The sequence below is a fragment of the Gossypium hirsutum genome, chromosome A05 (assembly GCF_007990345.1).
Source record: "Gossypium hirsutum isolate 1008001.06 chromosome A05, Gossypium_hirsutum_v2.1, whole genome shotgun sequence".
Lineage (NCBI taxonomy): Eukaryota > Viridiplantae > Streptophyta > Magnoliopsida > Malvales > Malvaceae > Gossypium > Gossypium hirsutum.
Genome location: NC_053428.1, coordinates 104,018,805 through 104,090,893, shown reverse-complemented (window position 1 = coordinate 104,090,893; position 72,089 = coordinate 104,018,805). Strand labels below are relative to the sequence as shown.

At 34.4% G+C, this 72,089-nt stretch overlaps 2 protein-coding genes, 1 long non-coding RNA gene, 1 other non-coding gene and 1 pseudogene across 7 annotated transcripts; all 5 read left to right on the top strand.

The window, feature by feature from the left end:
• The first annotated feature begins 24,354 nt into the window (after positions 1 to 24,354).
• Positions 24,355 to 25,692, top strand: LOC107961439 (senescence-specific cysteine protease SAG39). The gene is made up of 2 exons (XM_016897573.2): positions 24,355 to 24,808; positions 24,923 to 25,692. The coding sequence occupies exons 1-2, from the start codon at positions 24,370 to 24,372 to the stop codon at positions 25,510 to 25,512; spliced, it is 1,029 nt and encodes a 342-aa protein (XP_016753062.2). The 5' UTR covers positions 24,355 to 24,369; the 3' UTR covers positions 25,513 to 25,692.
• A 9,918-nt stretch (positions 25,693 to 35,610) lies between these two features.
• LOC107961440 (senescence-specific cysteine protease SAG39-like) lies at positions 35,611 to 36,731 on the top strand (annotated as a pseudogene).
• A 6,259-nt stretch (positions 36,732 to 42,990) lies between these two features.
• LOC107959643 (uncharacterized) lies at positions 42,991 to 46,839 on the top strand. 4 transcript variants are annotated; one of them, XR_005927489.1, is made up of 4 exons: positions 42,991 to 43,425; positions 43,871 to 45,321; positions 45,474 to 45,617; positions 45,921 to 46,839. It is a non-coding gene; the product is annotated as an uncharacterized lncRNA (long non-coding RNA). The 4 variants fall into 4 exon arrangements; XR_001700856.2 differs by lacking the exon at positions 45,474 to 45,617 and having other exon boundaries at positions 42,994 to 43,425; XR_005927490.1 differs by lacking the exon at positions 45,474 to 45,617 and having other exon boundaries at positions 42,994 to 43,425; positions 45,889 to 46,839.
• A 1,322-nt stretch (positions 46,840 to 48,161) lies between these two features.
• Positions 48,162 to 49,520, top strand: LOC107959646 (senescence-specific cysteine protease SAG39). The gene is made up of 2 exons (XM_016895739.2): positions 48,162 to 48,702; positions 48,819 to 49,520. Exons 1-2 carry the CDS (start codon positions 48,264 to 48,266, stop codon positions 49,406 to 49,408), a joined length of 1,029 nt encoding a protein of 342 aa, XP_016751228.2. The 5' UTR covers positions 48,162 to 48,263; the 3' UTR covers positions 49,409 to 49,520.
• An 18,388-nt stretch (positions 49,521 to 67,908) lies between these two features.
• LOC121229859 (small nucleolar RNA R71) lies at positions 67,909 to 68,015 on the top strand. The gene has a single exon (XR_005927814.1). It is a non-coding gene; the product is annotated as a small nucleolar RNA R71 (small nucleolar RNA).
• Positions 68,016 to 72,089: the final 4,074 nt, after the last annotated feature.

The following is a 72,089-nucleotide window of genomic DNA, read 5'->3' as shown; positions in this document are numbered from 1 at the left end:
ATTGAACATTTCCTTGTTTTAAAATTTAGAAAACATGAGTGAAATTTTAAAGGGATATTCAATTATTTTGAACAAACGGGAAATTGCAACCCAGCACGATAGCGCACGATTCACCGAATTGCCAAACATCGAACATTTCCTTCATTTTAAAGAATTTTTAAAGATATGAGTAAAATTCCAAAGGGATATTCGATTATTTTGAACAAATAGGAAATTGCAACCCAGCACGATAGGGCACGATTCCCCGAATTACCAAACATCGAACATCGCCTTCGGTTTAAAATTTTTTTTTTAAACAAATAATTATAAAACCCGCTTAAAACAAATTAATTTGTCTTGAAATAAGATGAAATAATTGATTTTTAAGAGTTGAAAACCATAAAGCAACATTTTGTAAACCAAATGGAAAACAATGATATGAGACAATATATACATAAGTTGCAATATTTGATGAATGAGGATAATGTGTCTTATTTAATCAACTAACAAAATAAACAATTAAGTATAACTAACTTAAAAAATATAACCCAATTACAATAATGCATGGAGAATAATTGATATGATAACATATAAAAACGAGCAAGCACGATGTAGCAAATATACAGGAAATATCATGAAGATAATTAACACATGAGATTCCAAACAATATAAGATCAACATGACATAAAAATAATGGACTAAAAATGATGGACTAACAAGCAAATAGCATATGTTAGAGTTTGAAATAATTTATAAAAGAAAAATTAAGGATATATATATATGTAAATTTTTTTTAAAATAGATGTTGCAAAAGGATCAAATAAAGTGCTAAATATTTAGCAATAAAACATTTATTTAAAATTGGTAATATCTCTACAATAAGAATAATTTATATAATACATAAAATGTGAATGGATAATATGGGTATAAAGTATGAAGCTAAATATATATACGTGTGAGTGAATTTTGAAACAATTATATACAAAAATAACATGGAATTAAAATATGAATTATAAAAATTAGATTGATTTTATCATAAATTATATATATATATAATAGATTTTAACAACATAATTTTGTATACAAATAGATCCCCTTTTTTTTAAAAGAAACTATATGTTTGTAATAACAGGGGTTCAATAACGAATATAGATCAAATATACGTACCAAGTATATGCATATTAATAGTTTAAATAGGTACATAAAGTATATGGATTTTCCTTTTTAAGAATATATATTAAATACGTGAATAGGTTCAAAAGAAGTTGTATGTATAAAATAATATAAAATTAATAGTATATATAAACTAAAATGAACTTTATTACAAATTATATATATAATAGTATACAAAATGTTAAAATAATATGATAAAACAAAAGAAAAATAAAAAAAATATTACAATAGTGACTTTTTAAAAAAAACGAAATTCAGTTATTAAGGCAACTCAAAATATGAAAACAAATAATCAAAAAGAACATGAATGTGCAATGAACAAAGATGATGATAAAAAACCTAATTAAAACAAAATCAAAACAGAAGGGATAATTTACAAATGAAATAAATTTTGAAATTAAAATGAGGACCACCGCATAATGAGTGCAAATGTATAGGGACTAAAGCTGGAAATATTCCAGATCCCCAAAACACAGTGCTGAAGCGCAGATCCAATTGTAAATATGCGCAAATTGTAGGAAGAATTTAAAAACAAGGGAAACACAAATGCCAGCTGATTTAAATATGGCACGAAAGGGGAGGGACTTGTACCGCAAATAACCCTTCACCGCAAAGACACGCAGGTCCTGAGGGTTAGGAATCGGGTCGGTCGGACCTTGTCCACACGACACCGTTTTGGAGCCATTGAAGCAGGCTCAAACGGTACCGTTTTTAGTTGTTTAAAAGGGCCCCAAAACCAAGCCATTCGGTCGAATCAATGGAAAAGAGGAAACCATAATATTTTGCGCCGCTCAGCCATCATTTCATCCTTACAAACGATGAATGGCGCTCCGATGGTGCCCCTTTTCTTTCTTGTTCCGAATCCAGTGCTATGGTCTGCCAATTTCGGCCTTGAAATTTTCTCAAACTTCGATGCCGACGAAGATGATAGATTCCAGTGGCTCATACACCAAGGTAAGTCTTCGTTTTGATTTTATTATACTCAGAAATCGCATGCAAAGTTAAGAAAGATGAAACAAAATTTAAGGAAAGAAAGTATGAGGAACCTGAAATCACCTTTTCCTAATTTTTCTGTTCTATATCTGCGTATATTACATCTGTTTGTGTGCGTAAAAAATATACAATGGCTATTACATGGCTTTTATAGCCGGAAACAGAGAAAAATGAAAAAAGGAAATACTAGTTTTTTGTTGTTTTTTTTCTCTTTACTGTGCTGGTGTTTTCTTATTTGCTTGCAGGTACGGAGTCTGCTGGCATGCGTTGGCCCTTGGCGTGGGGCGTACAGAGGCGCGGACATGTTCGTACGGTGCTGAAGGCGCATGGAGGCTGGGACTGCTGCGGCGCAAGCAAAAACTGCTAGGGTTCTGCCTTGATTTTTTTATTTTGGGGCTGTAGGGTATTTGGTGTAGGTTTGGGCTTGTAATAGGTTTAGGCTAGGGTATTAGTTTGGGTATTGGGTTAGTAATTGGGTCAAAGTCTATAAATGAACATTTAATGGACTGTTATAATATTTTTATTATAATAATTTTTGGTTTTGTGTTTATACGGGCCTGGGTTAAATTGGGCCACTATAGCTGCCCCTCTTTGCTCATTTTCGTGTAACGAGAATAGAGCAAAGACTTCAAAGAGGACCAATTTTGCCTGGTCTCGTAGAATCATGAATTTTTTGGTGTTTTTATTCTTTGAGGTAGCCTTGTTCCAATCCTCTGCAACTTCAAGGGTATAGGAATCGTTGCTATTTGCTCTGCTATAACTCTAGGGAGACTAGCCTTGTAATTTTTATCCTGCTCTACTGCAACTTCAGAGAGATAAGGATTGCAATTTTTAGCCTGTTACTCTACTACTTAGGGGATTATGGCTCATTGTCTTCGATTTTCTCCACTGCAACTTCAGGAAGACAAGATCTGCAATCTTCGGCCTACTCTATTACAACTTTAGGGAGATAGGGTGGTGGCTTAAATCTGCTTCACTGCAACTTCAAGAAGACAAGATTTGCAATCTTTGGCCTACTCCACTACAACTTTAGGGAGATAAGGTGGTGGCTTAAATATGCTTCACTGCAACTTTAGGAAGCCAAGATTCACCGTCTTCGATCTGCTCCACTGTAACTTCAGGGAGGCAAGATCTACAATCTTCAACCTACTCTACTACAACTTTAGGGAGATAGGATGGTGGCTTAAATCTACTTCACTGCAACTTTAGGAAGACAAGATTTGCCTTCTTCGATCTGCTCCACCGCAACTTCAGGAAAACAAGATTTGTAGAATTCACCAATGTTGCTACAGCGTCTTCTAAGGACATGATTTGTAGAATTGGTTTCTTGTATCTATGCTTATACCAAATAATTAGGATGTCATGATCAAAATGAGTCAGATGCTCCTAACTAGATGAATGATTATGAATGTAGAAATGTCCGGAGAGTGATTCCTTTTTAAATGCTTAAGGTATCATTGCTCATAGTTCATCAGGATTCTATCATTGATGTGCTACCGCGCCTTTTTGCTTAGCCGTTATATTTGACAGAAAATTTTGAAGAAATAGTCGCAATTTGGACTATTCTTTTTCCAATGTTTCCCACTTTTGAGTCTGGTTAGTTCTGACTAGTGGCCCTGTTTCAGGTTCTTGTATTATTTAGAGACCTTCCAAAGTAATATGCAAACTTCTTCTGTGTGAATATTATAAGTCCAAAAATCGTAATTTCAACAAAAATACTCAAAAGAGATTATCATAATGGACAAGATAGAATTTTATTGAGCAAAAATCAAAGTGAATAAATTAAACAGGATAGCAGATCTGCTAAGGTACAATATAAGATGAGAAAAAGGTGCCCCATATATCGCAGCACGAGCTTCACTATTCCAACTTCTCAAAGGCCATTTTGAGCTAAATATGTGTTTAGGAGATCCCGCATATTTTGCTGATGCTCCAAGATGTACTGTTCTTCTCTCTTGTTAATTTAGGAGGACAAGACTACCACACGCCCCGTATTCAAAATTTGAGCTACCCGTTTTTGGGTTTTCAACCCAAAAACCCCTTTAGTCTCAAAGTGCCCTTTGCGGATTTTCACCTTGGCCTCTCCATTTCTTTTTCGGGTCTCAAGGTGCCCTTTGCGGGTTTTCACCTTGGCCTCTCCCTCTTTAGGTAAAATAATTCTTGACGGAATAGAGCAAAGACTTCAAAGAGGACCAATTTTGCCTGGTCTCGTAGAATCATGAATTTTTTGGTGTTTTTATTCTTTGAGGTAGCCTTGTTCCGATCCTCTGCAACTTCAAGGGTATAGGAATCGTTGCTATTTGCTCTGCTATAACTCTAGGGAGACTAGCCTTGTAATTTTTATCCTGCTCTACTGCAACTTCAGAGAGATAAGGATTGCAATTTTTAGCCTGTTACTCTACTACTTAGGGGATTATGGCTCATTGTCTTCGATTTTCTCCACTGCAACTTCAGGAAGACAAGATCTGCAATCTTCGGCCTACTCTATTACAACTTTAGGGAGATAGGGTGGTGGCTTAAATCTGCTTCACTGCAACTTCAAGAAGACAAGATTTGCAATCTTCGGCCTACTCCACTACAACTTTAGGGAGATAAGGTGGTGGCTTAAATATGCTTCACTGCAACTTTAGGAAGCCAAGATTCGCCGTCTGCGATCTGCTCCACTGTAACTTCAGGGAGGCAAGATCTACAATCTTCAACCTACTCTACTACAACTTTAGGGAGATAGGATGGTGGCTTAAATCTACTTCACTGCAACTTTAGGAAGACAAGATTTGCCGTCTTCGATCTGCTCCACCGCAACTTCAGGAAAACAAGATTTGTAAAATTCACCAATGTTGCTACACCGTCTTCTAAGGACATGATTTGTAGAATTGGTTTCTTGTATCTATGCTTATACCAAATAATTAGGATGTCATGATCAAAATGAGTCAGATGCTCCTAACTAGATGAATGATTATGAGTGTAGAAATGTCATGAGAGTGATTCCTTTTTAAATGCTTAAGGTATCATTGCTCATAGTTCATCAGGATTCTATCATTGATGTGCTATCGCGCCTTTTTGCTTAGCCATTATATTTGACAGAAAATTTTGAAGAAATAGTCGCAATTTGGACTATTCTTTTTCCAATGTTTCCCACTTTTGAGTCTGGTTAGTTCTGACTAGTGGCCCTGTTTCAGGTTCTTGTATTATTTAGAGACCTTCCAAAGTAATATGCAAACTTCTTCTGTGTGAATATTATAAGTCCAAAAATCATAATTTCAACAAAAATACTCAAAAGAGATTATCATAATAGACAAGATAGAATTTTATTGAGCAAAAATCAAAGTGAATAAATTAAACAGGATAGCAGATCTGCTAAGGTACAATATAAGATGAGAAAAAGGTGCCCTAGATATCGCAGCACGAGCTTCACTATTCCAACTTCTCAAAGGCCATTTTGAGCTAAATATGTGTTTAGGAGATCCCGCATATTTTGCTGATGCTCCAAGATGTACTGTTCTTCTCTCTTGTTAATTTAGGAGGACAAGACTACCACACGCCCTGTATTCAAAATTTGAGCTACCCGTTTTTGGGTTTTCAACCCAAAAACCCCTTTAGTCTCAAAGTGCCCTTTGCGGATTTTCACCTTGGCCTCTCCATTTCTTTTTCGGGTCTCAAGGTGCCCTTTGCGGGTTTTCACCTTGTTCTCTCCCTCTTTAGGTAAAATAATTCTTGACGGAATCCGAATTTACAGGATTGGGCAAGTTTTTACCATCCATCTCGGCTAGAATTAATGCTCCTCCGGAGAAAGCTTTCTTTACCACGTAAGGCCCCTTCCAATTTGGTATCCATTTCCCTCTGAAATCTTTTTGTATGAGAAGGATCTTTTTCAAGACTAGGTCTCCCTTATGGAATTCTCTAGGGTGAACCTTTTTTTCATAAGCTCGCATCATTCGTTTTTGGTACATCTAACCATGACGGATAGCTCTTTGCCTCTTTTCCTTAATCAAGTTCAATTGATCATATCGAGACTGGATCCACTCTGCTTCATCTAACTTTAACTCCGAAAACACTCGAAGGGATGGGATCTTGACTTTGATTGGCAAAACTGCTTCTATTCCATAGACCAAAGAGAAAGGCGTTGCCCCAGTTAAGGTTTTGACTAATTTCGATAAGCAAAGAGGGCAAATGGTAACTTCTCATGCCAATCTTTGTAGGTCTCGGTCACCTTCCCCACAATCTTCTTAATGTTTTTATTAGCCGCTTCCACTACCTCATTCATTTTCGGGCGATATGGTGACGAGTTGTGATGTCTGATCTTGAATTGACTGCAGACTTTCGCTATCGTACTATTGTTCAAGTTTAACGCATTGTCAGATATGATCCTCTTCGGTATTCTATATCGACATATGATCTCTTTTTTTAGGAATTTGCTCACTGCTGACTTTGTAACATTGGCATATGAAGTAGCTTCTACCCATTTGGTGAAGTAGTCGATAACCACAAAGATGAATTGATGCCCATTGGAAGCTTTTGGTGATATTGGTCCAATCACATCCATACCCCACATAGAGAAAGGCCATGGGAAAGTTATGACATGCAGTGACGAAGGAGGCACATGAATTTTATCTCCATAGATTTGGCATTTATGACATCTCTTAGCATAATTGACACAATCTCCTTCCATAGTGGACCAATAATACCCGAATCTCATAATTTGTCTAGCTATTGTAAAGCCTTTAGCGTGTATCCGACAGACGCCCTCATGGACTTCTTCCAGGATTTTCTTAGCCTCTACAGCGTCTACGCATCTTAATAGCACTTAATCCTTTCTTCTTTTGTATAGGAGCTCCCCCTGTAAGACATAGTCGATGGCCAATCGTCTCATCATCCTTTTGTCATTCTCACTTGCCTGGTCTGGGTACTCACGATTCTTCGCGTATTGTAATATATCGTGATACCAAGGGTAATCATCTTTTTCTTCATCTTCTTCAATATTGTAACAGTGGGCAGGAGTTTCATAAATGTTCATTCGGATTGGTTTGACATCTTCTTGTTTGTTCACCTTAATCATGGAAGCTAAGGTGGCTAGAGCATCGGCCATCTGATTTTCGTCCCGTAGAAGGTAGTGGAAGGTAATGTCATCAAACTCTTTAACCAATTCAAGGACCAATTTTAGATAATCGACCAACTTGGGGTCTCTAGTCTCCCATTCTCCCTTGAGTTGATAAATCACTAACGCAGAATCTTCATACACCTCTAGTACTTTAATCTTGCATTCTATGGCTGCACGGATACCTATGATGCATGCTTCGTATTCTGCCATGTTATTCGTACAATCAAAGTCCAATTTACTAGTGAATGGATAATGATCTCCGTTTGGGGATACCAAGACTGCCCCGATTCCATTACCCATAGCATTTGACGCCCCATCGAAGTTTTGTTTCCAGGGAAGTTTTTTCAGAGCACCTTCTTCAGTGGCTGCAACACACATCAGGTCTTCATTCGGAAAACTGAAGTTCAAAGGCTCTTAGTCTTCCAAAGCTCTACTGGCCAGAAAATCTGCTAATGCACTCCCTTTTTACTACTTTTTGGTTCACATAGACTATGTCGAATTCAGAAATCAGAATTTGCCATCGGGCCATCCTTCCATTCAAAGCTGTTGGCTTCATCGTGTATTTTAAAGGGTCCAGTTTTGAGATGAGCCAAGCATTGTGATACAACATATACTGCCTCAACCTTTGGGTTGTCCAAATTAGGGCACAACATAACTTCTCTATCGGTGGGTACCTTGTCTCACATCCCGTGAACTTTTTACTAAGATAGTAAATAGCTTTTTCTTTCCTTCCTGACTCATCATGCTGACCCAGTACGCATCCCATTGAATTCTCAAATACTTCCAAATACAGTATCAATGGCTTATCGAGGTCAGGTGGCATCAACACCGGAGCATTAGATAAGTATTGTTTGACCTTGTCAAAGGCCCTTTGGCATTCTTCATCCTATTCACCTGGGTTGTACTTCTTGAGGATGCAAAAAATAGGGTTACATTTCTCAGTTCGTTGTGAAATGAACCGAGCGATGTAATTTAATCTTCTTAGAAAGCCTCGAACCTCTTTTTGGGTACGCGGCAGAGATAGCTCTTGTATGGCTTTGACTTTTTCTGGATCTATCTCAATCCCTTTCTCACTAACAAAGAATCTGAGAAACATTCCAGACTTGGCTCCGAAGGTACATTTGGCCAGATTGAGTTTTAGCTAAAACTTCCTCAACCTTAAGAACAACTTTCTCAAGACTTGTATGTGCTCCTTCTCTGTTCGGGACTTTGCGATCATATCATCGACATAAACTTCGATTTCTTTGTGCACCATGTCGTGAAACAGGGTTACCATGGCCCTTTGATATGTTGCCCCGTATTTTTCAGTCCAAACGGCATCACCTTGTAGCAGAATGTGCCCCACATGGTTACAAATGTGGTATTCTTCATGTCTTTAGGATGTATCTTGATTTGGTTATATCCAGAGAAACCGTCCATGAAGGAAAACAACGAGTGTCCTGCTGTGTTGTCCACTAAGGTGTCAATATGAGGCAATGGGAAATTCTCTTTTGGGCTGGCTTTGTTCAAATCTCTGTAGTCTACACACATTCGTACTTTTCCATCTTTCTTAGGGACAGGGACGATGTTGGCTACCCATTCTGAGTATTTTACCACCTTTAAAAATCCAGCGTCAAACTGCTTTCGAACCTCTTCTTTTATTTTTAGCAAGACTTCAGGCATCATTCTTCGAAGTTTTTGCCAAACTGGTTTACATTCTTCCTTCATGGGGAGTCGGTGCACCACGATATCAATGTTCAACCCGGGAATATCTTGGTATGACCATGCGAAGACATCTTTGAATTCTTGAAGTAATTCAATAAGGTTTCGCTTCATCTCCATGGTGATACAAGTTTCGATCTTCACCTTTTGTCCCTCTCCTAAGCTCACAATTTCTACTGATTCTTTGTAAGGTATGATTTGTTTCTCGTCCTATTCTACCATCCTCAACAAATCAGGAGATAGGTTACAGCCTTGATCATCTTGGAAATCCTGAGAATCCTCTATACACATATCTCACTCAAAAGGAGATTCTGAGCTACTAGCAGTGTCGCTCATATCATTGATATCTGGGGACCTGTTATGAGGATGAAGGAAGATATAAAGAATCAAAAGAATTCAAGAACACTTATTTGTATGGTATGATTATGAATGAAGAATGAAAGAATATTTAGAAGACTGTTCGAAGAACAAAAGAATCTGAAAGTAATCGTTTGTATAATATGGTTATGAATGAAATTGAAAGAATGAGAGAACATCTGCTCAAGATGATAATAACTGTGTATTTCATTGAAATAACGTTTTTAAACATAAGCCTATTTCACAAAAGATTCTTCTTACTCCTAGGCCTAGAGCAATAAGTGTGTTATGGACATTACTCTGAGTCAGTTCTAAAAACTACAAGAATCTCTTCCGCAGTCCAGTTATCCAGAACACTTCTAGGTATGTAGGGGCAAATGCCCGACAAATTTTCTCCTCCAGTCTCTTCTTCGTATGTGGCGTTGATGTCCAAGTTTTCCAACCTTTCTTCTATGGCTTCCTTTTTTGGTGTGCCTCTCTCGGGATGAATGATTCCTCCGAACACAAAAGTTTTTGATATGTGGGGGAATATCATTGTCTCCCATTTGATTTCCTCTCCCTTCAACCGTGCTCTCCTTCTTTCTTGCTTCTTTTCCAGCTTCTTAAATCCTAAGACGATGCAGTCTCTCTTTTCCTTCAATACCGGCGTTTCAACCCTTCCTTGAAGATGTCTCCTAAGTCCTCTTCCAGGTAGGGCCCCTTTTCCAACCATCAACTGTAGACTCATCCTCGTAGTTTTGGACAATTTCGGCATCAGAATCTTGCTTCCCTTTGTGATGAATGTCGCATTAACAAATTCCAAAGACCAAAATGAGCATTCGATTGCTTCATCATCTGTCTCCAAATAGGGAGCGTTGTTGCTTACAGCTGCAATGATATCCTCTTCAGTATTTATTGTTATCGACCGCCCCTCGGATACTAACTTCAACTTTTGATGCAACGATGAAGGCACTGCCCCAACTGAATATATCTAGGGCCTCCCCAATAAGTAGTTGTATGAGGGCTTGATATCCATTACAAGGAAATTCACTTCATATGTGCTTGGCCTGATCAGAAGAGGTACCTTAATTCTACCCATCACCTTTCTCTCTGTACCATCGAATGCTTTCTCTATGTTCTGGCACTCTTTCATGTGAGAGTTTTCTATGGGTAATCTATTTAGTGTAGTCAATGGAAGGACGTTCAAGGCTGACCCACTATTAATTAGTACGTCTGGCAGCTTATATCCTTTACAGCGCGTGGTGATGTGTAAAGCTTTAGTCGACCTCCTACCACCGGGTGGTATCTCATCATCATTGAAGAAAATAAAGTTATAGGCACTTAGGTTACTAACTAAGTGGTCTAGCTTGTTGACGGAGATATCATTGGCAACATATGTTTCATTCAAGACCTTCATCAACGCGCTGCGATGGACTTCCAAACTTAGGGGTAAGGCCAGCACCGAGATACAAGCTGGTTGTTTACGTAGCTGTTCCACCACACTGTACTTGCTGTGCTTTAGGAATTTTAAAAACTCTTTAGCCTCCTCCTCGCTAACTGGCTCATTAACAGGAAGTTCAGGTTTGGTCGTTTTCTCTTTCACCTTATCGACCACTGGGGCTTTTCCTTTTATGGGTTGTACCTTCTCGCTTGTTGTATCGTAACATCTCCCACTAAGTGTATAGGAGCCCTTATCTTGGTCCTCTTTTGAAGCATAAACAAGGTTCTCTTTTCCTGGGATCGTCAAGTTACAGTCGTAATTCCATGGGACCCTTTTGCTGTCTTTATAAAAGAAGACTACAGGTCTTTGGATTATGACTCTTGGTGGCATTTGTACTCCTACTTCATTATTTTTGGGTCACGATATTATGACCACAGGGTAGTTAACTGTTTGATTCTGCACCGTCGATTCTCCCTCCAATGCATATATATCTCCCTCTCCGGGGTTTTTGGCTTCTTCATAAAACTTCATTTCTTTATTGTTTATCATGTCCTGTACGAGGGCCCTAAACTCCACACACTCTTGGATTTCATGCTCCACCTTGTTGTGGAACTCACAATAGTTCCTCCCTTCTTCAGATTCTTCTCTTGAATCCAACACGATCAATCATCTATTGACCATCTCCTTCCACACCTGTCTCAATGGGGTCCTGACTTCTGCAACCTTACATTTGATCTTCTTGTTCCTCCCTTCGCTTATCCCGTTCACTCATTGGTCAGTATGATTGGGGAGTGGGTTTCCTGCTATATTAGGTACGGCTGGGTCATCAAACCTCACAATCCCTATTTTAATGAGTCTTTCAACTACTTTCTTGAACGCGGTACAATTTTCGATCGAATGCCCGGTGATACCCGCGTGGTATTCTCATTAGGCATTTGTGTCATACCATTTCGGATACGGGGGCTGCAGTGGCTTCAGGTAAAAAAGGGACACTACATGAGCGTTGAATAGGTTCTGGTACAACTCCCTATACGTCATGGGTATAGGGGTGAAGTGTGGTCTTTCTGTGTTCTCCCTCATGTTGGATTCTTGTCTCACAGTGCTATGTTGATTGGTGGTCACCGTCTTTGGTTGGTTTACAGTGAGTAACTTGGACTGACCCTCACTAAATGTGCTCGTGTTGTTCACTTCGTTATCTCTTTTCCTCGGGGTCGATCTCTTGGTACTCTCTCCTGCTTCTATTTTACCGCTCTTCACAACATTTTCAATCATTTCACCCGTCATCACTATGTCTGAGAAGCTTTTGGTGGTGCTTCCCAACATATGAATGATAAAAGGGGCCTTCAAAGTGTTGATAAAGAACATCGTGGTTTCCTTTTCTAGAAGTGGCGGCTGAACTTGTATGGCAACTTCTCTCCACATTTGCGCATACTGTCTGAAACTGTCATTTGGTTTCTTCTCCATATTCTGGAGAGTGATCCTGTCAGGAGTCATGTTCGTCACATGATTATATTGTTTCATAAAGGCTTGGGCTAGGTCTTTCCACGAATTAATCCTAGCACAGTTCAATTGGTTATACCATTTAGATGCCGCACCAACCAGACTGTCCTGAAAGCAGTGAATTAATAGCTGGTCATTGTTGACGTATCCTGTCATTCGCCTGCAAAACATAGTGATATGAGCTTCAGGGCAGCCTGTTCCATTGTACTTCTTGAATTCAGGCATTTTGAATTTGGGGGGTAGGACCAAGTCTGGGACTAAACTCAGGTCCTTAGCATCAATCCTGTGATGACTATCGGCGCTTTCCATAGCCTGTTCCATTATTTTTGTGATTCTATCCTCGTCTTTTCTTCTTCTGCAACTTCATCCAAATCGGGAACAGGCAAATAATTTGGGTTATTAACAAAGTTAGAGCCTGCGTCGGCTTGGAAATTAATCGGTATCGAAGCTCTGGTCTGAATCTGCTGAGGCATGATAGTAACAGATGGTCTTTGTAGATTAATCTCAGGCTTCATCGGTACATGTGTCGAAGTGAAGCCAGGAGGGTATTGAGGATCTTCATTAGTTTCCTCAACATTGTCCATAGGGCCCTTTCCTTTATCCGTTCTTCCCATCAGCAATTAGGATAACTGACTCATCATCTCTCTTTGGGATTCCATCATTTGTTCTTTCATCTCTCACTAAATCTTGGCTAGCTGCTCTTGCATCTATGACTGCATCTGTTCCTGCATGTCCTTTTGTATTCGCTCCAATTTCTCAAGTCTTTTATCCATTGACTTTTTCCTTGTACCGTAGGGGTGCGTAGTTGGTTGGTTTTCATTGGTTTCCAAATTACTGAAATAATTTTTTAATTAATTAGAAACCTTTTATTACCTTTAATGCATAATGATGTAATGTAATGGAAATGCATGAATGCAAAGGAGGCATCAATTTTGATTCAATTCCCTTTAGAAAACTTCACTAGAAAAAAAAAATTCTTTTACATAAAGTTGAGTTACAAATAAAACTTCGCTCTAGCGCTCAAAGTCTTAATTTTCCTAAGCAACGAGGCTAGCTCCTGCCCACGATCTGATTTTAACTCGTACTTTACGCTCAGTGTGTCTGTTTGTATCGCAAAAGCTTGCAAGTAGTCAGCTACCTCCCGAATCTGGGTTATGGTTTCCCCCATAAGGTAATCCCTGTTTCTGACTTGGTCTTGCGCATGTTGAAGCTGCTCTTTCCAATGGTCCTCATTTGCCTCGAAAAACTGAATCCGCATCACACAGTTTTGTAGTGACGCTTCTAATTCTTCTATTTTTCCTTTCATTTCTTCTATCTTGATCAAGCTTGCTCTCAACTCCATTGTGGTATTGCGGCTTCGGTACTGATGAAGAGATTTCTCGAGTTCTGCCACTCTAGCCCTTAATTCACCTTGTTCATTTCTGCTTTCTGACAAACTCTTCTCCAAATCTTCATTTCGTGCCTGAGCTTTTCAGAATTTCCTTTCCCATCGGTCGGCTTTGGTATTTTCCTCTCGAATTTCATGGCGCCATTGTTCAGAAGTTTTACCTAACCACGCAGTCCTCATAGACAGGCGTAGTTTCTTATAATTAGTCTTCAAGCTGTCTAGATCTTCTTTGGCCTTAATTTTCCCTTTTCTCCACTTCTCAGCCTCTGACCTCTGGACATCAGCGTCTAATCTCAGGTGCATCTTCTCTTCCTCCAATTGTTCGATCTTTTTCCCAAACTCTGAACTCTTCTTCTCGAAGTCTTGCTTTATAATTTCCAACTCTGACGGGGAGATTTGTAATTGTTCCACCATAGGTCGAGTATTTTCCAAGCTTGGCCTAGGAACATTATCATTAACCCTCTTCCTAAACTATCCATCATACTCAGGCGTCACCATGAAACTGATAGCCAACCTCTTCATTCAGCGAGTTTGCTTTCAAGCGTCCGATAGCTCCACTCTGTATCCCCCTCCTTGAGGTTTTGGAGGATTTCCATCCACTTCTCCTCTGAGATATCCTCTCTCCTTTGTATGGCTGCCTCCTCTTTTAACGGGGAATAACCTTCGAAAAAGACCCGATAAGAAACCTTGTCTACCTTCCAAAAGTGCCCATGAAACCACACCATCAACAGTTGTGCACATCCAATAAACCACCCCTCGCCTGTCTTCTGACTGCTTAAGCTCCTGAATGTCTCCGCCAATATTGCCGGTACAGGTGTGATTCCCTTCTCAAGATGATCGAATAAGTCAATGACTGCCTCGTCCACTTGCCTTAAAGCCTTAGGAAAAATTACCAATCCATAGATGCTTAAGGCGAAGATATCGACCCTCTTTCTTTCACCCGAATGTGTTAGAACCAAATCTTACAAATTCTCCCAAGGGATACATTTACAATCTTCTTTTTGTTGAATCCGAGCAGTGACCCAAGGCTCGTTCATCCCTGAAATGTTCATCAATTTCTTCGCGAAAGTCTGACCATTAAAAACCCTATCATAAGTTTTTCTAACTTGAACTTTTGGACACCTGAGCAGGGTAGTATATTCATCCATGGTAGGTACTAAATCCACTTCTCCAAAAGTGAAACACTTGTAAGCAGAATTCCAAAATTGCACCATGACTCGGAAAAGATGCTTGTCCACCCTAATGTCTAGCAAGTATGATATATCACCATAGCTTTGATAGAACAACTGTTTGGTCCCTTCATCCCAAGGAGCCCATATATCTCTCAACTCTTGCAACTCATTCTGTGCTACATTGACGCGAGTGAATTCCTGCAACTCTGATGTATATCCTTCTGCCAAACTATCCCCTCTCTTCGATTGTAACTTCTCTGACCATGTGCGGACGGCTGCGTTATCCTTAACTTTATTAAGAAATTCATTCTCTATGTCAAAATTTGTAACTTAGTAATCGAATACGAATCAACACCTCCTTTAGTATGCAATGTCATGCAAAACACAATCAAAACAAAACACAGGTTAGTATCAAATAATAGTGATAAAATGCAAGCACATAAACGATAATTATAACGCATATATAGGTAAGTACTAAGGCTTGAAGTGGCTCCACCCAAGGATAGCTCCTAAGGTTCACTATATGTGGTTCGATTCTAGGGATAAGGTACCTGAACCAGCAGATTCCTCAATCCTCGCCCATTATAGGCTCATATAGATCGAGTTTGGTTCAGGGGGATACATTTCCCTATGACCATGCGGAGATGAAAATCTCACGAAATCATAGGTACGGATGTACCCCGGAAGCAATCCACTAGCCCATGTGGAGGTGAAAACCTCACGAAAGCATAGTTTCTTACTCCCACTTAGAAGTTGTGACCACAGCGGCCATGCAATGCAATGTAATATTATCCTACAAGACCCGAACCATGACAATCATACAAACAAATGCAATCATGATTTTCAAAACAAATTTTTAATACTTCGACAAAAGGACAACAAATAATCGATTTTATGGCTAGACTCTCTTGATTTCAATCCCTAGCAGAGTCACCAAGCTGTCGAAACCATTTTTAATTTTAAAAGAAAAAATGGGGATCGACTTTGAAAATGAAATATGGAGTCGCCACCAATCTTTTTTGTTTAGGTGTGATTGGATCACCAAGAATTTTGGTCATTTTAATAAAACATTTTGGTTTACTAAAATAATGATTTTGGTCTATGAAATTTTGAGAAAATGGGTTCGGGAGTCGGTTATGCATAAGGAAGGATTAGCACCCTCATTATGCCCAAAATTGGTACCAAATCGATTGAATGTTGTCCTTATGTTTAAGATTTAAAATGTTTTTGAAATGTGATCCCTTTTACAAACATTTGAATAGCCCGAGTTGGTCGTCAAATTCTCTTGTTTTAGAGGAATACAGCATCACATCCAGCACGATTGGACACGATCCTTTATACCCTCGAAACACGATAAATTTTGAGTTCCCAAAAGTTTATATGTTGAAAATCAGAGAAGGATGCCCAATTATATAGTCCAATGAGAGAAACCGAAACCCAGCACAGTAGGGCACGATTCCTCGAATTTCTAGCCATTGAACATTGTCTTGTTTTAAAATTTAGAAAACATGAGTGAAATTTTAAAAAGATATTCGATTATTTTGAACAAATGGGAAATTGCAACCTAGCACGATAGTGCACAATTCCCCGAATTGCCAAACATCGAACATTTCCTTCGTTTTAAGGAATTTTTAAAGATATGAGTGAAATTCCAAAGGGATATTCGATTATTTTGAACAAACAGGAAATTGCAACCTAGCACAATAGGGCACGATTCCCCGAATTACCAAACATCGAACATCGCCTTCGCTTTAAAGAATTTTCTTTTAAACAAATAATTATAAAACCCGCTTAAAACAAATTAATTTGTCCTGAAATAGGATGAAATAATTGATTTTTAAGAGTTGAAAACCATAAAGCAACATTTTGTAAACCAAATGGAAAACAATGATATGGGACAATATATACATAAGTTGCAATATTTGATGAATGAGGATAATGTGTCTTATTTAATCAACTAACAAAATAAACAATTAAGTTTAACTAACTTAAAAAATATAACCCAATTACAATAATGCATGTAGAATAGTTGATATGATAACATATAAAAACGACCAAGCACGATGTAGCAAATATACAGGAAATATCATGAAGATAATTAACACATGAGATACCAAACAATATAAGATCAACACGACATAAAAATAATGGATTAAAAATGATGGACTAACAAGCAAATAGAATATGTTAGAGTTTGAAATAATTTATAAAAGAAAAATTAAGGATATATATATGTAAAATTTTTTAAAATAGATGTTGCAAAAACATTTGGATCAAATAAAGTGCTAAACATTTAGCAATAAAACATTTATTTAAAATTGGTAATATCTCTACAATAAGAATAATTTATATAATACATAAAATGTTAAAGGATAATATGGGTATAAAGTATGAAGCTAAATATATATACGTGTGAATGAATTTTGAAACAATTATATACAAAAATAACATGGAATTAAAATATGAATTATAAAAATTAGATTGATTTTATCATAAATTAGATATATATATATAATAGATTTTAACAACATAATTTTGTATACAAATAGATCCCTTTTTTTTTGTAAACAAACTATATGTTTGTAATAACAGGGGTTCAATAACGAATATAGATCAAATACATACCAAGTATATGAATATTAATAGTTTAAATAGTACATAAAGTATATGGATTTTCCTTTTTAAGAATATATATTAAAATACGTGAATAGGTTCAAAAGAAGTTGTATGTATAAAATAATATAAAATTAATAGTATATATAAACTAAAATGAACTTTATTACAAATTATATATATAAAATAGTAAACAGAATGTTAAAATAATATGATAAAACAAAAGAAAAATAAAAAAATTACAATAGTGACTTTTTAAAAAAAACGAAATTCAGTTATTAAGGCAACTCAAAATATGAAAACAAATAATCAAAAAGAACATGAATGTCAATGAACAAAGATGATGACAAAAAATCTAATTAAAACAAAATTAAAACAGAAGGGATAATTTACAAATGAAATAAATTTTGAAATTAAAATGAGGACCACCGCATAATGCGTGCAAATTTATAGGGACTAAAGCTAGAAATATTCCAGATCCCCAAAACACAGTGCTGAAGCGTGGATCCAATTGTAAATATGCGCAAATTGTAGGAAGAATTTAAAAATAAGGGAAACACAAATGCTAGCTGATTTAAATACGGCGCGAAAGGGGAGGGACTTGTACCGCAAATAACCCTTCACTGCAAAGACACGCGGGTCTTGAGGGTTAGGAATTGGGTCGGTCGGGCCTTGTCCACACAGCACCGTTTTGGAGCCATTGAAGCTGGCTCAAACGGTTCCTTTTTAGTTGCTTAAAAGGGGCCCAAAACCAGGTCATTCGGCCTAATCAATGGAAAAGGGGAAACCCTAATATTTTGCACCGCTCAGCCATCATTTCATCCTTACAAACGATGAATGGCGCTCCGATGGTGCCCCTTTTCTTTCTTGTTCCGAATCCAGTGCTATGGTCTGCCAATTTCGGCCTTGAAATCTTCTCAAACTTCGATGCCGACTAAGATGATAGATTCCAGTGGCTCATACATGAAGGTAAGTCTTCGTTTTGATTTTATTATACTCAGAAATCGCATGCAAAGTTAAGAAAGATGAAACAACTTTGAAGGAAAGAAAGTATGAGGCACCCGAAATCACCTTTTGCTAATTTTTCTATTCTATATCTTCGTATATTGCGTCTGTTTGTGTGCTAAAAAAATATACAATGGCTATTACATGGCTTTTATAGCCGGAAACAGAGAAAAATGAAAAAAGAAAATACAAGTTTCTTGTCGTTTTTTTTTCTCTTTGCTGTGTTAGTGTTTTCGTATTTGCTTGTAGGTACGGAGTCCGCTGGCATGCGTTGGCCCTTGGCGTAGGGTGTACGGAGGCGCGGACGTGGTCATACGCTGCTAAAGGCACATGGAGGCTGGGACTGCTACGGCGCAAGTAGAAACTGCTAGGGTTCTGCCTTGATTTTTTAATTTTTGGGCTATGGGGTATTTGGGTCTAGGTTTGGACTTGTAATAGGTTTGGGCTAGGGTATTAGTTTGGGTATTGGGTTAGTGATTGGGTCAAAGTCTGTAAATGGACATTTAATAGACTGTTATAATATTTTTATTATAATAATTTTTGGTTTCGTGTTTATACGGGCCCGGGCTAAATTCGCCCACTACAATCTTTATTATATAATAATATAATAATTTATTAAACGTAAAAATCTTAGATTTTCCTCACGATAAACCGCCTCAATTTATTCTTTTGGTATAATTCCCTTTTAGTCCTTTTTATTTTCTTTTAATCTACAATTCAACTTTTACCCTGTATTCAATTTAGTCCCTTTTATTAATTACTCCTAATTAAGTCAAATTCACCTATTTAAAACTTAATTAAACACACAACTAGTCTCATAAATATTTCTAATCAATTTTTTACTAACCCATTTCGCTAAGACGGAGGCCTGATATTGTACTTTTCCAATGCCCGTGAATTTTGGGTCATTACAAAAAGTTTTGGGAAGAAAAGGTTGATGGAATCAATGAAATGGAATCAAATTTAGGAAAACAAGGATGACTGAAACCTTGTTATGAAATTATATAGGACAATCTCGACTCACTATGTTGTAGCTGCGCAAAAACGCATAGATTTTTAGATCTCTTAATGGCTTAATTAAATTCAATCAATGTTGATTTAGTTGTCAAAAAGGTAAAGTTTGTTGAGTTGATTTGCAACGTGGAGAAGACAACTTGGAAACGGGGAGGATAACTAGTAGCAAATGTTCAGATTTGAGAAGAGACGGTGACTGATTGCTACTACATTTTACATTGTTGCTTTTATTTTAAAAGATTGTATATTTTCTTTTTCTTATTTCCCCATGTTGGTAACCATGATGCTGGATTAGTTTGTTATTTATACAATGGTGCTATTTGGTTGGAATTTGTTTTAGACTTGATATCTTATTCCTTGGTTGTGCACTTTGATGGATCATCCTTTATGTATCCTTTATGATTTGAGATGTTTGGTTGACTAATTGACGAATAAACATACATGTTTATAGCCATGCTAATAGGGGGAGTTTTTGAGCATGATCTTTTGTGTTGCATTCTCCTAGGGGAGTTTTTTTATTTTGAAGCCAATTTTACAGGTGGAAACTCTTTGGCATTTTTTCCCAAAAGGGGGAGAAGATTAGCAATAAATGAGCTTTGGTCATGCTAAGTTGTCAATAGTGGTTGATGATAATGCTTATTTAAACTTGGCTTCAATTCTTTTTCGAAGATACTTTCTTAAGTTTTCGATTTTATACTCCATGCTTATAATACATTAGAACTCCTTGATAGATAATTTGGTTTGATCATGTCGAAAGGGGGGTCTAGTATGACGTTGTGTATAACAACTCGTTTTTTAGTGGTGTCAGAAACAATGATTTTGAAATCACAATTCCAACAAGTGAGTCCATAAATATTGTTATTTAATATTCACGAGTCAAATATAGTATTATACTAAATTTTTATATGGTAATTTTGCTAATTGAACAATTAGTGAAGTACATGTGGTTGTCTCTAAAATCAAGTGGTTTTGGAATATGAGGTATCGGGACATCATTTCTGTGAACCAAGCCAGTAAATATTTAAAAATATTTACGAAGTTACTAAATAGGCATATTGAAGCTTGGTCCCCAAATTTTAACATTTATATAGTTAATTAAATAAAAAAGACTAAATCGTAAAAGATGTAAAACTTAATCACTATTGAATTTTATTAGTTAAATGGCTCGATCAATAAATATGCAAGGGTTTATGATGAAATTTGAACATAATTAAGTATATTGGATGGTTAGGGAAGATTTTTAGTTGAAATTAAATTAAATAAAGTAATTAAAAATATAAAAATGAAAACCATCATCTTCCACATAGCATTTTTACCATTGAAATAAGAGAAACAAAAGCTTGAGGAGCCATTGTTGATAGCTTAAGGTTCAACCAACATTAGATATATGCATATCAGGTTGTTGACTTAGGCGAAAAATGGTTGTGGAATAGTCTTTGGTATTTAAAGTGTTATTGTTTTGTTAGGTAAGTTCATATGACTTACATGATTTCAAATTCATTGTTAAATTATGTTAATTATTTATATATATAAATTAATGTAAGTTGGAATTAGACTATTCGGTAATGAAATTAGGTTGAATTGATTTGTTGAGATAATTTCGATGGACCTAGTAAAAGTCTATATACGAGATCACAGATTAATTCCCAACTGGACCAAGCTCCAGCATTTGTTACAGACTCGGATATACATGTGACACAGGTTTAGCCTAGACTGGTAATCTATTTTCGTTTTAAAGGTTTAGCCTAGATCGATAACCTTACATGTATTTATAGCCCTGGCCAAGCTATTTTTTGTGTTGTCAAAGTTTAGCCCGGACGAGTAACGTGACACATATATCTCTATATTTGATTAGCTTGGATGAGCACCAAATGTTCTTTGTACTCGTATATTGAGTTTCTTTTACGAAGTTCCATTGGTAATTCAAGGGATAAATAGTATGACTTTGTGATGTTAATGTGGATGAAATATGAACTTTGAATATCTATATCTACAGTACTTATTGACCTGGAATTGTTGAACTATGTCATGATGGGGAAAATATTTTGAATAGTTATTTGCATTTAACTATTAAATGAGTAAGGTAAGTTATTGAATTGAATTGTATGAACTTACTAAGTATTTTATGTACTTACTTTTTTATTATGTTCTGTAGATTTTAGACATTCTGAATGTGTTAATCAAATCAACAGGAGCTCACACCTACTATCTTTTGACTCGATAGATTTTTGAAGTTTGAAAATGTGGTTACTTGTGGCATGTATATAGGATGTCTACTTTGCAAATTAATGATCATGTTTTAGTACTTTGGTTATGAATAAGATTATAGTTATCCTTGATATATTAAGTGCTTGGTACCTAATTGACATTTAGTAAGTTGATGATGTTAGCCAATATTTGAATGACATTATGTGTAAGTTTAAGTAATAGCATGTCTTGATATTGGATGTTGGTAATTGTTAATGTTTAGAGTGAATGACTTTAATGGTATAAAATGGTTAAGGCATGGTTTAGTAAGGTATGCTTAAATTGTGAAAATATATTCTTATGTTTTGGGTCACTTATTGAACTTTGCTTATTGATATCTTAGTTAAAGTAATGATGATTGTATAAGTATGATTAGGCATGAAAAATCTTGGTATGATTGGTTGATGTTTCGTGATTGAATTGTGGTGTCAAATGAGGCATATTGGTTAAGCTTAGATTGAATGTTAAATTAGTATGTTTTGACATGTTTTAGTGAGGATTGAATTGGTATAAATAGATGTAAATGGTATATCTTGATTTCTAAGAAAGAATGGATGACGTTGCTTGAGTTTGAAGGTGTTTTGGGTACACACAGCCTATGACACGGTCTGTCACACGACCATGTGCCCCCACACATGGTCTATAACACGGCTGTGCGCTATATTTAATTTTTGGTGATTTTAGGTCCATAGGGAACCAGTTGGTTACATGGTCTGGAGACACGATCATGTGTCTCCTCCTACACAGTCTAAGCTCTATTACACGGTTTGGCCGTGCGGCCATGTCCATGCACGACACGATCTCTGACCTGTCACACGACTTGGTCACATAGTTGTGTGACCCATATTTTCACTATCTACCTATAGTTTGTAAAAGCATCAGCTTAATCCAGAATTGTTCTTGGTTTATTTTAAATGTTCCGTAAGCTCGAAATAGGTCCCGATATTAATTGAGTAGCATGGAAATGATCTTTTTGTCTATGTTTGATTGATTGTGAATAGTGTTGTTACCTTTTATAATGGTAATATCCTGTAACTCTGGTGCAGCGACTGGACCGGGTATGGGGTGTTACACTCTAAGTTAGAGGGAGACTTATTTTCTTATTGTTGGCTTTTTTCTAATCATTAGCTAAAATGTGTTGTTTTTAAAAATGTCAAAAGGAGAGATTGTTGGAACTTTAACTATCTATGTTTCAGCTACTACATGCCATGTTAGAACATCACTTGATTTTATTTATGCAGGTTATTTATTTGAAGAGAAATGAAGTATTTTTTTAATGGGCAGCAACTTTTATCCTTATTCTTTAAAGTCTTTGATTTAGGATTACTTGGAGCCAATTTTGATTTGAATTTGCTTGGAGTTTAAGGCTTTGTTTCGAAAGTCGAAATGGAGATTTTGTGTGGATAATTCTTTTATTTTAAATTTTTATTTACCACCTTAGTTACTTGGAGAAGGTGTCGATCTCATACTATAAATAAGCTATTAGTTTTATGTGTAACTTTAATAGGCAGAAGGAAGATCAATTTATATATAATCAACTTTTGTTCTGGTATGTCCATCAAGTAACCAAATAAATGAAGAAGAATGAAAACTAAATCTCATAATTACTTCAAGTTGAGCCATCTAATTTGAGTCTTCAATTTGCCCATATATTTGTACTAAAATCTTACCATATACCTATTTCTACATTCAACCAGACCAAATCAACTAGCAGCACCCTCTATCTCTTTTTGTCGAGGGAAAAGTTAAATTGTTAACCGAATACATACCCTTACTATCTAATTCCCAATAAATTCCATCCCAAACCCTATCATTCACCCTCATCCCGTTCAATTTACAACGTGGTAAATTTAATAAACCATCCTCCCATTTAAATAAACTATACTTAAAGTTTACACTTTCTAAGAAGTCTAATTATTTTGAGATTTATAGTTTTCTTTTCAATAATGTATTTTCAAAACCAAAATTAAATACTCGCAACGAGTGCAAAATAATTTATCATTGCACCCAACACTTTTAAGCGTTTTCAAGCTTTTCATATCCTTCACCTAACAACGTTAATTCTAAGCCTATGGATACAGTTATTTCTAGCTCTAGCTACGAAGTACTTGGTCTTTCTATTCTCATCCTTCACGCACTTGGACCTCCCTTTTTATCTCCAAATGGACACTATATCATTACGCAATCCATGGCTATTTAGTACACTCCCTCTTCTCCAATGTCCTTCCTCGCCTAAGTCCCTTTCATTTCCCAAATCATTTAAGACTTCAATTAATTAAATTATAAGCACATGCATTAGAGGTATGGAAGCATAGGTTTCTGTTATATCTACGGATGTGTAAGTAACATTGTTAGAAAAACCGAAAAAGCTAATTTATTTCAATTCATAAGAAAGGGTGTCCATTGCCTAGTTGAAAAAAATTGGTCTTTGGCTCTTTATTTGATAGTGACACCAAGAATAGATAATTCCTCACAATTAGCGTGCCTTCCCATTTTTCCAATTTATTAATAATACGATGAACTATAAGTCTTTCTGATCAAATTAAAAGCTGGTTCATTTTAATTTATGAAAACAATTCTCATATTGGGTCTTCATCACGCAGCAGATAGCCAAGAATAGATGCAGAACTTTATATATATATGTCTAGGAGTTCATCACCTTTGGTGTGCCTCTTCATTTTTCTATTTCATCGCAAACTCTTCTTCCACCATGGCTTCCAAAAACCAGGTGCATCATCATTTCACTTGTTTGGCCTTACTAATCTTCATATTGGGTGTATGTGAAGCCACATCCCGCACTGCTCTGGAAGATGCATCCATGTACGAGAGGCATCAACAATGGATGGTCCAATTCGGACGAGTTTACAAGGACAACAACGAGAGGCAAAAGCGTTTCCAGATTTTCAAACAAAATGTGGCACGCATAGACTCTTTCAATGCTGCCAACAACAAGCCGTACAAGCTCGGTGTGAACCAATTTGCAGATCTAACCAACCAAGAGTTCACTGCTTCTCGAAATGGGTTCAAGGGCCATATGTGTTCCAACACGGCTACCACTTTCAAATACGAGAACGCCACCGCATTGCCTTCTACCGTGGATTGGAGAAAGAAAGGAGCTGTTACACCTATCAAGGACCAAGGCCAATGCGGTCTGCTCTAATTTCTTGTTCTGAGAAACATTACTAAAATATTACTATGCTTTCTTCTTTGTATGTGTTGTGTTCTAAATATGTGTGTCTCGATCATGTGATGCTGAAATATAGGATGCTGTTGGGCGTTCTCGGCCGTGGCAGCCATGGAAGGGGTTACTAAATTGACAACAGGAAAGTTAATTTCGTTGTCCGAGCAGGAACTGGTGGACTGTGACACCAAGGGTGAGGATCAAGGCTGCGAAGGTGGTCTAATGGACGATGCATTCCAATTCATCGAGAAGAACAAAGGCCTAACAACCGAATCCATTTACCCCTACAAGGGAGTTGATGGCACATGCAATACCAACGAAGAAGCCAACCATGCGGCTAAGATAAATGGGTTTGAAGATGTGCCTTCCAATAGTGAAGATGCATTGCAGAAGGCCGTTGCCAACCAACCTGTTTCTGTTGCCATCGATGCCGGGGGCATCGACTTCCAGTTCTACTCGGGTGGTGTGTTTACGGGAAGTTGTGGCACCGCTCTGGACCACGGAGTGACGGCTGTTGGATATGGAGAGGATGGTGGGACTAAGTATTGGTTGGTGAAGAACTCTTGGGGCAGTAGCTGGGGTGAAGAAGGCTACATTAGGATGCAAAGAGATGTGGATGCAAAGGAAGGCCTTTGTGGCATTGCAATGCAAGCATCCTACCCTACTGCATAAACATAACTTAAACCATAGTTGCCTTTTCTATATATTCTTATATTATGAATTTTATACATGCTACTCTACGTGAATGTAGTATGAACAATATAAACTAACACTTTGAGTGGCATACCCCATTGTCTATATATACATATGCTACTCCATATGAACAATGTAAACAAGGCACATACATATTTAGGAGAACCCCAATGTCTCTTTCAAATGATTATATGAAATGAAATACAAGAGACAATAAACCCTAGTGTATACTAGGGCATGACGTTGCCCCCTTAGTTCTACTTTAAGTAGAACTTGTATTTTCTATTAAAATATTATTATTTAATTAGACATTATTCAAACAAAAATCTTGTACTATTTCACTATAAATAGGAATTATGAGTTAACCTGCTGACATACACTTTTTGAGCATCGGTATTCTATCGAAAAATAGTGACAATTTATTTTAAGAATAAATTCAATTTTCACAAGAATATTCATAGTTACCGGTCTATATAGAGATTTAAATTTCCTACTGAAAGTAAAACAAATTTTTCATTCTATGCACTTATTAGATTGCCTTCGCACAAAGCAAAAATATAATTTTGGTTGTAGTTTATTATATATATCATAAGGGCTCAATTTTAAGAAAAAGCTTCTGATATGCATAAAAATACTATTTTCTAAAGTGATTTTATTAACAAAAATAAGTTCCTTTCACGAACAGATTAGTGCTCTCTATCTGTTATACATAAAACAATAACTAAGTCCCCAATTTGTAGGCATTATTCAACTTTTATAATTGAGTTAGTATGATTGCCTTGAAACATTGAAATCGGACCCCAATAAGATATCTTCTTCACTTTAACTTCTTCGATGTGGTATTTCTTCACAAAAAAAAAATTTTAATTATACTAGGACTCCTTTAAAATAATCTGGCTTTACCAATTTTCTTCGTCAATCGTAATCTCAAAAAATTATGTTTAATATCCTTAGAAAGATGCATGAAGATAATCAAGATAATCAAGTCAAAATATGCCAATAAAATAGATAAGTTACACTACATCTAGTTGCAGAGTGAGTCGCAACTAATGGTATAATTGACAACACTAGCAACAATTTTTTTTTTGCACTACAAAATTGATGATAGCAATTAAACGTAAGCTATTATTTTAAATAGACATAATAACAAATTTAGTTCTTAATATTTACTCATTTTGTAACATTGACCCTAATTTTTTGAAGACCACTTTGGCCCTCAACTTTCAAATTTTATTCAAATTACTCATTTTTTTATTGAAAAACTCACCAAACTGTTAAAATTTTAATGGTATTGATATGGTAACCTACATAGGAGCCTACATATACTTCATTGCTAACGAGGATAATTTTTCAGAAAAAATTAGGAACCCTTTTTTTTTTAAAAAATCATCAAATTTTAAATTATTATTATTTGAATTTTTTATGAAATAAATATGCACTACCACATAAGTTACAACATTAATGATGTTGGGACTTTAATTATCAAAAATGTGTTTTTTTTTTCAAAATGTCAAAGAGAGAGATTGTTAGAACTTTAACTATATGTGTTTTAGCAGCTACATGCCATGTTAGAACATTACATGGAGCAAGAAGTTGGAATAGAGAAAGTGTAGAGTTTTGGTTGGCACTTGTGACTTGTATATTATTATTACGAATCGAATCAACAAATGATCATTGTATTGTGCTCCATTTGATTCTATTTATGCAGGTTATTTATTTTTATCCTTTAATAGAATTTGAAGAGAGATGAACTATTTTTTTAATGGACAACAAATTTTATCCTTATTTTTTAAAGTCTTTGACTTAGTATTACTCGGAGCCAACGTTGATTTGAATTTGCTTGGAATTTAAGGCTTTGCTTCGAAAGTTAAAATAGAGATTTTTTGTGGATAATTCTTTTATTTTAAATGTTTGTTTATCTCTTTAGTTACTTGGAGATGGTGTTAATTTCATACTATAAATATTATGTGTAACTTTAATAGATTAGAAGGATGATCAATTTATATATAATCAATTTTTGTTCTAGTATGTCCATCAAGTAATCAAATAAATGAAAAAGAATGATTTAATTTAATATTAAATTAAATATCTAAATTACTCTAAGTTGAGTCGACTTAATTTTTCCCATATATTTGGGCTAAAATATTACCGTATGGCAAATCATACTAGCAGCATCCCCTCTCTGTTTTTGCCAAGGGAAAAGTTTTGGGAAGAAAAAGGCAAATAGAATCAATGAAATGGAATCAAATTGAGGGATGATCGCGACACCTTGTTATAACATTAGATGGGACAATCTCAACTCACTGTGTTGTAGCTACACAAAAACACATAGATTTTTAGATCTCTTAATGGCATAATTAAATTCAATCAATGTTGATTTGGTTGTCAAAAAGGTAAAGTTTGTTGAGTTGATTTGCAACTTGGAGAAGACAACTTGGTAAGGGAAGGATAACTAGCAGCAAATGTTTAAATTTTAGATGAGAAGGTGACTGATGGCTACGGCATTTTACATTGTTGATTTGGTTTTCAAAGAATGCATATTTTCTTTTTCTTGATGCCCCGTGTTGGTGATCATGGTGCGGGTTTAGTTTGTTATTTTTACAACGGTGCTATTTGGTTGGAATTTGTTTCAGATTTAATATCTTATTCCTTGGTTGTGCACTTTCATTGATCATTCTTTATGTATCCTTTGTGATTTGAGATGTTTCGTTGACTAATTGACGAATAAACATACATGTTTATAGCCCAAGCTAATAGGAGGAGTTTTTAAACATGATATTTTGTGATGAATTCTCCTAGGGGGAGTTCTTTATTTTGAAGTCAATTTCACAGGAGGAAACTCTTTGGCATTTTTTCCCAAAAGGGGGAGAAGATTAGCAGTAAATGAGCTTTGGCTCATGCTAAGTTGTTGATGGTGGTTGATGATAATGCTTATTTAAACTTGATTTCGATTTTTTTTCGAAAATGCTTTCTTAAGTTTTCAATTTTATACTCCATGCTTATATTACATTTGAACTCCTTGGAAGATAATTTGATTTGATAATGTCAAAAGGGCGGTTCTAGTATGATGTTGTGTGTAACAGCTCGTTTTTCAGTGGTACCAAAAATAGTGATTTTGAAATCACAATTCCAACGAGTGAGTCCATAAATATTGTTATTTAATATTTATGAGTCAAATATAGTATTATATTGAATTTTTATCTAGTAATTTTTGCTAAATGAACGATTAGTCAAGTAGAAGTGGTTGTCTCTAAAGTCAAGTAGTTTTGGAAAATAAGGTATCGAGACATCATTTCTGTGAACCGAGCCCGTAAATATTTAAAAATAATTACGACGTTACTAAATAGGTATATTGAAGTTTGATCCAGAAATTTTAACATTTATATAGTTAATTAAATGAAAAGGACTAAATCGTAAAAGACGCAAAAACTTAATCACTATTGAATTTTATTAATTAAATGGCTCAATCAATAAATTTGTAGGGGTTTATGATGTAATATGACCATAATTAAGTACATTGGACGGTTGGGGGAGATTTTTAGTTGAAATTAAATTAAATAAAGTAATTAAAAATATAAAAATGAACACCATCATCATCCACTTAGCATTTTTACCACTGAAATAAGAGAAACAGTAATAGCCCGTTTTCAGTAAAATCAGAACAGTGATTTCAGGACCACAAATCTGAGCCCGTAAGAAAAATTATTTTAATATTATTGCATGGTCTGCATTACGATAGGAATATCGTATGAAAATTTTGTTAAGAAAATTTTACCGATTACATGTTTAATTGATAAAAGGACCAAATTGCATGAAATGAAAAAGTTGAGTTCTAGTAGCTATAAGTATCAAATAGCTATGGAATTCAAAATTAGAGGTCCTTATATGGTAAATTACCATTAAGAGGAGTTAGTAGATAAGTATGCTTAGTCATCCATGGAAAATTAATTAAAGATGAATGAAAAGATGATAAATAATAAAATAACATAAAATATCATCATTTATCATCTTTCTTAAAATCAAAAGACATTGAAACCCTAGTTTTAAGCTTAAAGATAGACAAGCTTACTTTGGCTCAATTAGGTGAGTATTCAAGTCGCGTTTTAGTAATTTTTATGTTTCCGATATCATAATAGCTTAATTTAGCTATCTCGGGGATTAATTTACAAAGTTATCAAAGTACTAGGGTTTTACCACGGATGAATATAGTTGAACTATGAAGTTTTATGGTAGAAAAAGAAAGGTTGTTGATAGATCAACAACTTTTGTAAAGGGAATTTTGATAAAATTATGATTTAGGGACTAATTTGAAAAGTTGTAAAATTCATGGAAAAATTCTAAATTTTATGAAATATATGGGCTTCTATTGTGACATGTAAAAATTGGTTAGGCTTAGAATAAGGATTAAATTGCATGAATTTTATTTTTCGAACCTAGGGATGAAATTGGAATTAATTAAAAGTATAGGGGAAAATGGTAATTTTGTGTAAGATGTGAAATGGACTGAATTGAATATGAATTGTATTTAGTTTATGTTAAATTCATTCGTATAGGTTTGGATAGATCAAAAACGGAGTTAGATTGTGGAAAAGAAAAAGTGTAGGATTAGTAGATTTTGCGTACACGAACAATTATCGAGGTAAGTTCGTGTAACAAAATTGTGTATATTTATATGTTTGAATTTAATGTTGCATATGTGAATTTTATAAATGTCATATGTATGAAATTGATTGCATATCCAATAATTCCCGACAAATAATAAGTCTCGTTTGGATAAATGAGATTCGATGGATACAGGGTTCTCGAATTGGTTATGGTCCTGCATATGTTACGGACACACCATTGCTCAAAAGAGCATCCCGTTATTAGCTCTCATGAGCATCCCAATATATGGCCCTCTCGAGCTTCCCATTATATGGTTCTTGCGAGCTTCCCGTTAATAGCTTTTTGGAGCATCCTGATTGGTTGTGATTCTGCATGTGTTGTAGGCACACCATGGCTCTTATGACTGTCCTGATATATCGCTCTTCGTGAGCTTCCCGATTAAAGGCTCTTTGTGATCATCTTGATTAATGGCTCTCTGAAGTTTCCTGATATGGCTCGCTTGAACTTCCCGATATATGGCTATCCGGAGCTTTCCGATTACTGGCTCTTCAGAGCTACCCATTATTGGCTGGCATGAGCTTCCTGTTATATTGCCTGGATAAGCTTCCTGTTACATGGCTTACATGAACTACCTATTATATGGCTCGAGAGAGGACCTCCCAATTATGTGCTCTAATGAGCACCCCCGAATATGAATTGATAGATTTTAGATTCGTACACTTCATGTGTACTACCCTTGTATCCATCGATATTTTAAATGATTCAACGGGTAAAGTTTTGATATGAGATGATATGAATTCGAGATGAATTACTATGAGAAATACTTGAAATACAAAGATATGATATGTACATGTTCATGGACACTTGAAATGATAAATACATGTATGTGGAAATTGAATATTGATGAGCTCATTCATGTTTCTTGGAATTTATGTGAACTACATTACTAACATGTTTGATAAGGATATGTGTTTAGGCAAATGGCCAAATTAGTTTGAGTTTGTTTATTTGCTTACCTTAAATGTGAATTAAATGGTAAGTTAATTTCCTGTTATACGGACTTACTAAGCATTTTATGCTTACTCTGTTTTATTTTCCTTATTTTATAGTACTCGGAAGCTCGTGAAGGTTGGAGGTTGGTCGGAGCATCATCACACTATCCCTCGGCTCATCTCGGTATAAATAGTAAACTTATTTTGGTTATAATGGCATGTATAGGTTAAATTAGCAAAAATGTTGGCACGTAAATGTTTGATTGAAAATAGCCATTTGAATGGCTTATGTTTGATATGTTTTGATATATATATATAAGTGGATTTATCATGTTAGAAGTATTGAGCTTGATTTTGCATATATGCATTTGGTTATTTAGTAAATATGAACACTTAGTAGACATGATAATAAATTTTCAATTGAGGTGCCTAAGAGCACATTAGTTGTGTGTGGTAATATGTTATGTTTAAGGTATGATTTTGGCTTGATTTGAATGTCTTGAGCTAGTTGGTGAATGTGTTTAAGTGTTAATGTAGATGGAAGACAAATTGGGTGAGAAATGTGGCCTTAGAAATGGCTTATTTTCATCCACACGGGCAGAGACACAGACGTGTGTCTCAGCCATGTATGACAGACGACCTGACACATGGGCTTGTGTTTTGGTCGTGTGTCCCCTACATCTTAAAAATTTCAAAACAAAATGCTCAAAATTGATCACATGGCCTGGCACACGGGCGTGTGGCTTGGCTGTGTGACCCCTGCACCTAAACATGGCCTAGCACACGGGCGTGTGACTTGGCCATGTGACCCAAGTCAAAGAGTTACACTGGTATAGACACGGGCTGGGACACAGCCGTGTGCCCCATTTTGAATTCCCACACAGCCTAAGACACGGGCATGTCTCTTGGTTGTGTGAGCCACACGGCCTAACCACATGGGAATGTACTCTGCACCTAAGTAAAATTTTGAAATTTCACGAAAAAATCTCTGAGTTCCCGATTTAGTCCCGACTTGATTCGAAGGTGTATTTTGAGCCTCGTGGGTTTATATAAGGAACTTTATGAATAATATATGACATGAATATTAAATAATATGAAATGTTTGTACTTGACCTGTTTATTCCAGTAATGCTCCATAACCCTATTCCGGTGACAGATACAGGTTAGGGGTGTTACAGAAACAAAAGCTTAAGGAGCCATTGTTGATAGCTTAAGGTTCAACCAACATTAGATTTATGCATATCAAGTTGTCGACTTAGGCAAAAAATGAAAAATTGTCAAATAGCCTTTGGTATTTACAGTGTTACCATTTTGTCAAGTAAGTTCATATGACTTACATGATTTCAAATTCGTTGTTAAATTATGTTAATTATTTATACATATAAACCAATGTAAGTTGGAATCAAACTATTTAGTAATGAAATTAGGTTGAATTGATTTGTTGAGATAATTTTGATGGACTAGTAAAAGTCTCATATATGAGATTACAGATTGATTCCCGACTGGACCGAGCTCTAGCATTTGTTGCAAACTCAAATATACATGTGACACAGGTTTAGCCTGGACTGATAATCTATTATCGTTTTAAAGGTTTAGCCTAGACCGATAATCTATTATTGTGTTGTCAAAGGTTTAGCCCGGGCGAGTAACAAAACACATATATTTTTGTATTTGATTAGCTCGGACAAGCATTAGATGTTATTTGCACTCGTATATTGAGTTTCTTTTATGAAGTTCCATCTGTAATTCAAAGGATAAATAGTATGAGTTTATGATGTTAATTTGGATGAAATATGAACTTTGAATATCTGTATGTACATTACTTATTGACCTCGAATTGTTGAACTATGTCATGATAGGAAAATATTTTGAATACCTATTTGCATTTAACTATTAAATGAGTAAGGTAATTTATTTAATTGAATTGTATGAACTTACTAAGTATTTTATATACTTACTTTTTTTATTATGTTCTGTAGATTTTGGACATTCTGAACGTGTCAATTGGATCAACGGAAGCTCACACCTACTATCTTTTGACTCGGTAGATTTCTGAAGTTTGAAAATGTGGACTTGTGGCATGTATATAGGATGCCTACTTTGCAAATTAATGATCATGTTTTAGTACTTCGGTTATGAATAAGATTATAATTAACCTTGATATATTAAGTGCTTGGTACCTAATTGACATTTAGTAAGTTGATGATGTTAGCCAATATTTGAATGACATTATGTGTAAGTTTAGCTAATAGCATGGCTTGATATTTAATGTTGGTAATTTTTTATGTTTAGAGTGAATGACTTGAATAGTATAAAATGGTTAAAGGCATGATTTAGTAAGGTATGCTTAAATTGTGAAAATAGATTCTTATGTTTTAGGTCTCTTATTGAACTTTGCTTATTGATATCTTAGTTAAAGTAATGATTATTGTATAAGTATGATTAGCCATGAAAAATCTTGGTATGAATGGTTGATGTTTCATGATTGAATTATGGTGCCAAATGAGGCATATTGGTTAAGCTTAGATTAAATGTTAAATTAGCATGTTTTGACATGTTTTAGTGAGGTTTGAATTGGTATAAATAGATATAAAATGTATATCTTGATTTCTAAGAAAGAATGGATGAAATTGCTTGAGTTTGAAGGTGTTTTGTGTACATATGGCCTGTGACATGATCTGTCACAGGGCCATGTACCCCACATGGTTGTGTGACACGGTCTATAACACGACTGTGTGCACTGTTTAATTTTTAGTGATTTTAGGCCCACATGAAACCAGTTGGTTACATTATTTGGAGACACGACCGTATGTCTCATCCTACACTGTCTAAGCTCTACTACACGGTTCGCCACACGGCCATGTCCTGCACCACACGATCTCTGCCCTGTCACATGGCTTGGCCACAAGGCCATGTGACCCATGTTTTCACTATTTACCTATATTTTTATAAAAGTTTCAATTTAATCCAGAATTGTTGTTAGTTTGTTTTAAATGTTCCGTAAGCTCGAATTAGGTCCCGATATAATTGAATAGCATGGAAATTATCTTTTTGTCTATGTTTGATTGATTGGTGAACAGTATTAACTTTTAGAGTGGTAATATCATGTAACTTGGGTACGACGACTGGACCAAGTATGGGGTGTTATACTGTAAGTTAGAGGGAGACTTATTTTCTAATTATTTACTTCTTTTTAATCATTAGCTAAAATGTGTTTTTTTTCCTTCAAAATGTCAAAAGGGGAGATTGTTGGAACATTAACTATCTATGTTTCAGCTAAAACATGCCATGTTAGAACACCACTTGATTTTATTTATGCAACTTATTTATTTTTATCCCTTTGTAGAATTTCAATAGAAATGAAGTATTTTTTTAATGGGCAGGAAATTTTATCCTTATTCTTTAAAGTTTTTGACTTAGTATTACTTCGAGCCAACGTTAATTTGAATTTTCTTGGAATTTAAGGCTTTGTTTCGAAAGTAAAAATGGAGATTTTGTGTGGATAATTCTTTTATTTTATATTTATATTTATCTCCTTACTATCTAATTCCCAAAAAATCTATCTCGGGCACTATCATTCACCCTCACCCAGTTCAATTTACACCATGGTAAATTTTATAAACCATCCTCCCATTGAAATAAACTATACTTAAAGTTTAAACTTTCTAAGAAGTCTAATTCTTTTGAGATTTATGGTTTTCTTTTCAATAATGTATTTTCAAACTCAAAATTAAGTACTCGCAACGAGTGCAAAGTAATTTATCATTGCACCCAACACTTTTAAGCATTTTCAAAGCTCTTTATATCCTTCACCTAACAACATTAATTCTAAGCCTATGGATACAGTTATTTCTAGCTCTAGCTACGAAGTACTTGGTCTTTCTATTCTCATCCTTCACGCACTTGGACCTCTTTTTTTATCTCTAAATGGACACTATATCATTACGCAATCCATAGGTGTTTAGTATACACCCTCTTCTCCGAAGTCCTTCCTCGCCTAAGTCCCTTTCCTTTCTCAAACCATTTAAGACTTCAATTAATTAAATTTTAAGCACATACATAGAGGGATGGAAGCATAGGTTTCCGGTATATCTACGGATGTGTAAGAAACATTGTTAGAAAAATCGAAAAATCTAATTTATTTCAATTCATAAGAAAGGGTGTCCATTGCCTACTTGAAAAAATTGGTTTTTGGTTCTTTGTTTGATAGTGACACCAAGGATAGATAACTCCTCACAATTAGCTTACCATTCAATTTTTCCAATTTATCAATATTACGATAAACTATAAGTCTTTCAGATCAACTTAAAAGCTGGTTCATTTTAATTTATGAAAATAAATCTCATATTGGGTCTTCATCACGCAGCAAATAGCCAAGAATAGATGGAGAAAAAATAGGACTATATATATATATCTAGGAATCCATCACATTTAGTGTGCCTCTTCATTTTTCTATTCCATCGCAAACTCTTCTTCCACCATGGCTTCCAAAAACCAACAGCATCATCATTTCACTTTTTGGCCTTACTAATCTTCATATTGGGTGTATGTGAAGCCACATCCCGCACTGCTCTGGAAGATGCATCCATGTACGAGAGGCATCAACAATAGATGGTCCAATTCGGACGAGTTTACAAGGACACCAACGAAAGGCAAAAGCATTTCCAAGTTTTCAAACAAAATGTGGCACGCATCGACTCTTTCAATGCTGCCAACAACAAGCCGTACAAGCTTGGTGTGAACCAATTTGCAGATCTAACCAACCAAGAGTTTACTACTTCTCGAAATGGGTTCAAGGGCCATATGTGTTCTAACACAGCTACCACTTTCAAATATGAGAACGCCACCGCATTGCCTTCTACCGTGGACTGGAGAAAGAAAGGAGCTATTACACCTATCAAGGACCAAGGCAATGCGGTCTGCTCTAATTTCTTGTTCTCACAAACATTACTAAAATATTACTATGATTTCTTCTTTGTATGTGTTGTGTTCTAAATATGTGTGTCTCGATCATGTGATGCTGAAATATAGGATGTTGTGGGGCGTTCTCGGCCGTGGCAGCCATTGAAGGGGTTACTAAATTGACAACAGAAAAGTTAATTTCGTTGTCCGAGTAGGAACTGGTGGGCTGTGACACCAAGGGTGAGGATCAAGACTGCGAAGGTGGTCTAATGGACGATGCATTGCAATTCATCGAGAAGAACAAAGGCCTAACAACCGAATCCATTTACCCCTACAAAGGAGTTGATGGCACATGCAATACCAACGAAGAAGCCAACCATGCGGCTAAGATAAATGGGTTTGAAGATGTGCCTGCCAATAGTGAAGATGCATTGCAGAAGGCCATTGCCAACCAACTTGTTTCTGTTGCCATCAATGCCGGGGGCTTCGACTTCCAGTTCTACTCGGGTGGTGTGTTTACGGGAAGTTGTGGCACAGCTCTGGACCACGGAGTGACGTCTTTTGGATATGGAGAGGTTGGTGAAGAACTCTTGGGGCAGTAGTTGGGGTGAAGAAGGCTACATTAAGATGAAAAGAGATGTGGATACAAAGGAAGGCCTTTGTGGCATTGCAATACAAGCATCCTACCCTACTGCATAAACATAACTTAAACCATAGTTGCATTTTCTATATATTCTTATATTATGAATTTTATACATGCTACTCTACGTGAATGTAGTATGAACAATGTAAACAAACACTTTGAGTGGCATACGCTAATGTCTATATATGTACATGCTGTCGAAACCATTTTTCATTTCAAGGGAAAAAACAGAAATCAACTTTTAAACAACATGTGGAGTCGCCACCAATCTTTTTGTTTAGGTGTGATTGGATTACTTGATAAGACATTTCATTTAAAAAATTTTTAATCTATGTAAAAAAAATGGGTTCGGGAGCCGATTACATAGGTGGAAGGGTTAGCACCCTCACTATGCCCAAAAAACTGGTACCAGATTGATCACATGTTGTCCTTATGTTTAAAATTTTAGAAAAGACATCTTGAAATATGGTTCTTATTGCCCAAAAATCGTTATTTCAATGCAAAATACTTGAAAAAGATCATAACCATGGACAAGAAAGGAATTAATTGAGAACATAGCTTGAAAGAAATAAACAAATGCAACCAAGAAAGAAATTTATTGGGAAGTGACCTGAAAAGAATAAGGTAATAAAGATAAGAAAAAATGGGTAAAAATGTAAAGCTAGGTGCCCTATATATCGCAGCTTGAGCTTCTCTGTACCAACTTCTTGAGGACCATTCTGAGCTCAATCTGTGTTTAGGGGATCCGAAGTACTTTGTTGATGCCCCAAGATGTAACATACTTCTTTCATTGTTAATTCAGGCATAGCAAGACTATTGTATGCCACATTTTAATCCAAATTTGAGCCGCCCTTTTCGGGTTTTCAATTCAAATCCCCTTTGGTCTCAAAGCGTCCTTTGCGGGTTTTCGCCTTGCCCTCTCCTTTTCTTTCTTCTTTTTTATTTTTTTTCTTTATTTTCTTTTTTTAATTTTTCTTCTCTTTTTTTTATTTTTTTTATTTTGATCTCTTTTTTTTAAAGGTCTCAAGGCGCCCTTTGCGGGTTTTCACATTGGCCTCTCCCTTTTAGGTAGAATACTCTTTGACTGCATTTTGAATTCCCCGAACCAAGCAAATCCTTTCCTTCAATATCAATGCTCCCTTCTTTATTACATAAGGTCCCCCCTAGTTCGGCATATTTCTTCCTTTGAAGTCCTTTTGTATAAGAAGGATCTTCTTCAACATCAAGTTCCCCTCATAGAATTTTCATGTCATTCATTTATAGTGCATTAGACCACGATAGAATCTCCTCTCTTCGAATTCAATTGATCATATCATGCTTAGATCCATTTTGCCTTATCCAACTTCAACTTTAACAAGACTCGGAGAAAAAGAACCTCATCTTCAAAATCGTTTCTATCCCATAAACCAATGAGCAATGTGTTGCCCCAAAAAAGGTCCTGGCCAATGTTCGATAAGTATAGAGGGTAAATGATAACTTTTTTATGCCAATCTTTGCAAGCCTCAGTCGTCTTTCACTATGACCTTTGTTTTATGGTTTTACTGCTTTCCCTTTTCTTTTTCTATTTTTGAACTTTTGTTTTTCTTTTTGGATGCCTTTATTGCATGGTAATATGGTTTCTGATATTTGAACAGACCACAAACTTTTGTCATTGTGCAGTTGTATTAGAAATGATCCTTTTTGACATTACTTGTCAGTAAATTTTCTTTTTGAGATTTGATGGCTGTTGACCTTGTAATATTGGCATATGAAGCGACCTTCACCCTCTTCGTGAAGTAATCAATGACTGCCAAGATGAATCAACGTGTATTAGACGAGAATGGTCCGATAACATCCATGCCCCATATAGAGAAAGTCTGTGAAGAAATGAATATGGCTTGTCTCCCTAAATACAGCTTAACGAATGACATCCCCTTCCATGGTGGATCATCAATACCCAAACCTCATGATTAGCATGGCTACCATGGAACCATTAACATGTGTCCTTCTGACACTATATAGACATTTTTTTAGCGTCTACAAATCTTAGTATCCTAAGCATATCCTGACATGATTATGCGATAATATCTTTGAATTCTTGGAATAACTCAATAACGATTCGCTTTGTCTTTGTGGTGACCCAGGCTTCGATCTTTGCCTTTTGCTCACAATGTCTATAAATCCTTTGTAAAGTAGGATTCGTTTTTCATCTTGTTCTACCGTCCTTAACAAATCAGAAATAAGTCACAATCTCTATTATCTTCAAAGTTCTGAGATCCACTTAAACACATATCTCACCCCAAAAGGGAGTCAGTTACAGCGTTGCTCATGTCATTGATATCTGGGAACCTATTGTAGGTACAAAGGCAAATTCCAAAGAATAAATAATTCCAATGATGATTTTTTGTATGGTATGATCATGAATGAAGAATGAAAGTATATTTTAAAAAAAATAGTCCAAAAAACAAAAGAATATATAAAGAATGAAAGAATATTTACTCAAAAAGAATGCATTTTATTGAAATAAAAATTTTTGGACACAAGCCTATTTCACAAAAGGATTCTTATTGCCCCTAGGCTTAAGGCAACAAGCGTGTTTTGAATATTACTCTAAATCAGCTCTAAAAATAAAATGATCTCTTCCACAGTCCCAATGTTTAAAACACCCCTAAGTACATAAGGGTTTGTAAACTTTTATTCCCTAGACCTCTCTTTAGATATGTCATTCAAATTCTCTTTGATAACTAGTGGTTACAACCCTTGGTTGCCCTATGTTGACCAATTTGGAAGGCATACTCATGATGTTCACTTCATTTCCTCATTTCTAGGGGTTAACCTTTCGGCGCTTTCTCCCCTATCTATCTTCCCACTTCTTATTGCATTTTCAATCATCCCACTTGACATTACTATATCTGAAAAGCTCAAAGTGTCACTTCCCAACATATAGTCAATGGACAGGGCTTTTAGAGTATTGACGAAAAGTATCAAAGTCTCATTTTCCAGAAGAGGCAGTTGTACTTGTGTTGCTACCTCTCTCCATCTTTAGGCATATTGCCTGAAGCTCTCATTTTGCTTCATTTCCATAGGGTTCCATGTCCGTTACATGGCCATACTGCTTCATAAAAGCCTGTGCTAAGTCCTTCCATGAATGGATTTTAACACAACTCAATTGATTGTACCATCTAGCTGCTGACCAGATCAGACTATCTTGGAAGCAATGTATTAATAATTGGTCATTACTAACATATCCTGTCATCCTTCGACAGAACAAATGTGAGCTTTAGGATAACTAGTCTCATTGTACTTTTCAAACTCTGGAGTTTTAAATTTCGGCGAGAGTACTAGATCGGGGACCAAACTCAGATCTTTGGCGCCAATCCTACAATAGAAGTCAACACTCTCCATTATCTTCAATTTTTCCTCCAACCACCTATACCGATCCTCAAGTTCTCTTGGCAATTCCCTTTTTGCTTTTTTCCATTTCATCCAGATCAGGAACTTTAAGATTGGTTAAGTTGCCCCTCGGATTGAAGCCTAAGCCTATCGAGTAATCCACTGGTGAAGAGGTACCGACCTAATATTGCTGAGTTCTAATAATAGGTGCATCTTGTAGACATGTCTGAACATTTGTTGAGATGAAACCCGGAGGATAGAGAAGTTCCTTATTGTCTTTCCCAGTATTGATCATAGAGCTTTTTCCTTTTTCTAGCCCCTTAGCCAGCAATTGGGACAGCTGATTCATCACATTCCTTTGAGACTCTAGTACTTGGTCTATCATATCTAGTTGGATCTTTGCCAGTTGCTCTTGCATTTGCATTTGCAACTGATCTTGCATCTCTCTTTGAAGTTGTTCAAGTCTTTCCAATCTTTGGTCCATATCTTTTGTCTTAGCACGGGTACCATAACAACGCTTGGTTGGTAAGTTTTTATCAATTCTCAGATTAACTGAAATGATTTCAACTAATTAGGGACCCTTTTATGAAAATCTAATGCAAATGATGCAATGATGCAATGCAATGCAAATATATGAGATGAATGCAATGCAGTTATAAACAAAACAAAAACAAAACACGTTAGTACAGGTGAAATAAATATCAAATAAAGTACCTATTCAGGTAACCACTAAATTTGGGCAAGGTTCTACTTAAGGTGGATTCTCAAGGTTCACTACATGTAGCTCGGTTCTAGAGAAATGGTACCTGAACCAGCAAATTTCTCAATTCTCACCCATCATAGGCTCATATGAATCGAGTTCGGTTCAGGAGAATACATTTCCCTATGACAATGCGGAGATGAAAATCTCACAAAATCATAGGTACGGATGTATCCCGGAAGAAATCCATTAGCCCATGCGGAGGTGAAAACCTCACAAAAGCATAGTTTCTTACTCCCACTTAACAGGTATAACTACAGCGGTCATGCAATACAATGCAGTACTATTCCAGAAGACCACAACAATCATACAAACAATGCAATCAAAAGAAACATAATTTCCAAAACCAATTTTCAAAAGGAAAAAAGGATAGCAAATAATCAATTTATGGCCTGACTCTCTTGTTCAATCCCTAGCGGAGTCGCGAAGCTGTCGAAACCATTTTTCATTTCAAAGGAAAAAACAGAAATCGACTTTTAAACAACATGTGGAGTTGCCACCAATCTTTTTGTTTAGGTGTGATTGGATCACCTGATAAGACATTTCGTTTAAAACATTTTTAATCTATGTAAAAATAAAATAAAATGGGTTCGGGAGCCGATTACGTAGGAGGAAGGGTTAGCACCCTCACTACACCCAAAAACTGGTACCAGATTGATCACATGCTGTCCTTATGTTTAAAATTTTAGAAAAGAAATCTTGAAATATGGTTCTTATTAAAATGTTTGAGTGGTGTAAACTGGTCATCAAAATTCTCTCGTTTCAAAGGTATGCAGCATCACATCCAGCACGATTGGACACGATTCTTCATACCTTTGAAAACACAATTGATTTTTTGACTCCCAAAAGGTTAAAAATTATAAAAGGATATCCAGATATTTAGTCCAACGAAAAATCGAAACCCAGCACGGTAGGGCACGATTCTTCGAATTTCCAAATATTGAACATTGTCTTATTTAAATTTTTTTTAAATAAACCATTGTAAACTATCTCAAAACGCCTTAATTTTACTTGAAATAAAAGGGAATAATTAACTTTAAAACCAAAAGTGAAAATAAACAAAAGGCGAAATTACGAACATTGGACAATATACACGAGTAATATATCCTTTTAATGAGTGAAATTATTATAGTCATGAAAAGAAAAAATAAATTTACGAACATACAATAACAATGTGCTCACATCCAACGTTAATAAATTAGAATAAAATATAACAATTTTCAAACATAGATGAACAGAAATTGAAGTAATAGTACAAAAGACTGATTGACAATATACAATATAAAATAATATGAAAAATAAAACGAAACACATAATATACAGAGCAATATGGACACTGAGAGCCAATATAATACACAACAATTTAAAAACTATATGAAAAACTTACAAATAAATAATGCATGATAGGGTTTGAAATGGTTTACATATATAAAAATAAAACGTAAAAATATGTAAATGGATATTAAAATAAAAATATTGTGAAAGAAGAAATTCGGAGCAAATATCATACAAAAATATTTTAAAAACAATAAATATCTATTTAAAGGTGATAATATACATACAATAATAAAAAATTGATGTAAACAATATATATAATGAAGATATAATAAAAATAAAGAATAAACAATATACATAAAAGAATAACAAGCCAATATATAATAAAACTATATATACATGAAAGAATCCTAAATAACAAAGAAATAATAAAATATGTTTTTTCAAGAATAAATTACATACATAATAAATTTAAAAGGAGATGCAAATAACCAGATTTAAAAGAAATTATATATATATAATAACATAGAATCACTAATGTTTATAAAATAAAACTATTTTTAATATAAATTATATATATAGGTAATTTAAATTAAATATTGTACAAAATTTTAAAACAATATGATATATAAAAGGTGATTTTAAAATTAGACTTTTATAATAAAAACAAAGTAATTTATGAAAGTAATTTAAAATGTATAAAAAATTTAAGAGATAAACACTAAATGAATGTATAAAAGAAATAATGAATTATACAAATTAAAATGGAAAAAAAACTTAATTGAAAAAAAATTAAACTAACAGAGATAATTAATAAATAAAATAAATCAATGAAACTGTTATAAGGACTAAAATACAATGCGCGTGAATGCACGAGGGCTAAAAGTGCAAATGTTCCCAACTCCAAAAAAAACACTCAAGGGCGGACTGAATTGGAATAGCGCGCAAACTTCAAGGCAGAAATGAAAGAAATAGGATAAGATTAAATTAAGGGTGGTGCAAATGGGAGGGACTGGTCGCGAAAATTTTCCGTTTAAAGTGAAAATGCGCATACCCAGCTTACAAATGGGGTCAACGCGCGAGCTTTCTTGTTTTACCAAATGACGCCATTTTTTAACGTTAAAACTAAAAGAAATTGGATGGCAATCTGCCATTTTCTTTAAACAATCAAAGCAAATCCCTAATTCTCTCGTTCTTTAACCGATTCTCAAAGACCAAACCCTAGCCACTTCAAAAACAAAGAAAATTCCCACTTTCACTATTCGGCTGATTAACACTCTAAAATCCCCATCTCAGGCTTCGATTTCGAAGGAGATAAGGACTCCGATGGCTCGTTTTCGAAGGTAAACTCCCCTCTATCTTTTCCTTTTGTTCTTAAACGCAATGACGAATGATTGAAAAAGATCAATCGCCAGAAAGTGCTAAAATTTAAAGAAATTTAAATAGAAATCACCTTCTAAAAATTCTAACTGCCTTCTTCGTATTCCCCCCTTTTTCTTTTCACATTTTTTTTTAAAATGTAAATGATAAAAACAAAAGAAATAAAAAATGATCAACAGAATATTAAAGAGATTTAAGAAAAAGCAATCACCTTCTCCAAAAAATCCTTTGAATTTTTATTGAGTATCAGTATGTAGTATGAGTGCGTAATATGCGTCCCCCCCCCCCAAAAAATACATAGTACATTCAGTCCCTTTTTATAGCTGAAAAATGAAAATAAAATAAATAAGAAAACTAATCTGCTACGTATTCTGTTATTTGCTCCTTCTTGTGTGTTCCATTTGCAAGTGTGGAGAAATGGCAGTACAGAAGAAGCCGCTCGTGGAAGCCGTGCGTGGGAACTACTAGTGGGATCGATCTGTTGTTGCTTTAGCACATTCGAGAAACCCCTAGAGTTTCTGGTGTTTTCACATTATTGGGCTCCTTTGAGCCGTTTATTAATTGGGTGTAATGGGTTTTGTTGGGCCAGGGATTAAGTTGGGGTTTGGGTTGTTTGGGTTAGGTTTAATTTAGGTTTATTTAGAGTTGTTTAATAGAGCATAAATTTAGACTTTGGGCTTTATTATTATTATTATTATTTTATATATTTTGATTTGCTTTTTTTTTTTTTGTATAAACCCGGATAAAAATTGGGCCTTACACATGCTACTCCATATGAACGATGTAAACAAACACTATAAGGCACATACATATTTAGGAGAATCCCAATGTCTATTTTTAATATTTTATAATTTTAAGGGGTGACTTATTTATATTGCAAAATCAAATATTTTATATTAAGGGGACTCAATTGTTCTAATTATTACATGTCAAGTCTCAATTATTTCACTGATGTTTTTAAATTTGTTTCATTTTTGGCTCACCTAGCACTTTTGTGGAATAATGACACTTTTTTTTTTAGTATAATGATAATTTTTGTCTTTAATATTTATATTTTCTGATATTAGTTTTATTTAAAACATATAAAATTCTAAAAAATATTTTAAAAAATTTAAGATATAAAAATGATAAAAAGTTATAAAAATATTGAAATTCTAGAAACAAATTATATAAAAGAAATTTAAAAAAAATTAAACTTAAATTTTTTTTAAAAAAAATAGATAAATTAAAAAAAAGTTATAAAAAATTATTAGAAATTTCATTTTTTATGGATTGGAGAAGGTGAAGTGGCATTTGTAGTTTCCATCCTTTAGGCTCGTAATTGGTATATTTAGTTCTAAGCTCAGTTGAGTTGCTAGAATTTGAGCGGCAATACATAGTATGCACCTCCACATTTGCGTTGGTAGTTTGGTAGCATTGACCCAATAAACATTCTTCTATTTGTCTTTTCACCCACACCACGTTTCCTTTCAACACCCTGAAAATCGTGTGTGTATATATAATGCACTATTCAATTTAAAAAAAGACTCCAACACCATTACTTAAGACCCAAAAAGTAGAACGAGAGTGAGCTTTAGAAATAAATCGATTTGGAGTCAAAGGCTACTCTCAGCAACTCTGGAACTGTATATGTAGATAAGCTTAGGATAGTTAGATTTTAATTTTTATAATTTTTAATTATTTTAAGATTTTTATCGTTTTTATAAATCTTTACTAATTTGTATATTTTTTAAAGAATCGGTATAGGATATTAGTGGGGTGTACCTTGTATTTTCGGCCGAACAGGCAGCGACGTCACGACAAGAAGCTTCCTGACGTTACAATGACAAACGACATCGTGATGACACAAATGTGGACTGGTAACGTGTTCCCCACATAAATTGGGTTTTTTCCTCAGTTGAACTCTACTATCTTTTCCTAATTAAACTCTGATTACTTTATTGATATTTTAGTCTGATTAGACCTCTAATCTTAGCTTATAAAAGGGGTCATTGTATCCTTGTTTTGATAGGCCAAGTAAGAGGCAATAAAAGATGTACTACTACACGGCTTTTCTTTTGGTGTGATAAGATGTACTTGCAGAAGAGTTTTGGTAACAATTTTCGTGATAATTATGGAGAGAATATTGTACCCCTTTTGAGATAACTCTATGAAGGTTAGGGTTTTGTTTTTGAGTTTTCTCTATGAGAGTTAGGGATTTATTTTTGGGGTTTTGGGTTTTGGGTTTGTACGTTTAGTATATTTAAGTTTATTTTCTTCATATTGTACTCTCGTTTGTTTACTTATTTAGTGAAAAGCCAAAACCTCATTTGCTTGTGGTTTTTATCCTTTTTGGAGGAATTTTTCACGTAAAATTTGTGTTCAATCTTCTCAACCTTTTCTATTTCGTTGTTTATACGGGTCAATCCCCAACAAATTGGTAACAGATCTTGGTTTGGGCTGCAATCGACCCTTTCAGGGATGGCATTAACAAATTTAGGTATCGAAAAGTTCAATGGTATCAAAGATTTCAGATTGTAGTAGTTCCGGATAAAGCAGAGTGTTTAAAGCAATGTTGGTCGCAAAGGGTGACAGTCAAGTGGAGGGAGTTGATTTTCTCGATGTTTTCTATCTTGTTGTGAAGCACGTCTGTTCGTGTATCAGTGGCCCTAGTTGCATTATACAACCTTGATTTGAAGACTAGGAGTCTTTCGATTTCCAAGTTCAAGAATGGTTTGGGTTTCGTTAACATTCTTCAAAGATAGAGTTCGGCCCGTGACGAGGCATGGAGAAGAAGGTATGGTAAATACGAGTCAATGTGGATATTTGTGAGTTGTACCTCGTATTTTCGGTCGAATAGACGGTGACATCATGACGAGAAGCCTCTCGACGTTGAGATGATGGAAGACGTCGTAACGACACAAATGGAGACGTTGCAACGTGGCAACTTGTTCCCCACATAAATCGGGTTTCTTCTCCAATTAAACTATGTTATCTTTTCCCAGTTAAACTCTAATTACTTCATGGATATTTTAGTCTGATTAGACGACTAATCTTTACCTATAAAAGCGGTCATTGTATCCCTGTTTAAAAGGCAAATTAAGAGGCAATAAAATATGTAGAAGTATAGGGCCTTTCTTTTGGGGGCAACAAGATGTAGTCGTAGATAAGTTTTGGTGAGAGTTTTCGTGGTAACTATGGAGAAAATTTTGTATCCCTTTTGAGAGGACTCTATGAAAGTAAAGGTTTTGTTTTTGAGTTTGCTCTATGAGAGTTAGTGCTTTATTTTTGGGGCTTTAGGTTTATACGTTTAGTACATTTAAGTTTATGTTCTCTATATTGTACTCTCATTTGTTTACTTTTTTAGTGAAAAGTTGAAGTCTTCTTTAATCGTGGTTTTTATCCTTTTCAAAGAAGTTTTCCACATAAAATGTGTTCAATCTTCTCAACCTTTTTTATTTCGTTGTTTATACAGGTCGATCCTTAAAAATATTTTTATATAGATGATACAAATAGAGAAATTTTGGAAATTTTAAAAAGAATTTTCCAGGATTTTCTCTCACATTACCTTTTTAAAAAACTTCATATATTTTTGTTTAATTTAATTTTTTTTTTATTTTCAATGTTTTTCAGAATTTTTTTTACTTTTTTTAAAAATCAAATTTTAATAATTTTTGCATGAAATCAATGTGCAATTGATAGAAAGCATAAAATCTTAGTTAAAAAAATGTTATTATATAAACTAAAAAAGACGTTAGTGATCAAATTGTAATTTTATTATATAAATGTTTGCTTATATTAAGTTGTTTTATTTGTTTATATAATTATCTATATATATCTTTATTCGCTAACGTATTTTGTCAAATGCAAATGTAAGATCTCTAAATTTGGGACTGATAGTGCGTGATTCATTTGTTGTATTGTATATTAAAAATAATAAAATTACTCACTGAGCTAAGCTCAACAAATGTAGGAAAACTAACTTACATACACAAATTTTGGTGCTCTTCATTAATTTTTTTCTTTTTACAGTTTTTACAATATCAAGTCCTAATCATCATTGTAATTAGAAACTTTCATTCTAAGTTAGCAACTATATAGTTTCCAAATTAAGAATACGTCACTGTAATTAAACACTTTCATTCTAAGTTAACAACTTAAACAATTAACAACTTTAGGTCTCAAAGTTATATACATGTTATTCATGCACCAAATTCTTGGCCCATGGAAACAAGCTAACATATATTTTTAATTCACAAATAAATAGTCATATTATATTTTTGGGTCATGCTCAAAGGTGATAATCCAACATGAAATTGCACATGTTTTAGGGTGACATGAACGAAAGGGCAGGGTGAGATAGCAATTTTGTTTGGTTTCATTCATGCGAGGGCTTTTGAATACAAAATCAGACTCCTCCGGCTTCCCAATTGCATTAATTCGATAAACTACAAATTAAATCTCCAAATAAACTGCACTTGATTTAGATTAATTTATCAAACAATGCTGACAATGGGTCTTTATCATAGGATGTTGAAGGGCAAGCATATAGACAAGATATGTGTCCTGAAAACACCTCAAATATGCATCGCAACAATTTGGACTTTGGACTATATAGTTTCCAAATTAAGAATACATCACAATCGGTGTGCCTTATCATTTTTCTAATTATTTATCAAAACAATTATCATCAACAAGACTTTGCAGTGCACCAGCAGAAAGCCAAGATGGGGAAAGAATTGGACTATATATAAGTCTAGGAATTCATCACATTTGGTGTGCCTCTTCATTTTTCTATTTCATCGCAAACTCTTCTTCCACCATGGCTTCCAAAAACCAGCTTCATCATCAATTCCTTTATTTGGCCTTACTATTCTTCATATTGGGTGTATGTGAAGCCACATCCCGCACTGCTCTGGAAGATGCATCCATGTACGAGAGGCATCAACAATGGATGGTCAAATTCGGACGAGTTTACAAGGACACCAACGAGAGGCAAAAGCGTTTCCAGATTTTCAAACAAAATGTGGCACGCATCGACTCTTTCAATGCTGCCAACAACAAGCCGTACAAGCTCGGTGTGAACCAATTTGCAGATCTAACCAACCAAGAGTTCACTGCTTCTCGAAATGGGTTTAAGGGCCATATGTGTTCCAACACGGCTACCACTTTCAAATACGAGAACGCCACCGCATTGCCTTCTACCGTGGACTGGAGAAAGAAAGGAGCTGTTACACCTATCAAGGACCAAGGCCAATGCGGTCTGCTCTAATTTCTTGTTCTCAGAAACACTACTAAAATATTACTATGCTTTCTTCTTTGTCTGTGTTGTGTTCTAACTATGTGTGTGTCTCGATCATGTGATGCTGAAATATAGGATGCTGTTGGGCGTTCTCGGCCGTGGCAGCCATGGAAGGGGTTACTAAATTGACAACAGGAAAGTTAATTTCGTTGTCCGAGCAGGAACTGGTGGACTGTGACACCAAGGGTGAGGATCAAGGCTGCGAAGGTGGTCTAATGGACGATGCATTCCAATTCATCGAGAAGAACAAAGGCCTAACAACCGAATCCATTTACCCCTACAAGGGAGTTGATGGCACATGCAATACCAACGAAGAAGCCAACCATGCGGCTAAGATAAATGGGTTTGAAGATGTGCCTGCCAATAGTGAAGATGCACTGCAGAAGGCCGTTGCCAACCAACCTGTTTCTGTTGCCATCGATGCCGGGGGCTTCGACTTCCAGTTCTACTCGGGTGGTGTGTTTACGGGAAGTTGTGGCACCGACCTGGACCACGGAGTGACGGCTGTTGGATATGGAGAGGATGGTGGGACTAAATATTGGTTGGTGAAGAACTCTTGGGGCAGTAGCTGGGGTGAAGAAGGCTACATTAGGATGCAAAGAGATGTGGATGCAAAGGAAGGCCTTTGTGGCATTGCAATGCAAGCATCCTACCCTACTGCATAAACATAACTTAAACCATAGTTGCCTTTTCTATATATTCTCATATTATGAATTTTATACATCCTACTCTACGTGAATACTATGAACAATGTAAACAAACATTTTGAGTGGCAAACCCCAACGTCTATATATATACGTGCTACTCCATATGAACGATGTAAACAAGGCAGATACATATTTAGGAGCACCCCAATGTCTATTTTTAATATTTTATAATTTTAAGGGGTGACTTAATTATATTTCAAAATCAAATATGATATGAGTATATGAAATCTATTTAGGATTTCCAAAATCAATTATCAAATGAGTATATGAAATCAAATACAAGAGGCAACAAACTCTAGTGTATATTAAGGCATGATGTCGCCTCTAAATTCTATTTTAAATAGAACCTGTATTTTTTTTAAAAAAATATTATTGTTTAATTAGGCATTATTTGAACAAAACTATTGTACTATTTTTCTATAAATAGGAACAATGAGTTAACCAATTAAGGTATACTTTTGAGGACAGATAATGGCAATTTATTTTAAGAATAAATTCAATTTTCTCAAGAATACTCATAGTTACGGGACTATAGAGAGAATTTATGTTTCTACTGAAAGTTAAACAAAGTTTTCATTCTGTGCACTTATTCAATTTGTTTGAGTCCACATTCAAAGAAATTCGGAGTTCAAGGATAGTAGAGAAGATCAATCAGTTGAAAGTCGGGAAATGACTTAGTTTGCCTTCGTACAAAGCACAAATATAATTTAAATTGTAGTTTACTATTATAAATATCAAAAGGGCTCGCTTTTAAGAAGAAGTTTAAACTTCTATCATGCCTGAAAACACTATTTTCTAAACTGATTTTACTAACAAAAACAAGTTCCTTTCATGAACAGATTAGTGCTCTCTATCTCTTGTACATAAAACAATAACTAAGTCTCCAATATATTGGCGTTACTCGACTTGTATAATTAAGTTATACATTATTTGACTTTTATAATTGAGTTAGTACGATTGCCTTGAGCCTACAATGTTGTATTCTCCAAATGTGCAACAAGGATCTTGAAGAAACACATTACAACAAAACAGGGTTTTAGCGGCGCTTTTCTCAAAATTACTGCTAAAGAACGTGACCTTTAGCGGTTTTCTCAAAAAACGCGACTAATTTTAGCAGAATTCTAATATCCTATTCTCATTCATATACAACCCTTCCTGTAACATCAAATCCAACCAAAACAGCAAATCTAAATGATACTTCAAAAATCTAACAAAAGCTATATTATCTAAATTAATAAATGAAATAATAAAATATTCTTACAGTAATGTTAAAAGTTATATTGCTAAAACATTCTTACAATAAGAAAATAAAAGTATAAGATGGTGGATTCTGCGACTGCTGAAACATCCTCATCATATTCTGAAGTTGTAGCTAGAGTTCGTTGTATTTTCTGTTTTGCTCTGCTTCCCTCGCTGCTGCCTCCGCTTTAAGTTGAGCAATTTGCCCAACTGTGCTCGCTTGCATCTGAGTCATCTGGTCTCTTAACCTCTAAACTTTATGGACACGTAAGTAAGAAACACACACACACATATATACCAGAGCTAACTATTAGAGAAACATTTGATTTTGCTGCAAATATATAGATATATATGCATCAGTTTATTCAAGTTTGTTTTATTCCAGTATCACCAAATATGAGTCACTTAAATTTCACTTTAACTAACACTTTCAACATTAGGTTTTGGTTAAAAGCAGTCTAAAAAAGAAAAATATTTTTGTACAAAATTAATTCAAACACTATGATATATTAATTTGGTAACAGGCAATCGGTATTATGAAGTTTAGTACATTAGTTAATATAGTAAAATTGAACAGTGTCTAAGTAAATCTTGACAAAATAACCCAAACAAGACAGAATTATATAACCAACCTGCAATGTACAAGAAGTAAAAGATAGCCATTTGATACTTGATAAGGTTGCTAACAAACTGATACAAAAATTATCAAACTAAATGGCTGATAATTTTTTCAATTCCTCCCTGGAATGCATTGCTTTATCAAATTAGATTCAATACATAGAACATAATTGTAAAAGTAATTAAGTAAAAAACTTACTTGTAGGAAATGATCTTTAGTGTCTTAAAAACAGATACAGAAGAATGACCCTGAAAAAGTTTAAAAATTAAATGTCACCAAAATCCAACTGATTTGTACTAGAATAGATCATCTTCAAACTCTTAAACACCATCACTTTATATCATATTATATATAATCCAAATCAATGTACAATTTATTTATTTATTTACTTTGCAAGAGGGGGTTATAAACATTTTATAACAGACCTAATTTTACTATTATCATAGTCAAATTAAACCTTAAAACAAAATTCAAGAGGGCAAGAACTACGAAGCACTTACTTTGTTCTCGACGGAGAAATTGATGAAGTTAGTATCAACCAAAACACGATAAGGCGGTCCCAAGGAGGTGTTGTGTGTATAGAAAAAAGCTGAAGAAACGTTCGGCCCGGTCCATATAACAATCAACAAAATTGGAAATGAACTAATAAAATGAGAACCGAGAAGAAGATGGAAAAAAGAGCTGAGTGAGGGTTTTGGCTTACCGATTGGTTGTGACAGAGGAGTGTGACTGTGTCGCAGCAGATGGTCGAGTCTATAGCGATGCAACAGATGGTCGGGTCCGGCGATGTAGAGATGGTTGGGTTTTGATTTGTTGAAAATTTAGGGTTAGGGGGAAAATTTTAGAGGAAAAACTTAAGGTTTTTCGGGTATAACTTTAAGGATAAAATGGTTGAAAAAAAATGATGTCGTTTTGGTAGAAAACTGAATTTCGTTTGTGGCATTTCTAACAAAGCGCCACTAAATACAAAGCACAAAATGGCGCCATTTTACTAACACCTAACACATATTTATTGCATTTTTGGCTAAAAAGCCGGTAATGCATAGCCTATTGCGGCGTTTTGGACAAAACACCACTAATAACACGGATAAAACGGTGTCATTTTATGGACTCGTAATACACATTTGTGGCGTTTTATAGAAGCGCCACTAAATACAAAGAACAAAACAGCATCGTTTTGCTAACACTTAACACATATTTGTGGCGTTTTTGGAAAACGCCACTAATAACAACGATAAATGGTGTCGTTTTACTAACACCTAACACATATTTGCGGCATTTTTGGCTAAAACGCCGGTAATGCATAGCCTATTGCGACGTTTTGGACAAAATGCCACTAACAAAAAGGATAAAACGGCATCATTTTATGGACTCATAATACACATTTGTGGCATTTTATAAAAGCACCACTAAATACAAAGAATAAAACAGCGCCATTTTGCTAACACTTAACACATTTTGCAGCGTTTTTTGGCGAAACGCCACTAATAACAAGGCCAAACGTTGTTGTTTCGAGAACTCCTAATACATATTTGCGGCGTTTTTAACAAAGCGCCACTAAGAATAAAGCATAAAACGGTGTCGTTTTACTAACACTTAACACATGCTTGCGGAGTTTTTGGCTCAAATGTCGGTATTGCATAGCCTATTGTGGCGTTTTGGACAAAATGCCACTATTGTTCAACTTAATTAAAATTTGATTCACGTTATACCCTAATCTAGATATGAGCCAAATTTTAATGCCCAAGCTAACAAGTAAAATGACAGAAGAATGTAATTGATAAGACACTTATTATTTGGTGACTCAAATAAAACATTTTAGAACAACTAAATTAGAATGCTAACCATAATTTAAGAGAGATAATTATGAATTCAAAAAAAAATATTTTTCATAAACCTAAAAATAAACATGAAATATATGTTGAATTGAAAAGGAAAATTAATATTTTTATATATTACTCTTTCATTTGTGAAATGCATCATTTTGCCATTTCACTTTTTATTCCTCTTTTATTGTTTGTGAAATTTATTATCAGGGTTTTGAGTTTTAAGGTTTATGGTCTGGGGTTTAAAGGTTTAAGAATTTAGTTTCTAGAGTTTAAGGTTTTAGGGTTTAAGGGTTTACAGTTCATGGGTTAGGATTTAGGGGTTAGGCTTTAGATTTTAGGGTTTAGGTGTTAAGGTTTAGGGATTAGGCTTTAGAGTTTAGGGATTAAGGGCTGAAATTAAATTGTAAGTAAAAATGCAATCTGATCATTTTTATAACATATATTTTTATAATTTTGAAATGATTAAATCAATTTTTTCCATTTTTCGAGGGATAAAGTGCAATTTTACCTTTAAAATTTTAAGAAATTTCTAAAGGCCTAAAAGGATAATTTTTCATTTTATGGGGGCTGAGACCCTTTCAACCCCCTAGTTATGCCCCTAAATATATATTAATTATAGGGTTTAAGATTTAATTGAATATGATTTACTTGAGATTTTAAAAACTCAAATTCAAGTTGGATTTGTAATTTGAGACGTAAAGTTTTATTTAAGTTGGATTCAATTTTATAAGATTCAAAATAAAAATCAAGGCATTCAAAAGTAGTTGATTAAGTTTGATTAAGTAGATGAGCTCATCTGCTTCCACGAGGTGGGCCTTTCTTCCTAGATGTGGCTATTGTTTACGTTGACGGAGATCAGCGAGGGGTGGTTCAGTCGATTTAACTTCTGTGGCCTTGTTCTGTCTCGATGAAGAAATAGAGCTTTTTTTGCACTATTAGTTTTGGCATCTTGTTTGGGTTGAGAGCTCAATTATTTGTTTTGGGGCTTTTGATGTTTGTTTGGTTTCTCGGGACTGATGTAGTTTTGTTGCCCCTGGTTTCTTGGCTAGGCCATTTTGTCTCTCTTGTTAATGGAAGTTAGTTTTCTACCGCTCCAATTAATATAACCATTCTACCATGCTAAGCATTCCTCTATGTAGTGCTTAATTTTTTTATTGTTCTGGCTCAGATGCAAGCGAGCACAGTTGAGCAAATTGTGAGATTGTGCTTAATTTTTTTGCGGCGTTTTTCAAAAAGTGCCGCTAATGCTCGATCTATAGCAGCGTTTTTAAAAAGCGCTGCTGATGGTCGCTAAACTAACTAAAAATTTTGACTAAAGCAAATACACCTCTCGAACACTAGAATAGTTATGGTGAGACAAGAAATATCGTATCCACAATGACTAAAAGTACTAGTAATTACTATCTTTTTATTATCTAACCTAAGAATTAGAGGGACGTTTTTAAACTAAGATTAACTATCTAATTAACTAAGAACCGATAGAGATAAAAGTTGGAAAATACTTTTAGAAAACCAATGGAGAAGACAATACCAAGGAAGAATCCACCTAGACTTCACTTATCACTTTTGAATTAGACAATTTATTTACTTGACTTAATCCGTAGAAATCCCTATTTATGTTAATATCTCTCTCAAGACTAAAACCAACTGACTCTAGGTTGATTAATTGAAATCTCTTTCTAATTAAAACCCCTATTGTCGCATTAACTCGATCTATGGATTCCCTTATAAGATTTGACTCTAATCCGGCAACTCCGCTTAATTATGGGAGATTTATTCTTAAACAGGGATTTTTCCTCCATTGAATAAGCACATCAAAACTTGGATCAATATCCTGGAACATTAAAGCAGGAATTAAAACTCATAATTAAGAATACAAACAAGTATTTATCATATAATTCAAATAATAATAAGACTTGTCTTAGGTTTCATGTTCCCTAGGTATCTAGGGAATTTAGTTCGTAATTGTCGAAACCATCTTTTTTTGAAAAAACAAGGATCGACTTTGGTTTTGAAAATGAAAACAAACATGGGAATCACCACCAATCCTTTTCATTTAGGTGTGATAGGTTCACCTAGAAATTTGATCATTTCAATAAAACATTTTGATTTACTAAAACAACGATTTTGGTCAACGAAATTTGAGAAAAACGGGTTGCGGAGTCGGTTACGTACGAGGAAGGATTAGCACCCTCGTAACGCCCAAAATTGGTACCTAATTGATTAATTAATGTCTTAATGTCAAAATTTAAAGCTATCTTTACAATATGGTTCCTTTTAAAACATTTGAATGGCTTAAGTTGGTCGTCAAAATTCTTTTGTTTCAAAGGTATACAGCATCACATCCAGCACGATAGGACACGGTCCTCTATACTCTCGAAAACACAATAAATTTATGACTTCCAAAAATTTATATGTTGAAAATCACAAAAGGATGCCAAATTATTTAGTCTAACGAAGAACCGAAACCCAGCGCGGTAGGGCACGATTCCTCGAACTTTCAAACATTGAACATTGCCTTGCTTTAAAATTTATAAAACACGAGTGAAATACTAAAGGAATATTCAATTATTTGGAACGAACCAAAAATCGAAACCCAGCACGATAGGGCACGATTCCCCGAATTCCCAAACATTAAACATTGCCTTGTTTTAGGAAATTATTTTTTTGTAGGAATTTAGATAAAATTAATGAAACATTTAAAAACGATATACGTTTTAATTTATCATGTTTTAAAGAAAAAAAATCATTTGCAACATGAATGGGGTTATACTCGACGGATAATGGTAATGTGACAAATTTGACATAATAATAACGTAGCATACAAAATACAACATAATATATAACATTGATATCAATAAACTGAAATATTAATATGCATAGATAATAATAATAATAATAATGATAATGGAAACAATAATGTAAAAAAAATGATAATCATCAACAAACAACAATAATAATGATAAGAATAATAATAATCGTACGATTAAAAATGCAAAGATCGAGAAAAATAATAATGTAATAACAAAATCTGAAACTTTTAAAAAAGGATATAAATAAATGGTAAAATAAAGTAAAATAAATGTATGTGAAGAAAAAAGAATGAATAAATGAATATAGAAGAAATATAATAGTAATAAATGATCTAAAGCTTGGAGTTAAAAAAGGTACGAATAAATAAATAATAATAAAATGATAATAAAAATAATGATGATGATAAAAACCTAAAGTTTAAAAACTATACAAAGGATATAAATAAATAAAATAATAACGAGAGTAAAAATAAAATACGATTATTTAAAAAACAATAATGAAAATAATATAATAAATGGAAATATAACAACAATAGGAATAGATAAAAAAATTAGATAAATAATAGTAGTTTTAGAATAAGAAAATAAATAGAAATAGAAATATAATAATAATAGTAATAGTATATCAAATTAGTCTAATAATAATAACCAGTAGGTAAAAAGAAAATAATAGTGGCAACAATAATGTTAAATTGGTTAATATAATAATAACAATACCACATAAGTAAAAAGAAAATATAATAATAATAATAATAATAATATCAAATTTAAACATTTAAAATATATATATTGGTAAAACAAATATACAACCTATGTATTTTAAAAGGTAAAATAATAATATATAAATGAGTATATATAATATTAAATTTGAATATTCTAAGAATAGAATTAATAAATAAATAAAATAACAGAAACAATAACTAAATAAATAACATGAAAGGGTAAGCGAATAATTAAATCTAACAAGCAAAACATTAAATTTAAAATATAAAAGAAACGCAAATCGTTAAATTTAAAATATATAAAAACGAATAAGGACATAACAAATAAACAAGTGTAAAATTAAATAAAATTTCTCATTTAGTGGGCTGAGGACTAAATTATAATTTAAAGAAATTTAGTATAGATTTAAAAATAAAAATAAAAATAACAGACTGAAGGGCCAGGATGGAACGCGCGCAAAGATACAGGGACTAAATGAGAAAAATTCCCATGTCCACAAAACGACATTGTCCCAATGTACACATTTAAAAAGCTTCAAGGACCAGATTGAAACAACGATTAAATTTTCAAGCCAAATTAAAAAAATAAAAGAAAGATATAACTAGGACGAGATTGCATAGCAATAAAAATGCGGAAGGACCTAGGGAGCAAATTGCCCCTTTATTAAAAACACGCGAATCCTTCCCCGGGTCGGGTCACTCGCGCGGGTCTCCCTTTAAAACGACGTCGTTTTGTACTTTAAAATCTTAAGTGAAACGAGGCCGTTTTACAAAGGTTACTTAAACCAATTTTTGTTTTAAAAAAATCATTTTGTCCTTTGAAAACAAAAAAAAACAAAAAAAAACTCTCCTCCTTTGCTCTGCCTAGGGATTTCCGGCCTTGCTCCGGTATAATCTGCTGCCGCACACGCCGCCATCGGCGCCACCGTATACGGCGGTCAGAGAGCCAAAAAACCTCCACTTTCAGGCGAATAAAAAGGTAAACTTCTTCTCCTTCTTTTTCTTCTTTTATTTTTGTATATATATATATAAGAAATAAAAAAATAAAAGAAAATCAAAACAAAAGAAAATAGATGAAATAGATCAAAGCAATAGAAGTCACCTTCTGAAAACTATTTTCTATTTTTTTATTCAAGCTTTTTTATTGATTTTTTATCCCCCTCACCCTTTTTACATTGGTGTTCTCAGCTTATATGGCCAGAAAATATAATATATTTATGCCTTGTTTGCTTTTGCTGCTTCTTTGGTCTTCTTTGTGTCTGTTTTCGCTTGTTTGCAGGTCTGTGGTAGCATTGCAGCGGAGAAGGTGCTGACACCACGTGAGGAGCCTCGCGGCGCAAAGGCTAGGTGTTAGGGTTTTCCAATCCAAAAATTTTGTTTAAGTTTTGGGCCATGGGCCTTCTATTTTTTTGGGTTAGGCTTTGGGTTTTGTCTTGGGCTATAGGTTTTTTTAATTTGAACTATAATGGACTGTTTATTTATTTTGGATTTTGGTTTTTATTGATTTGGGCTCGGGCCGGTCAAAATAGGCCTGTTACAATAATGATAGGGGAAAACATCTCAAAATTTGGAAAACAATAAACATAAAGAAACCCAAAACTTCGGTAGAAATTGAATGGAGATCTTCAGTCTTGAAGTAATCCTGCTTCCGAGCTGATTCTGATGGCTGTCTTCGACTATTCTCTGCCTATGACTCTCCGTCTCTCTTGATCCTCTTCTAGCGTGTTTATATAGACTTTAGAATGCTCAAAGTACCCCAAAATTAGCCTTTTCCGAATAGAATTAGACTTGGGCTCGACAGGGACACGACCGTGTGCCACGCCCTTCTGAAGGTGCTCAGGTAGTGTGCAATTCTGACGTGTTTAATGTCGATTCGGTCATGACACACTGGCGTGTGGCCTATCAGTGTGAAAGTGTCTAGGCCATGTGGAACACTGAAATCAGCCTATTTTGTTCGTTTTTGGCTCGTTTCCTGCTCTTTTCACTTTCATATGCTCTCTTGAGTATAAAACATGAAATTAAAGGATTAGGAGCATCGGATTCAATAAAACTAATGATAAATCATCCATAAATATACCAAGCATGGGATAAAAATATGTATATATTATGGTTTATCAGCCGCTAATGCCACTAAAGCTCAACATAAAACGATAGCGTTGTGGTTAATTTCTTTGCGGCGTTTTTCAAAAAGGCTAATGCTTGATCTATAGTGGCATTTTTAAAAAAGCGCCGCTAACGCTCGACTTATAACGGTGTTTTTTAAAAATCTCCGCTAATGTTCAGTCTATAATGGCGTTTTTTAAAAACCCCACTAATGCCACTAAAGCTCAACATAAAACGACGGCATTGTGCTTAATTTTTTTGCGGTGTTTTTCAAAAAGCACCGCTAATGGTCGACCTATAGCAGCATTTTTTAAGAAGCGCCGCTAATGCTCGACCTATAGTGGTGTTTTTTAAAAAGCACTGCTAATACTCTATCTGTGGCGACATTTTTTATCCAAACGCCGCTAAAAACCTGTTTTGCTGTAGTGACAATTTAATGCGATTTGTGACCATTGAAAGATTAAATGTCATAAACAAGAGTTTTGTTAGAAACTTATTTGGTTTCCTCCTGACTTTAAGTTTACAAAGAAAAAACCTCAGGCATCTACTGCTACTAATGTTTTCACAATTGAAGGTTTTGTTAAGAATGTTGCACCATCCATTGCTTCACGGACAACACCTATCTTCACTCATGTATAGTATCAGCAGATATTGACTTACTTGGGAATGAGTCATTTTCTTTAGGAGTAGAAGCACACATGGCAAGTATGGTTACTGTAACATGTTCCTTTCAGTGGATTTTGGATCTGGGGCAACAAACCATACGATATATCATGCTCAGTATCTTGATGGTCTTGTTTCATGTGCTTCACGTCCTTCTTTGGTTCAATTTCCCACTGGAAAGTTCATTCCTATTAAACATACTAGTTCTTACACTTTATTTCTATCAGCTCAATTTACTAATGTGTTTCATGTATCTGATTTTAATTTCCATTTATATAAATTAAACTACTTTGTTTCTTTTTACCCTTATTTTTGTATTCTTCTTAACCTTTGCTATAGACAAGTCAAGATGACTGGTAAAAAGCAAAATGGTTTCTACATTTTTTTCCTCCCAACATCACACGTCTCCCTCATCCCTTTGTCGTATCTTATCCCAATATGATCATATTTTATCTCACAGTAACCATTACATATTCCTTCATGAAAAGTCAATTACTATCAAATAGTAATCAAGTCATTTATCACAAAGACAAATGACTCATGACTACATTTACTTTTCATCTATCATGTAATACCAATTAGAGGATATCATTTAACCATTAATTGGGCCATGAATTCTACTATTGTGAATTATGCTACATACTGCAGTAGTTATATACTTAACGCACCAGCTTTCGATTCCTTATCTATTTGAACTCAAGCTTTTACTTACTTTAAAGTATATGAGTCATGCATACATAGTCCATCCACTCAGGATTAAGGTATGTCACACTATAAATGTCACAAGTGAATAAATTCATAAATGGATCTAGGACTTATTCTCCTTGTGTCATGTCCGATGTATTGTCAGTCTAGTCAGCCACATCTAGTCTCTATCTTTTAAGAGTCATCCACTTCGATACTCAAGACAAGGCATCTCCTCAATTGGACTTGATATATGGCATATTAGTCTTTCAATAGGTTTTCTCATTTCTGATTAGACTTAAGACATGTTTAGGTTCATTTACTAATATAAATTGCCTTTTCATATTACAATCCAACCACATAATACCGTTTAGTACTAGTTAAACGTTAGATAACCAATAAGTCAATATTTGCTTCCATTTTGTTGTACGTGTAAAAACCATTTAGGAAAATATAAAAAGGATATTAATGTAATTAATGGATATCATTATTAAACCAATTTGTTTGAAAAATACAAGTATACAAAATGAATATAGTATACTTAGGGCACCAGATCCAACAATCTTTTCAGAGTCAATGCTCATTTTTCCTTACTTTATCTTGATTTGTGGGATCATTATAAAGCTCCAACAAATACTGGTCATCCCTTTTTTATTACTTTAGTTGATGATTTTACACGCATGACATGGATTTATCTTCTTACTCTTAAAAGTGACACCATTGTCCTTTTGTAACAGTTTATTGCTATGGTTCAAACATAATTTTCAATGAAGATTAAGATTTTTTGGAGAAAATAGAACAGAGTTTTTCAATCTAAGTGTCCATCCTTTTTCTCATCTTTGGGAATTATACATCAAAGTTCTTGTATTACCACTCCTCAACAAAACAACATTATCGAACGCAAACACCATCATTTGTTAGATGTTTCATTAGCCATTAAATTTTAGTCCAATGTTCCTACTAGGATTAGGGTGGGTGTGTTTTACTTGCCTACTATACTGTTAACTGATTACTAATTTCAACATTAAAGTGGAAAAGTACCTTTGAAATGTTATATAATAAAACCCCAAATTTGTGACATGTAAGAGTTTTTGTTATCTTTGTTCTGCTAAGAACCCTCATATTCAGGATAAATTAGCCGTTCATTTGATTCCTTTGGTTCTTACGAGTCACTCCATTGTTCAAAAAGGTTATATTTTGCTTAATATTGAGACTAAATGTTTGTCTATAAATCGTGATGTTACTTTCATGAATTTTTTTCTTTTAACTTCCCCATCCACACTAATACACTAAACTAACTATAAATACGACAAAGGCAAGCGCACCTATCGAACAATTGTATAGCTATGGTGAGTAGGGAATATTGTATCCATGAGAACTAAAAGTACTAGTAATTACCTTTTTCTATGATTTAGCTGAAAAATTGGAGTGATTTAGTGTCCTTGAACAGTATGGGCCAATAAAAACCTGATTCAAGCGTTTTATATGCTGTTTTAATTCCACTGTAATGTCCTCATGTCGGTCCTAAGTGGCAATGTTCCAAGATTTTATTCACTTCTGATTTTGTAACACACCTTCGAATTACTTGATCTGCACATAGATGAAAAAGAAAAGGGTCCTCCCAAAAATAATTTTTCTCATCGGTAAAGAATGGCTTCTTTTGATGATGTGTCAACCTTTTTGGTAAGATGTTAGCGGCTAAGTAATTCGTGATATCTACAAACCAAGGGACATCAGAATCGGTTATAACCATGAGTTGTTCCTCAGGAAACGAGTCATTTATCTCGTTCTCATTAAGCTCCTTGAGGTAGGGATTCTCTAGTCATGAAAGGTGATCTGCTGCAAGATTTTCAACTCCGTTCTTATCTTGGATTTCAATATCGAACTCTTGCAATAATAAAATCCACCTTATAAGTCGAGGTTTTTCATTCGATTTAGTTAGAAGATAGTAAAGAGCAGAATGGTCAGTGTAAACAACAACTTTAGATAATATTAAATATGGTCTAAATTTATCGAATGCAAAAACCACAGCTAGCAATTCTTTTTCTGTGGTAGTGTAATTTTCTTATTCATCTATCAAAGTCTTGCTAGCATAATAGACTGGTTGAAAATGTTTGTCTCTTCTCTGTCCAAGAACTACACCTACTGCAAAATCACTCGCACCACAAAATAGTTCAAAGGGTAAATTCCAATCAACTGCAACCACAATCAAGGCATTAATTAATTTTTCCTTAAGAGTATTAAATGTTTCTAAGCATTCTTGACTAAAATTGAATGGCACATAGTTTTCTAGCAGACTATTTAAGGGCTTAGCTATTTAGAAAAATCTTTGATAAATCTTTTATAAAATTCAGCATGCCCTAAAAAGTTTCAAATAGCCTTAACTAAACTAGGAGGAGGTAGTTTTTCGATGGTTTCAATGTTTGTTCTATTAACCTCAATCCCTTTATTAAAAATTTTATTGCCCAACACAATCCCTTCTCAAACCATGAAATGACATTTTTTTCAATTAAGTACAAGATTTTTTTCCTCACATCTCATTAAAACTCATTTTAAATTTTTAAGAAAAAGATGAAAAGAATTATCGAATACTGAGAATTCGTCCATAAATACCTCCATAATGTCTTCTACAAGTTCAACAAAGATTGCTAACATGCAACGCTGAAAAGTAGTAGGAGCATTACATAATCCAAAGGCATCCTTCGATAAGAAAATGTACCATATGGACATATAAATGTAGTTTTTTTCTTAATCCTTGGGAGCTATCAGGATTTGGAAATAGCTAGAAAGTCCATCTAGGAAACAATAATACATGTGACCAGATAATCTCTCCAACATTTGATCTATGAATAATAGAGGAAAATGATATTTCCTTGTGGCGTTGTTCAACTTCCTATACTCAATACAAACTCTCCATCCCGTGACTGTTCTCGTTTTTCTCGTTGGCCATAACAGTCATGCTTCCTTTCTTAGGAACAACTTGCACAGGATTCACCCAAGCACTTTCAAAAATAGGATAAAATAACTCCAGCATCTAGAAGTTTAATTACCTCAACCTTAACAACTTCCTTTATGTTAGGATTTAACCTTCTTTGAGCTTGCACACATGGTTTGTACTCATCTTCCATTAAAATTTTATGGGTGCAAAAAGAAGCATTGATCCCTTTTATGTCAGAATCTTTCAGGCTATAGCTTTTTTATGTTCCTTCAACACTTGGAATAACTCATCTTTCTCATTTGGCTTTAAATCTGAAGCAATAATTACTGGTAATGTAGAATTATCTCTAAGAAATGCATACACTAAGTGATTTGGTGATTGCTTTAGTTCCAATTTGGGAGGTTATTCAATAGGGGGTCTTACTTTTAATTCCTTGTTTACCTCAATGTCCTCATAATTTTTCTATCTCAGTGAAGACTCGTTTGAATCTAAATCAATTTTCACCCCACTTATCACCTCATCATCGCCATCTACCTTCTCTTCTTGAATATGACAGTTCCAACGTGTCCTTATGAACAATTTCCTGCAATGAATCTTGAATAACATGATCAATAGACCAATAAAATAATAGAATCATCTTGTTCTTTAGAGAATCGGATGTCATCATAGATTTTAAAAGTGATTTCTTCATCACCTACCCTAAGCACAAGTTTACCATCACCTACATCAATGACAACCTTAGCAGCAGCTAAAAAGGGACGACCTAAAATTAAAGGCACCTTACTACCCTCATCCATGTCAAGCACAACAAAATCAATAAGGAATATGAATTTATCTACCTTCACAAGTACATTTTCAATTATACCTGTAATAACCCGTTTCTGCCCTGGCCCATAATTAAATAAAACCCAGAAACAAAAAATAAATAAACAAAGGAATGTTTATTATAGTCCGTTTACAATACATGGCCCACTAACCCGTAGGCCCAAAATCAGATACCTAAAACTACCCAGCAGACCTATTACACCCAGACCCAAAGCATACAAGGCCCAAGAGGCTCAAATTGTTAATGGAAAGCAGGAAGGCCTAGGGTTTCAGAAACCCTAGGCGCCGCAAGCAGACACGCCTCTCCACTTTCCCTGTAACTCTGGCCCCGAGTCACGTCGTTTCATCTCTCGTCGATCCAGCTACCCTCCATCAATGCCGCAAGCCTGTGCGCAGTCAGTGCCTAGTCTGTCGTCACCATCGTCAAGCCTCCATCACCGTCGGATTTTTCGGTGTTACCTGCAAAAGAAGGAAAGCAACAACAGCAAACAAACAAAACAAATATGGAAAGAAATAAAGGATTTCTTCCCAAAATGTAATAGAAACAGTGGCTATAAAAGCCTCCTTTGTAACCTGTAAACGGGGGGAGATTTTGAACGAGGAATACAAAAGCCAAATACATACAGTTTCTTAAAGGAGATATACCTTTACCTTTTCATTTTTTTTCCTCTCTAAATACATGCAAATACCATTAAAATAAATAAAAAGCAAATTTACCTTTGAAATCGCTTCGAAAAATCGAAACTTTGGGCTTCTGAACCCCGTACAGGGCGGGGTCAGCGACGGCGCGTGGGCGCATGAGTCCGATGACCAGGGTTCGGCTCGAGGGAAGCCGGAGCCCGGAGAACTGCTCTCTACTCTCTTTCAGAGAGCTTTTCAAAGTTTTTTTTAAAAAACTAATAACTAAATGAATTTTAGGCTTAAGTTCTGATATATATAGCAGTACAAAACGGTGTCGTTTTGGCTTAGTTCAGTAAGCACTAAAACGGCACCATTTCAACAGGGGATCCGTGTGTTGACCCAATTACCCAGGGAGGATCCGCGTGTTTTTGTAAAATGGGTTAATTGCCCAATTGGTCCTCTCGCAATTTTAATATTTATAATTTCATTTTATTCATTTTTTAATTTAGCTCTAATGTTTTAATTTTGTTTTAATTTAATCCTCATAGTGACTTTAAAATTGTATTTGGAGACACGGTGTCGTTTTGGGATTAGGGCAAAATTGCCCAGTGAGTCCCTCGGCTTTAGCCCGTGTTCCAATTTGGCCCATTTTTCTTTATTTATTTGTAATTAACCCTAAATTCCTTAATTAAATTTAATTTTAATCCTTATATACCTTTAATTTAATTTTTATTTAAAATATTTTATATATATTTTTAATAAACATTAGTTATGTATATAATAATATATTATTCAATTTCTATTATTTGTAACATTATATATATAATTTTTATTATATGTTATATATTTTTATTATATTACTTATTTTATTATATTTTTATATGTAAAATATTTGTTGCATTATTATTATACATATTTCATATTATATTTCATTATATTTATTTAAGTTTTTCATTACATATACATTATCTATATTATTATCATGCATTATTAAATATTTTATTTTAATTATATATGTATAATTTAAATAATTACTCACTTTATTTTATATTTTAAATACGTGTTAAATCTTTTATATATTGTTATATTTTATTAAATGCTAGTTTCATAATGTTATTAAGTGTTGTTTGTTTGATATATTTATGTTACTACATTATTATTATTTTTTATATTATTATCACATTTGATTTGTATATGTATTTATATGTCTAATTGTATATCATGCATCGTTTTTTTATTAATTATTACTTTGTATGTTCGTATATTTCGCTTATTCATCTTCAATATATGCTATGTATATCTTAATATGTATGTTGTTATGTAACTAAGATTTGCTATATTTATGTATGTATCTAGTATAGGACATTTATATTATTGCTATCATATTATTTAAATGCATGTTTTAGCTACCTATTATTGTAATATGCTATCTTACATGTTATAATGTATATATATATGGTTCTTCATGCGTTAATTAAAAACAAGATTCAAAAGTTTTCAAAAAATAAAAAGGCAATGCTTGGTATTTGGAAACTTCAATAAAGGTAGTGCCCTAACTTACTGGGTTACGACTTTTCTCGTTGAGTTCGAAGAGTCAAGCACCCTTCTAAGTTTTTAAGGTTTTCAAAATACGAGCAACTGTCTTAGAATTTCAAAGCGTTGTGTCCTAACTTACTGGATATGGCGTTTTGTCGTTTTGAGATAGGGATTTTCAAAAAGGGCTAGCTTAGCTTTGAATGTCTTAAAAATATTGCTTCCTAACTTATTGGATGTAATATTTTGATTCATTTGATAAAAGTGAACCCTAATTTTCAAAATTAAAATATTGTAAAGTGGATTGCATCTTAAAACTTTCAAATTTCCGACATTAAAGACACTTGATAATCAATTAGGTACCAATTTTTGGGCGTTACAAGGGTGCTAACCCTTCCTCGCACGTAACCGACTCCCGAGTCCATTTTCTCAACTTTCGTAGACCAAAATTAATGTTTTAAAAAAACATTTTATAAGGTGATCCAATCACACTTAAAAAGATTGGTGGCGACTCCCGTTTTCGCTTTTCTTAAAGTCGATTCCCATTTTCCAAAACTCGATTTTAAAAATGGTTTCGACAATACCTCTAGGATATTTAATACATCTATTGGCTAATTGAATACTCATCCTAGTAGGTTTTGGTTCCCTAAGACCAAGTTGCTTGAACATTTTATAAGGCATCAAATTAATACTAGCACCCAAATCAGCTAATGCTTTCTCAATATTTAAACTACCAATAAAACAAGGAATAGTAAAACTTCTTGGATCTTTCAACTTAGTTGGCAGTTTATTTTAGAGAATAGCTAAACATTCCTCGGTGAGTTCCACAGTGGATAGTTCTTCAAACTTCCTTTTATTGGTTAATAACTCTTTTAAGAATTTTGCATATGTGGGCATCTATGAAATAGCTTCAAAAGAAAGGTAAGTTAATATGTAATTGTTTAAAAAGTTCAAGAAATTTACCAAATTGTTCATCCATGCTGTTTTTCTTCAACTTTGTCGAATATAGGATCGATGGTTTATATTCTTTAACTACTGGTGTCTGAATTTCTTCGGGTTTTACTCCTTCATCATTTTCTTATCAATATCCTGTTGCAGCTTTTTTTTGGGTTTAGCCAACACTTTCCCATTCCTCAATGTAACTGCTTTCACATGTTTTTTTGGGTTGGGATCGGTGTTACTAGGTGAATTACCTTGTTGCCTTTCTGAAACCAATTTAGCAAGTTGTTAAACCTGATTATTGAGCCTAAGAACTGATGCTTGTTGATTTGTCAAAGTTGTCTTAGTGTTTTGAAAACAAGACTCCAACACTAAAATAGATTTTTTCAGCATCTCTTTAAGGTTCGGCTTCTTCTCTGGCTAATAAGGCTACTGTAAGCCTGAAAGGGGTTGTGATTTTTGGTTTCCTTGACCACCCCATGAGAAGTTTAGGTGGTTTCTCGAACCTGTATTATAGTTATTATTATAAGGGTTATTTTGAGTTCTAGAATTTTTACCCATATAATTGATATGCTCATTCTCTATACTAAAGGGTATATATTCTAGATTATTTATTCCACCTCCATTTGCATCGCATTTCATCACCGGATTTACCTGCGTAAAAAGATATAAATCATCAAATTTCTTGTTTAATATTCTACCTGGTTTGATAACATGGTGATCGTATCTAAATTAAAGACATCGGTTGCTTTCATTGGCTTTGTCATCATAACTTGCCACTAATAATTATTCAATGACATATCCTTAATAAATTTATAAGCCTCTTTGGGTGTTTTATTATTCAGAATTCCACTAGCTACTGCGTCGATTAATTTCCTAGTTGAGGGATTCAAACCATTATAAAATGTTTGAACTTGTACCCATAGAGGTAACCTATGGTGAGGGCACCTTCTCAATAAATCCTTATACCTCTCCCATGCATCATGTAATGTTTCTAAATCGACCTTCACAAAGGAAGAGATGTCATTCCTGAACTTGGCTGTCTTAGTCGGTAAGAAGTACTTCAATAGAAAGTTCTCGATCATTTGATCTCATATAGTGATGGAACCTCGGGGTAAAGAGTACAACCACTGCTTAGCTTTGTTCCTAAATGAGAAAGGGAATAACCGTAAGCGAATAGCATCATCAGTGACACCATCAATTTTGAAAGTATCACAGATTTCTAGAAAGCTGGCCAAATGAGTATATAGATCTTCGACTTACAAACCATCAAACTAAATAAATTATTGAATCATCTAATAGTGTTTGGTGTTAGTTCAAAATTATTTGCAACAATAGTAGGTCTCACAATACTCGATTCAACCCCAGTTAAAGTGGGCTTGGCATAATCGTACATAGTACGAGGAATAAGACAAGGATTTATAGGATTTGCAGTAACTATAGGAGGTAGTTGATTATTCTGATTATCACCCACCTCCTCAGTAATAAAGGAACCTGTCAGAAGCAAACAAAAGAAAAATTAGAAAATAAAAATTAAACTAAAAAAATAAAAATTATAATAAAAATAAAAATGGATAAATTAATAAAAATCAAATGTTCCTAATATTTTAGTCTCCAAAAATGACGCCAAAAACTTAATAGTCAGTAAACTAAATATAAATATGACAAAGGCAAGCACACCTATCGAACAATCATATTAGCTATAGTGAGTAGGGAATATCGTATCCACGAGGACTAAAAGTATTAGTAATTATCCTTTTTCTATTATTTAGTCGACAAATTGGAGTGATTATGTTTAATCTAAAATTACTAAACTAATTTATATAAGAACGCAACAGAGAATAAATCAAGGAAATAATCGAATAATAACCAATGAGATAGATAATACTCAAGAAAGAATCCACCTAGACTTCACCTATTATTATGAATCTAAATCAAATGGTCTATTCACTTATGCCGTGATCTGTAGAAATCCTTAAATTATTAATATCCCTTTTGAGAGTAAGAACAACTGACTCTAGGTTGATTAATTGAAATCTCTTTCTAATTAAAACCCCTATCATCGCATTAACTCGATCTATAGATTCCCCTATTAGATTGACTCTAATCTGGTAGATTTATGTCGTCCTATTTCAAAGATTGCATGCAACACCACTCAATTATGTTAGATCTACTCTTAAACAAGGACTTTTGCTCCACTGAAATATGCACATTAGACATGAATTAATATACCAAAAATATTAAAACAAGAAATAAGCATAATTGAGAATAAGAATCAAGTATTTATCGCGTAAAATAGAAATTAAATAATAGGTTTCATCTCCCCTAGGTATCTAGGGGATTAGTTCATAATCCTGAATAAAAACATCTCAAAGCCAGAAAAACCATAAGACATAAAGAAACTCAATAAAACTTCAAAAGAAATTAAAATGATATCTTTAATCTTAATGTAGATCCGCTTCCGAGTTGGCTCCGATGGTGTTCTTCGAATGTTTTTTTTTATCTTCTCTAATTACCCTCTTCTCTAATCTTTTAATTGGTATTTATAGTTTTTAGAATGCTCAGAAAGCCTAAAAATTGGGTTTTTCTATGTATTTGGGAAGTAGAGTGTGAAATCAACACGGGCTGGCACATGGGCGTGTGGCCAACCAGTATGGCTCACATGGGCATGTCTCCAGCCCGTGTGGAAATGTCCAGGCCGTGTAGATCCTAAAAATAGCTCTATTTATCTGATTTTGGCTCATTTTCCACTCCTTTCTCTCTCAAAATGCTCTCCTAAGTATAGAAACATGAATTTAAAGGATTAGAAGCATCAAATTCACTAATTTTCATAATTAATCATCCAAAAACGTATTAAGAATGGGATTAAGATATGTTACTTTTATAGTTTATCACACACCAACCTATTTTTCTTTCTGTCACATCTTCTCCATTTTTTTGACTCTAATTTTATTACTTTACAACTTGTCACACCACCTTCACCTACTGTTATATCTCCCACCACCCTATAATATTGTTGACCCACCAACACTTATTGTTATATAGCCTACTTCTTTACCTGTTAGTGACGCGTTATCTAGCCCCTCAACTCAACCTTCACCTTGTACATCCATGTTACCATCATCTTCTTTATTTGGTCCTTTTTATCTTTACCTAGCCCTTCATATAACCTTCTTTTATAACGTACTTCTTGTACTATTAAAGCCCCTAAATTAATGAAAGATTATACTTTTTCTTCTCAATCATATTCCTCTTGTTCACTTGCTATAGGTCAATTTCCTATTTCACATTGTATAGCTTATACCCATCTTCCTCCTTATACTCAACATTTTGCTTCTTCAACTTCCAGTCTTGTTGAACCCAAAACCTATAGTGAGGCCATTCAGGATAAACGATGGATTGAAGCCATGGAGAAAGAAATTCAAGCACTAGAGTCAATGCCACCCTAGTAAAACACCCATTGGTTGCAAATAGGTTTATAAAATCAAATATAATTCGGATGGGACCATGGAATAGTTTTAAGGCACGACTTGTTAGGAAGGGTTTCACTCAACAAGAAGGTGTTGACTATTAGGAGACCTTTTCTCCAATGGCTAAATAGGTCACAATTTGGATGATAATTGTGCTTGTTGCTCAACATGATTGGCCATTATATCAAATGGATGTGTATAATTCTTTTTTGCAAGGGGATTTGTATGAGGAAGTTTATATGATTCTTCCTCCTGGTTTTCGCACTTAAGGAAGACAAGAGTATTTCAATTGCAAAAATCACTCTATCGGTTAAAACAAGTATCAAGACAATCAAACATCAAGCTCACCAACACTCTTTTATCTAATAGGTATTCTCAAAGAAAGTTTGATTACTCATTGTTCACTAAGAAAGTGGGAGATCGAATGGTAATGATGTTAATATACGTAGATAATTTGCTGATTACTAGAAATGATAGTCAACTGGTTAATAAGCTGAAGCAGGTTCTATATTAGATTTTTAAGATGAAGGACTTAGGTGATCTTAAGTTCTTTCTTGGTAATGAAGTTGACAAGACAAAGGATGGGATTGTGTAACTCAAATAAAATATGCTCTTGAGTTGATAAGGATACAGATTTAGGGGGAGCCTATGTGGCGGTTACCCCTTTGGAGCTTAATCGAATTTTAATCGAATATTAACTTCTGTGGAATATGATGAGATGGTACAAGGTAATAAAGAGGATGAGATCATGACAAACATTACTTTGTATCAATGGGTAATTTGAAAGCATTTATACTTAACACGTACTCAGCCTGACATTGCTTTCTCAGTGCAATGTCTTAGCCAATGCAAATACCTTAGAGATCACATTATGATGGTTAGATACGTTAAAAGGGATTCAAGAATAGGGTTGTTTTTTATGCATATAGATCAACAAAACTGGTAGCATTTTGCGATTCTGATTGGATAGCTTTTCCAATGTCAAGAAGGTTTGTAAATGTCTATTGTGTGAAGTTAAGAGATTCTTTAGTATCATAGAAGTCTTAAAAATAGACTATTGTGTCATGTTCTTTAACAAAGGCTAAATATAGAAGCATGGCCACTATAGTTGCAAAAATTGTATGGTTGAATGGTTTGCTTTAAGAAATGGGAGTTAAAGTCGATGAACTAGCAACATTGTTTTGTGACAGTAAAGCGGCAATGCAAATAGTAGTCAATCCCATGTATCATGAACAAACAAAGCATATCGATATTGATTGCCACTTTGTAGGAGAAAAGATACAAAAATGGTTGGTTTGAACAGAGCATATTTCTACTAAAGACCAACTAGTAGATTTTTTCACAAAAGGTTTAAGCCTACAACAACATGAAAATTTGGTAGGCAAGTTGGGATTGTTAGACATATATCATTCCCTAACTTGAGGGAGAGTGTAGAAAGAAGTTAATGCAATTAGTTTGTCAGTAATATTGTTAGAGGTAGTTAGAAGGTAGAAAAGTTGTATATAAACTATTGGAAAAAATAGATTTTTTGAAAGTTTTGAAGCATATTCTTGATTAGTAAAGGTGGAGATCTGAATCATAAAACTATGGTTTTATATTCTACTCCATAAGATCTTTACAACAGTATATCATATGCTCAAA

Bases quoted from the DNA above. Each gene is read 5' to 3' on its own strand.
- LOC107961439 (XM_016897573.2), top strand. From the start codon at position 24,370: ATGGCTTCCAAAAACCAGGTGCATCATCATTTCACTTGTTTGGCCTTA. The intron at 24,809-24,922 runs GTCTGCTCTAAT...GCTGAAATATAG, and splicing joins CAAGGACCAAGGCCAATGCG to GATGCTGTTGGGCGTTCTCG.
- LOC107959646 (XM_016895739.2), top strand. From the start codon at position 48,264: ATGGCTTCCAAAAACCAGCTTCATCATCAATTCCTTTATTTGGCCTTA. The intron at 48,703-48,818 runs GTCTGCTCTAAT...GCTGAAATATAG, and splicing joins CAAGGACCAAGGCCAATGCG to GATGCTGTTGGGCGTTCTCG.